This window comes from Macrosteles quadrilineatus, unplaced genomic scaffold (genome assembly GCF_028750875.1).
Source record: "Macrosteles quadrilineatus isolate MER2022 unplaced genomic scaffold, UCM_ALF_1.0 Scaffold_8__2_contigs__length_117827958, whole genome shotgun sequence".
Classification (NCBI taxonomy): Eukaryota; Metazoa; Arthropoda; class Insecta; order Hemiptera; family Cicadellidae; genus Macrosteles; species Macrosteles quadrilineatus.
Window position 1 is genome coordinate 24,175,960 of NW_026542601.1, and position 72,089 is coordinate 24,248,048.

At 34.1% G+C, this 72,089-nt stretch overlaps 8 protein-coding genes across 8 annotated transcripts; 2 read left to right on the top strand and 6 right to left on the bottom strand.

Annotated features, from left to right (window-relative positions):
* Nucleotides 1-4,604: 4,604 nt before the first annotated feature.
* LOC128999270 (uncharacterized) lies at nucleotides 4,605-6,202 on the bottom strand. Its single transcript, XM_054425669.1, has 2 exons — nucleotides 5,972-6,202; nucleotides 4,605-4,858 (listed from the first exon to the last, which is right to left on the bottom strand). Exons 1-2 carry the CDS (start codon nucleotides 6,133-6,135, stop codon nucleotides 4,660-4,662), a joined length of 363 nt encoding a protein of 120 aa, XP_054281644.1. The 5' UTR covers nucleotides 6,136-6,202; the 3' UTR covers nucleotides 4,605-4,659.
* A 12,077-nt stretch (nucleotides 6,203-18,279) lies between these two features.
* Nucleotides 18,280-24,075, top strand: LOC129000270 (uncharacterized). The gene is made up of 6 exons (XM_054427231.1): nucleotides 18,280-18,361; nucleotides 19,962-20,488; nucleotides 21,457-21,534; nucleotides 22,135-22,206; nucleotides 22,960-23,125; nucleotides 23,669-24,075. Exons 1-6 carry the CDS (start codon nucleotides 18,280-18,282, stop codon nucleotides 24,040-24,042), a joined length of 1,299 nt encoding a protein of 432 aa, XP_054283206.1. The 3' UTR covers nucleotides 24,043-24,075.
* Nucleotides 24,076-28,827: 4,752 nt separating this feature from the next.
* LOC129001841 (uncharacterized) lies at nucleotides 28,828-30,266 on the bottom strand. Its single transcript, XM_054429294.1, has 2 exons — nucleotides 30,151-30,266; nucleotides 28,828-29,491 (listed from the first exon to the last, which is right to left on the bottom strand). Exon 2 carries the CDS (start codon nucleotides 29,456-29,458, stop codon nucleotides 28,913-28,915), a length of 546 nt encoding a protein of 181 aa, XP_054285269.1. The 5' UTR covers nucleotides 29,459-29,491; nucleotides 30,151-30,266; the 3' UTR covers nucleotides 28,828-28,912.
* LOC129000271 (dentin sialophosphoprotein-like) lies at nucleotides 29,478-34,087 on the bottom strand. The gene is made up of 4 exons (XM_054427232.1): nucleotides 33,507-34,087; nucleotides 31,141-32,041; nucleotides 30,151-30,292; nucleotides 29,478-29,491 (listed from the first exon to the last, which is right to left on the bottom strand). Exons 1-4 carry the CDS (start codon nucleotides 34,085-34,087, stop codon nucleotides 29,478-29,480), a joined length of 1,638 nt encoding a protein of 545 aa, XP_054283207.1.
* A 4,132-nt stretch (nucleotides 34,088-38,219) lies between these two features.
* On the bottom strand, nucleotides 38,220-39,579 carry LOC129000722 (clumping factor A-like). The gene has a single exon (XM_054427696.1). The coding sequence runs from the start codon at nucleotides 39,482-39,484 to the stop codon at nucleotides 38,522-38,524; it is 963 nt and encodes a 320-aa protein (XP_054283671.1). The 5' UTR covers nucleotides 39,485-39,579; the 3' UTR covers nucleotides 38,220-38,521.
* Nucleotides 39,580-39,875: 296 nt separating this feature from the next.
* LOC129000272 (dentin sialophosphoprotein-like) lies at nucleotides 39,876-40,772 on the bottom strand. Its single transcript, XM_054427233.1, has one exon. It carries the CDS (start codon nucleotides 40,770-40,772, stop codon nucleotides 39,876-39,878), a length of 897 nt encoding a protein of 298 aa, XP_054283208.1.
* Nucleotides 40,773-44,808: 4,036 nt separating this feature from the next.
* LOC129000274 (uncharacterized) lies at nucleotides 44,809-47,450 on the bottom strand. Its single transcript, XM_054427234.1, has 2 exons — nucleotides 47,033-47,450; nucleotides 44,809-45,054 (listed from the first exon to the last, which is right to left on the bottom strand). The coding sequence occupies exons 1-2, from the start codon at nucleotides 47,448-47,450 to the stop codon at nucleotides 44,867-44,869; spliced, it is 606 nt and encodes a 201-aa protein (XP_054283209.1). The 3' UTR covers nucleotides 44,809-44,866.
* Nucleotides 47,451-48,440: 990 nt separating this feature from the next.
* On the top strand, nucleotides 48,441-49,785 carry LOC129001855 (uncharacterized). The gene is made up of 3 exons (XM_054429311.1): nucleotides 48,441-48,649; nucleotides 48,798-48,913; nucleotides 49,288-49,785. Exons 1-3 carry the CDS (start codon nucleotides 48,498-48,500, stop codon nucleotides 49,725-49,727), a joined length of 708 nt encoding a protein of 235 aa, XP_054285286.1. The 5' UTR covers nucleotides 48,441-48,497; the 3' UTR covers nucleotides 49,728-49,785.
* The last annotated feature ends 22,304 nt before the right edge of the window (nucleotides 49,786-72,089 follow it).

A 72,089-nucleotide genomic window follows, 5' to 3' on the forward strand; every position in this document is an offset into this window, starting at 1 on the left:
TTTTATTTACGTAAATCTTTACACAACGCTACAATATTGTTTTATTTCTTTGCGTGTAATAATGTTGTTTGAATAAGTTTCATTGCTCACAAAAATATTGGTTTTTATTGTATATTTAAATAGTATGCAGTCATCTCGAATAAGCCAATTTTAAAATCGGAGTCAAATCATTTTAAATTTAACAGCCAATCATTGCGTATTAATAAGTGGTTAATATCAACGAGCACATTTACACTGAAAGTTGGAACTAAAAATGTCAAGTATGTTAGTAGCAACCAATAAATAAAAACAGAAGAAATATTCATTTTTACTTTTCCAACCTTATTTAAAATCTAGTTTTAAAAATGTATATTAGGAACTCGTGTATGATAATAATAAAGTGCGGCAGGTCTAGAGATTAGGGGGAACTCTAATACTGAGAACCACGGGACCGAATCCCACCAATTCCCAATAGCATTTAGCTGTTGGATAATGTCATGGTCTGGCGAATCTTGCCCAATTTTTCAAATTGTAACAATTTTTGTTGTTCGTGATTTAGCAGCGTACTTATATACTTCCGATCTTAAGAATCAATAACTCAAATGAAAGCTGGTATTTAAATGAAGGTTTTTTTAAATCAAAACATAAAGGATAAATGAATCACAATTGAGTAAATATATCTAAAATTAATTTCTAAATAGTAAAATTAATTTTTTTTTGTCAAGTAATACAGTAGATAAATGAATGATGATGTTTGATTGCAAATCTGTGCATGTATACCTTTAATTTAAGACCAAAGTTATGAAAATTAGTCGGGTAGAAGAGCCAAACGAACTCGGAAAAGAATAACCAAATTTGACTACGATAAGAAATGTACATGAAGAAAGTTGCTTTAGTGCATAACTCAAAATATACGTTGGATAAATTAATGCTAATGCTTAATGGCAAATCTGTGCGTGCATGCCTTTAACTTTAAATCAATATTGTAAAAATCTGTCAAGTAGAGGAGCCGGCCGACTCGGAAAAGAAACCGATAAATTTAATATATAGATTAACAGGTATAAACTACATTGTTTACTTCCTTTGTGACTTATAAAAATAACTTTATAATGTGTGTATTTACGTAGTCATATGGGGCAAAAGGAGAGCCATATCATAAATATAAAAGTTATGACGGGCCATTTGTGACATTATGACTGTACTAAAGCGTTGCTCGGGGTCGTAAAGGGATAAACTTGAGAATTGAAACAGTTAATATAACTCACTCTGGACCTAGTGTCGTTATGACTGGGATTTCAAATGAGACAGTTTCCAAACGCGTTCAAGAGTTATACTGTGAAGAGAAGTTAATTGTGAAAAATAAATTCTAAATGTTAACGAAACTACCTCATCACCCTGTGTCTGTGCATAAAATATAACATTAAATTATGTGTAACGCACGCCTACGCGGTTGTGTCACAACGTTCCCCGCTGCAACCGTTTTATTTGCCACTTAATCGTCCTAAAGTGACATTTCCCGCTCGTTGCACAACATTCACTTGCGTGATGTAAAAACGTTCTTACTACACTTGTAACGTAAATAGCTATTAAATGTTCGTATCATTGTGTATTCCTTTTAGAACATGTACAGTACTTTAAAACTCCAAACTTCTAATGAAGTTATTAGGACCCACACCAACGTCTGAAGATGGCTTCTAAAAAGTTAAAACTAGTTGCAGCACAAGAAGAAACAGTTGCAATACACAGAAGCAGATGTTAAGGCCAATGTTCTTCCTCTTTTAAATTGAAAACCACAGTAACGTTACACATAAATGATGATATTTTAAGGTGATTTTCAAATATTTTTATTCCTTTTTATGTTGTTATTGATATGGTATCATACCCGGATATGATCTTTAACCTAGTTTATGTTATAGATATGTGTTCATGGCAATCCTTTGAAATGCTACTAAAATCTAACATTGGTTCATAAAGTTAATAATATGTATCAAATTAAAATATAATAAATTAGAGTTTATTTAAAAAAATCTCGCATGTAATCTGTAGACGAAATAAGTACTGAGTAATGTTAGAACTGTAACACTGATCAGAGAAGTAAAATGACACGTATTTTCAAAGTTTCCTTGTAAGTGATGTCATTTTTCACGTTATCCAGCCGTTTAAGGACTAACATCACTATCGCTATCATCAGTGCTCTCGGGAAGGTCAGGTGGTTTGTTGTGTGTTTGGTATATCTGGTCTTTCGTGTAAGACCTGTACAGCTTGACCGCGTATTTCACCATGAAGAACCCCGTCACCGATTGTAGCAGGTAGAGTACAACCTTCCCCACCGCCCTTAGCCACTTGGGACTCAAAGTGGTAAAGTCGAATCTGTCAGGATCAAGGAGAGGGTACCCGTCTTGGTCAAGCTCTACGCCTTCAGGTATCTCCACCACTTCCTCTGACGACTCTGTGCTCAACTCTATAAACTCCGGGTATCCCCATACCTTCCACATGCCTCCCTCCACCTGAGGAAGGTACTTGGGTAGTCTCCGGGCAGGCTGGATCTCCTTCTTCCTACGGACTATCACTCGCTTTGGTTTAACAATCGGAAACCCCTTTTTATACTCCTTCGGCTCGTCCTGTTGCAAGATCTTGTACCTGATTTTCTGTTCTGCCTCCAAAACTCCTTCCCTCTCTCTCTGCCTCTCCTCTGTGACATAGATGACGTCCCTAAGAGCTTTCTCAAGATGACTTTGGATCTCGAGACTCAACGATGGGAGGGTTCGATTAAAGTCGACCTCGATGTTTTCTGTATGTGTTTCCCTTACTTGTTCTACATCAAATGTGTCAGTCTGTAGAATATTTGGGTCGACGTGTTGGAATTGGTTCACGGTAGGCTCTTGGGTGATAAAATCTTCAGTCTTTTCTACAGATGACCCTGCTGTCTGGACATCCATCTACAAATAACGAACATTCAATATAATGTTTTAAAAATGTTGTTTAAGAAAAAGTATAATTTTATCAAGTTTTATTTGATCACTGTTTATTTCAAAATGTATAAGGTAACTCGATATGATTAATAAAACTAGTTTTATGTATATGTAGTTTAAGCTAAGACTGTGGTTACCCAATTATTGGTTCTACATATGCGACTACTGTATTGTATTGTCGTTTGACTCTCAAACACATGCTTATACTGTTGAGCTAGTTATCTAGTTATAATTAATTAATACGGTTTCATACCGAATAGTTCTTTGAAAAGTCACAGTTATAATAGGGTAAGATTTTACTAATAGTTTATAAAACATCCATAGCCTAGAGAAGTTACTTTGGTACTATTGAATTACGATAAGTATTTATCTCAAAATCTGCATACAAATATTCTTCTTTATTTGTAAAAGTGTGCGTTTCTAATTAATTAATGCGTATTGATTCACAAAATATTTGTTGTCAGCTACGTAAATACAACTAGAAATGTATCAAATCCAGAAAATCTTACTTACTAAAAAAATAAAAAGCCTCACCCTATAATCCACGAACACCTAAATATCGGTCAAAAATCTTGAAACACATTTATAAAAGACATTCTCACATAACCATCTCACGTCATCACATTTTGAGCTTTTATCCTTCAATAACAAAACAAAGAATCTTATTTTCACTAAAATTGCACAACACTCATTGTAAATGTTTCCAACGTATACTGGGATCTATGGTAAGCATAGAATGATCACAGTGTTTGGTTATAGACGAGAATGATCGTAAACATAACATATCAGCTGGTATACGATGGCAGAGATATTCCAGCTTGTATATGAGAGACGACATTACATCGGGCTTTATCTACTCTTGTCTTATTGCCAACATTTATACGTTATCATTCAAATATTATCGTTACATTTTTTCTTCTTAGTTGTTTGTTTTGGAATGTAATTATGGTGTCTAAACAAATAAATAGCCAGCTATTTTGTTTAAAACTAGTCTATAATCTTTTACTATAAGCTAAGTCAATCCGATGAATAAATAAAATACATTGGCAAGAAGCCTGGCCAATCAATTATTTGCCATTATTTAAGAATTTTCCCACCCTCCACTATGTCTATCAATACAACTTGAATTTTAAAATCACCAACGTAAAACTTAGAACAACTTACAAATAGAAGTATAGAACTTGTGGTATATGTAAATTTGATTCATCTCTCCCCTAGAAAATGCTATACGTTTTGTCTTAAGAGGAGTAGCTTAGGCCTACAGCGTAAAATTTAATTCAAATTAATGTGTGATCCATTGCAAAAAAATTCACATAATTTCTGTATCTTAACCAGTGATTCTATGATAGGGCTACATAATAAAGAAAGTCGTGAAATCTTTAAATATTTAGCCTATATATATTTTGTTTTGCTGTTTAGTTGAGCACACTAAAAATCTATGAGTTTGATTTATAATATGCATGACACATTTTATTGGTTTAAATAGGATAGTCTTTTAATATCCGCTCAGATCTCCGTTCACTCCATTTTAAAATAGATCGAGTACCACTTTCTTAGGAGAATATGTTAACGTTTTAAAACCACAAGCATAAACAATATAGCTTTTGATGTATTAACGTTAAACTCTGGCAATTTATACTTTAAAACAATTGTTAACAAACATACACACAGAGTATGTAACCAAACATTCAGTCACAGACACAACAAACTACTCCTCTACTCTTTGTGCCTCAGCTTCTAAAGCTTTCCTTCTTTTCTCTTCTTCTTTTCTCTTTTTCTTCTCTTCCCTCTCCTTTTGCTTCTTTTCACGGAATATCCTCTCTTTTTCCGCCATTGCCGCATCATCCCGTATCTTCTGTGCCATTCTCTTCCTCGTTACTTTGCTGCACTCTGGGTCGTCACACTCACTGAAAACAAAAAATTACAAAAAAAGGAACACAATTAAACAAAAAAATTGAATAAACATGTTGATTGAAATTTGTTTTTAAGTAAACTGCGTTAAGCTATACGCTTGTGAGGGAAAAACTAACTCCTATTCTTTCCTTACGACGTGTATTATTATTTTCAATAAAGTTTTAGCTTTATCATCAAGAATTATTTTAAACAAAATAAACGACACCTAATACCTATGTGAATTGATTAACGAAATTAGCCAATTTGGATGTCCATTAAAGAGTACTAGCAGCAAAACCTGGCTTTGCCCAGGTAAAATTATACGATGTACAATAAGTGGGTACCGGTACCTTAATATTTTTTCTGTTTTCATAAATATACACAATATATTGGTAGTATTAAATATAGAAATATGTTAAATACTCTTTGTAGCACACGTTTCCTTAAATTGCAACTAAAATATTAACAGCAATTAAATTATCCAGCTGATCATAGTGTAAACAAATATGTTCTTCATAAGGATACCATGGGAACTTTAAAAGCCACTGGGGCAGAGACCAAGGGACTTTTGGATAAATGTAAGGTCAGTGTGCAAATCTACACACCTAGACGAACATTTTGGTATATAATATGTGGGGCTAAATCTTTAACCAAAAAAGCCTTATTGTTCACAAGTTTCATGTAGCGTATTAATAATATGGATTTTTGACTGTGGAGAGTAGTTAAATAGTAGTTAAAGAGTAGTTAAATCTCATTAACATGTTTAAGTTAGAATCCATTTAAAATGTAATTAGTTTAGCCATCGACAGAGTCTGATTATTTCAATTAATAACTGATTTACGCAATTTACAAAATATTTCTTAACGGAGGCAAGTTAAAAGGACAACTCACTTTAGAATATGATTTATTTTACAAAAGTGTAATAAAATCATAAAGTAGGAAACAGAATTTTATAGTAGCACAGTCTGTGAGTGGCTTAATTCTACTGTGTATAGAGATAAGCTACTGTATATGGTCTACGTCAGTATCCAAACATCATTGATTATACTATGTCGAATGATAATTAAATCAACGGACTTGTATGATTAATATAGAACTCTACCTAGGGGCAACTAAGCAATACTTACTGGTTCTCGTAGTAAGGTTCAAACATGGCTTTGACTTCTAGATGTCTCAGATGTCCTACGAGAAGAATCAGAGCCCCGAGTCCAATGTAGAAGAATGAAGCCCAAAGCACGAAATACCTCAAGTGGTAGAACGGGCTTATGGGTGTTGTGATTTCCATACTCATTTTTACGCACAAGTTTGAAATCTTACGCTCAAATGTGTTTATTGTTTGAGTACATAAACGTTGTGAATGTTAGTACTGTTTGATTACAATATATTTTAGAGAATCATTACGGGTTTCGTTGATTTTCTCCCAAACGTTCTGAACATTAGAGATAACATTATCTCTTAGTTAACACTAGGGATATTAATTATAATGACAAATTAGAGCAAATATAAACAAAATAAGGTAGGATGGTTTTGTAAATAGAATGGTGATTCATCTAAACTTATGTTTTAAGTTTGAAACTTTCAGCTGTGTACTAAATCGATTGCATGATACGCATTATACTCGGTCACCGTTGACGTTCCTTTAAGGTTCGATTGGTATGAAACTAACCTATAAATTAGCTACTTCTCTAACTGACCCATCAATAATGTCCAGCTAAATGTTTACTATGGATTTTTTACACATGGTTACACCCCTTAACTGTACCCCCCCCCCACCAAAAAATACATACCACAATACTCCTTCCTGATGAAACCTTTTGCATAGAATTGTGGAAATAGTGTAACCAAGTATGCCATAACGATGTAATGAAGGTGAAACTAAATGCCTCTAAAGTAATGCACATTCACAATATCCGAGGTATGAAATATGACTTTATGAAGAAGATTAATATAACCCAGATGTGGAATGTTACCGAGGGAATTCTTAGAGGAATTCTTGTTGTTTATATTGAAGGTGTTGGCTGAGCCCGGGGAAGAATTCAATAAATTCCTCACGTCTCCCAAATAATAACTTGGGGGATTTTCTGCAGAAATATTTGTGAGGACGTAGGTTTGGTATTCACATATACTTAGCGCCAGGATTAATCAATCAGCAAGTTTTTCAATATCTGAATTAATTTTACACATACATGGTGTCTCAAAACACACTAATTTCGCTACAGCTCTTTAACCAATAAAGATACCAAAAAACATTAAATACAAAAATTGTAGCTACTTTTAAGGGGTTTGTAATTAAACCCATGTTGCCATTTGAAATTTTTGAGATAATAGCTTTTAAAACTTCAAAAGGTTTGAAAATGAATTGAATGAATGAATTGAATTGAAAAATTCTTTATTGTTCATTTCAAATACAACAGGTAAAATACAATACATATTTATACACTTAAGTTGTACATAAGTATTGTATTAGTATTACATTAGTATTACACATAAATGCGTAACATAAGTAAAAAGATAGGAAAAGGGTTGAAATCAGAGTTTTTTTGAAAGCTCATTTAGCAATTAAAGTGTTATCAAAATTTGAACCCCCCACGAAACTCCACTTCTTTGCAGTGAAAATTAGGCTAGTTGAAAGGTCTATTTTTTGTACGTTTTTGAACACCCTGTAAATAGGGATGAAAATAATTTAAAACGTTTTCCACTAAAATACTCAGGACTCAAGGACCTTTAAAATGAGGTATAACACGACCCCCCTTTACATTTGAAAATTTCCCAAAAACCACCCCCACCCCCCAAAATCTGCCCTTTGGGGTGCTTTTTTGGGTTTGAAAATAATTTAGCTGAATTCCTTGGGGTCAAAAAAGGGGGTTCCAGTTTCAATTAGGTTTCCATTTGCTTTCATATTGGAGCTATAGAGGCCGGCCGGGTGGCCTGAGACACCCTGTATAACTACTTGCCAAAGGAATGACTTTTTTAAATGATAACTTGTAATGTATTGTGGAATATTTTCCTATAAGTAATATTACTTCAAGAATGCAATTCAAAGTATTTATGTTAATATATATTTAAGTTTTAAAATGCATTCAATAACTATAAATTAATAAGTTTTATCCATCAAATCCCTTTAATTATGGCCTACAAGAGTTTTTCACAACTATTATTTAAACTTGAAAATGATGTATTACAGACTATCTAAACCTCAATACAATTGAATATAATGTAACTTGTGATATTGGGTTAGTATTGTTTATACACAAGAGTAGAGTGTAAATGGAAAACTTTAAAACTGTAATTACAATTAAATGTATTCTAGATCCTTACCTCTAAAACCCATATTCATCTACTATTTACTAAATACCTTAGGATTTATGTTATTAGATATTTAAGTATTATTATATTATTTTTATTTTTGAACAAACTCACTCTCCTCAAACTAGTATGGAAACTTCCTTTGATATCATTAAACGTTTAAAAGGTTTGTAAATTTTAAACCATTACAAAAAGCATACCAGCAAACGTGAAAACTGTAATATACTCTACATGTTATAAATTCGTATTTTCAAATCCCTCATTATTATTCTTTGCATCCATTTCGTTACCATAAATTCAGCTCGTTAGTCTAAATATTCGACGACACAATAACAAATGCAATTAAAATCGCACATACATAATTAATAGTTTCCGTAATTCTCGGCTAACGATAATACAATTATATTAGTTACGGATGAATGAATAAATAAATAAATCAGCACTCGTGTATTTTATGTAAATCTAACAAATATATACTTACAATAATTGTCCAAGCATTTAGAATATTACATAGATTGAAGCCGAGCAGTTTCCTTGTTTGCACAACTGTCATAACACTATAGCGAAATGCTTTAAACGTCTTTGAGTGACAAAGCGATCCAGAGTCAAAGACGTGTAAAGTGGCAACAATATAAACGACTGTCTCAAGGGGGAACTGTTCCGTCTCTTCAACAGTTTTATTGCTCTTGTAATCTCACATATATTACTGCTCTGTCTGCAATGGAGACATATTTTGTTGCAGGCATTCGTACAAACATATTTTTATACTTTTTTGAAATATTACCTAATATTTTTGCAAAATATTTATTTCCAAGTTGGGTTGAATTAACGCTCTAGGATGTGTAAAGTTGGAAGGTACTTACAATTGAAGTTAATGATTATATATTCACCAATCTTATTATAAAGTCGTTGGGGAGCGGCCTGGTCTAGTGGTTAGAGCGTCGGACTTCGGCCCAAAAGGTCCCGGGTTCAAATCCCGCCAAATATCCAATGGATTTTATCTAAGTGATAATGCCGCAACCCCTAGGTCTAGCCTGAAGTAATGTGAAAAACAATACCTGACTCATGCCTCGCGTCCTAGGACAATAAAAATATATGATCGTTAAGAATAGTTAATTAACGGCTAATATTGGATGTCAATTGGCTGCAGTCCTCTTTAACTAGTTAAATATAGTGGTAAACGATGGTGTACAGTAATTATTCTGTCTACTATTTTTTTTTTTTACCGGAGTAATCAAAAATGGCAAAAGAACGATTAAATTAGTTGCTAATTCCTCGTCATCAATAATTGACCATTTTCTGTTTTTGTAACACCGAAAACGTTAAACAATCTAATGTTGTCATAAAGGTGATACAATAAGGTAACACAAACCTTTGTCATCTTAAATCTAGCTCTGGGAATCGGCAAATAACCTTTGTCATATTGAAACGATAGTCGGTTCAAATTACAACTGAGATCAGTGTTGATAGAGGATGACAATTAAAGCCGTTGTAATCTCGTGTAGACAATCTGGCGTTAGTGTTTGCGGACCAATCATCGAACATTGTGCTGAGTTATTCCTTGTCCTACTTTTAGTCATGCTAATCCATAAGACAACAATAGACTAATGAATCTCATATGACAGTTTTAAGAGTCAGCCACAAAATTCGATGTGTGTATACTACCCAGGGGATAAGTGCAACTTTTCTAACTTCTAACATTCTTTTTCCAGGGACGTAAACATCCCCTACAAGAGACTTGGTATGCATAACAGGTCTGAGGCAGTAGTTCAACCTTGGATGAAGCCCGTAAAGGGAGATTTTAATATTTAAACACCTTCATGCGTTGTATTTACAATCATTTATATTATTTATCACATTTACTCTGGCAGCTTATGAATATTAGTGGACTATAAGAACCATACTGTTATACATGCATAGAATGGTTGTTTCAGCCGGTCAATTGAGCCTAATATATCTTTTTGGAAGTCCGAGTTAAGCATGGTTTACATGTAAAATGAGAAAGAAATCTCTTCACGATGCTAAATCCAAGGATAATGGGAGATGGGTCATTGATTTTGAACCTCGACTAATACATGCAGACCGGTCAATCGTTGAGGAATTGCGAGAAAATTGTAATCACTGACCAAATGATTGAACCAAATCAATGTGCAAATCAATGTTTAACAGGAGCCCATGTATAATTGAAATTCAGTTCAAAGAAAGGGCTATAGTCGGTTCCTACATCATCTCACAACACATTTAATTGTATTTGGGTGAAAAGTAATTTATGAAGTTTACAAAATTAACAAAGAAATGAAAAATTAACAAATTAAAAATGTTTGTTGGGTACTGTTTTTGCACGATACCTCAAACATATTGTTCTATTACATTAAGGAGGGACTTGTGAATTCCACTTGCGTTTACAATGAAAACGCCTCTGCGAAAAACCATAGTCTTTGGCAACACCAATTGGTTTATTTTTAATTCGCCGACAGTCGACAGCAAACGTTTGAAACGATTCGGAACCTGGTTTTATTGGTGACGATTAAACCACATTACAAAGGCCGTTCCAGTCGCCACAAACAGTGTCGAGAGCATTATAGGAGGCGATAACGACTCGGATAACAATAAAACGCAGTTACAATGAACGAAACTCTTTCTCTGGAGGCTTGGGACATTCTGGCATCGCGTACAATGGCCTGTGACAAGTTAAGGTTTTACCACTTGTTTCAACTTCGTTCAAATTCACAACTAAACTGAAAAAATAAAATACAACACAAAGTAAAATCATACCGTAAAATCGCCAAAGAAAAACGTGCCATACAACTAAGTTTAAAATAAAAGGATGGTCAGCATTATATAATTTGTTTAGTAACAGTCAGTTAACTTTCTCGAGATGCCTACATATCAAAATGATCTCGGGTTTTATTTACTATCTTAGTATACCTACGAGAGCTCGCCCCGTGGTCGAAAACGCGACCAAAAGTATGTATTGTGCGAACTTCTCTATTTTCACCTTACTCTGTAAATAAAACATGTGATTAGAATTTCTTCCATTTGTTTAGATTTTCTGTTTATATTTTGTTGTTATTTTGTCACCAACATGGTAACCCATAAGGTCCATGTAAATTATTTTAAATTTTAAATTAATTTTTTATCCTTATTTTTGAGCCTTTTTTAATTATAAAGGGATTCTGCACATCTACAGAAAAATATCTTTCATTTGGTACCAACAGCGTGTAATTTGGTCCAGTAGAATGGTCAGGCTAGCCGTCATAAATTTTGCAGAAGTTTTTTTGTATATAAGATTTAGTGATATTTTCACCGCTCAAAAGTAGATTATCAAGGCCAAGTACTGTTTGATCTGCAGGATATTTAATAAACCTTACAACCATTAGAAACAATATTTAAATGGGGAATCACATTCAAAGTATGACATACATGTACGAAAACATAATTTTTCCACCCCTGACACTCACTGCTGACATGAACTAACAATAAAATAGCTATTGTGTTGTGCATAAGTATGTATAATGTTTCGTATGGATATTAAATTTCTATCACATTCCATGAGATCAAATAAATGATGAGCCCTTTGACTGCGGTGTGACCGCTAGCTTGCCGTATACAATCCTTTGTTGACGAATGTTGAATGTTCTGATGTAACCTTTGTGTTGGTTTGCTACTTTGTGCTGTGTGACTGGTCAATATGTCACTGACTGCAAACCTGCAATATAATGTCACTACCTGCAACAAAATATAATTAAATGCAACAACAAATCATCAGCTGCTGAAAACACATCCCACCCAGTCAAAATGTATCAGGACATTACATCTTTAAAAAATTGTCTCAACCTGAAAAGTTTTTTTACAAACTGCATCAATATTACAAACATCACAACCGGAGACACTAAAGCAAAATCTATGAACAACATATCGCAGCTTGCAACAATATACCACCGCCTGCAATAGCATACGCGTGACTAATTTATTATTGATATGTCTAACACATTCATAAATGTCAGTATTGTGCATGAAAGCTGTACAGGCAGTGTGGTGTAAAAAAATCGGACATTTTAAATATTTGAAAATATTTTTATTTTATTTTCATTGAAAATAAATCACCATTTAAGCTATTAATGTTATTTGCATTTTATACAGTTTCGTTTGTTGAGTTGTTAGATTTTTAACCCACTTTTTAACGATCGTAAAGAATCTTTTTGTTGAAATTTTTAATTTGTATCATAAAATACCTAAGCGTAGATCTACTCAAGGAGTATTTACGATTATATAATCTATGCCTATGAACAACAGGATTTAAATTTATTATTCAATTTGCTTACATTTTATCTATAATTATGTGTAATTCATTATATAGATTCACCAACATCCAGAGGCTCGAATCTATAAAAAACAACCAAAAACCCCGATTGTTTTTTTGCCACTTTTACCTCACTTAATTGTACGACAGAGTTTCGGTTTGAAAACAAAGTTGCTTGCGAACCTATACAAATTCCCCTTAACAAGTTCTCTTTCACGCAGCGATTTGCGTACAAAAGGCGAGGGATGTTGTACGGTGATTAATTCCCCTTTAGTTAGAAACTTTGCCAACAAAGTGTCACGGCATTCTTGCCCTTTTGAGACACCATCGTGAGTGAAAATATTGGGCAATTATGGTTATATACACCCCACATCACATTGTAAGCTGCCTCCCTTTCTGCTCAAGTCATCACTTGAACGTCTATTCTTGTATGGAATCTCACTAATAACTTGTTAATAGTGCTTTTTGGCATTATTTTTTAGCAGTCTGTACAAAAACGTTCAACTTAAAAAGTACTTTAAATTTAAAATTACAATTATGCATCAACCATTGTTTTCTAGCTGCAGTATTGTTGCTCTTTATGGGGTAATAATGTTACTTAAACTCTAAAGTACTAGAGTTTAGCCAATTTTAAAAGTCTCTCAGCGTTCTGGCATTCTTGGCTTAATCTAACTCACGTTTGGACACTTTATACTTAAAGGATAAAAGGGCCAGGTCAAATTATTACCTCCATTACTTTTTATTTATTATTCTAGATACTATGAAATCAAGGCCACAAAACCGACTGTACTAAGCACTAAACTCTAACAATTAGGTTCAATTAGATATTTGACTCAAACTGTTTGAAATGGCTACATAAAAATCGTCTTGAGGCTCATTCATGGGAAGTTAGGGATGGAATTGTAATCAATTCTTATAGAACACAAATTTATTGAATTGAGTTCAATTAAAATAAATTGACCACTATGCCTTGATTTGAATGTGAGATTTTTACTTATTAATATAACAGATTAAAAAAATATTGTATCCATGAAAATTACATAATACTTAATACCTTTTTAAAACGTAATAAAAACTTTCATTGTTTTGTATTTAGATTTTAGTAATTATTTAATGGATTTCAAAGCTATATCATTTGAGTTAAGTGATGTCACCATCTAACAAACATCTTCATGTCTTTCATAAATCTCCTAGCGTGTTGTTTTGTGTCGATTTAACTCAAAGTCCTGACAAGAGACAAAGCCATTCCGAGTCAAAGACTTGTAAAGTGGCAACAATATATACGCCTTTGACAGTAAAAGGATATTGCTTTTTCACTTTTACGTCTAATTGTATTCAGTCGTTTTGTACGAAAAATAATAAATCACGAAATAAATCATTAATTGAATGTTGTTGGCTTAACAATAGTGTTCATCCATAGATTTCAGAAATAATCCAGAGAAAATGTGTTATGTGATATAAATTCAATTCTTCAGAAACAGAACCGGACCGTACAGGTAATTATACAGCACATATGGAAATTTAATAGATTATATTTATGTTAATGCCACGAATCAAAGGATTTTCACAGTGGAACTATCAAAGTTTTATTTTTTATAGCTGTTCATGAGAAGGCATGAGTGATTCAAGGCGTTGGGAAAATAACTCAATGTCCTTGCAAACAATTTCAACAATAAATCTTTCAGGGTATGACCCATAAATTCATAGTGTGAATTAGAATGTCTTGAATTTGGGTTTTTGTTGAGAAATACTTTGAAGTGCTGACATAACTAGCTCTACTCGGAGCAAAGGATGAATGTTTAGTACATTTGAATAAAATATACCAGAGAAGTAGATATAAATCAGAAAATTAATAACGAATTAATTAAAAATAATTTGGATTTCTATCATAGACACCGTATTTTATGTATGTGATATTAGTAGTAATAGTAACATATGATTTTTTATGTTGTCAAATCACATAAGGAATTTTTCTGATGCAACCTTTGTGAACGATCCATTGAAAATGTCTGATGTTTCAACGAACACACTTTGCAATTTAATATATTCTCATAATAAATCCTGAAACCAACGTCATTGACTCTAATAATTATTTTTTAACGAATTTAACAGTTGAATCACCTTTTTACCAATGGTATATCTCTTCGTATATATTTTCAGCCGTTTGAGTGTAAACTAGTATAAAATGTTCTAATTTTTTTACGACATAAATTGTCTAAGATATCATATGACTTTTGAAACCAACTAACTCAAACAAAATTGCCTGGATAGCTAAAAAATTACAAAGCTCGCCTACAAACCTAAAGATCTAAATACCAGGGGTTATACCATACTATTACCACCAAACCAATAAATAAGCAATGGTGTTGAAACACAATAAATTAAATTTAGCATTCTACAACACATCAGCCATTATGGTCCAGTCCAAATATATTGATTAATGACCCAACCTCCGAAACAATCCGAAAGCTTTGAAACTTTGCACACATATTTCTAGGTACCTAGGGAAGATTATACCAAAAATCCCCATAAATATGAGGCAAACTCTAGCGGAAATTAGTGAAAACAGGGCACCTTTTTTGGGTTTTGGCTAAAATCTCGAGAGCCGTTGGTTGAGGTAAAAAGTGACTGTATAACAAATAAAAGAGCATTAAATCTTCAACTAAAATGATACTTACACTTTCATTTTACTCCTAATGGTTACTGAGTTATAGGGCCCTAAAATATGGTGTTTTTTCTCAACGAAATACACAATTTAGTTTGCACCATTGTTCTTACCCCATGGAAATTTAATGTTCTTTCATTTGGCATACAGTAACGTTTAACTCCGACCGACGGTTCTCAAGATTTTAGTCAAAAACTAAAAAGGGTGCCCTGTTGTCACCAATTACCGCTAGAGCTCGCTTTATATTTATGGGAACTTTTGGTATAACCTTCCCTAGGAACCTAGAAATATGTGTGCAAATTTTCAAAACTTTCGGATTTTTTTGGAGGTTAAACCATTATTTGACTGGACTATTACCTGAGTGGTTATGGCAAGTGTGATCAGCATGCAAAGCAGAGAGGCACTTCTAAGGAGGCTTCTGAACGTAACTACAATTGAAAACCGATAAGTTACAGTCACAGTAGCTTGTTACGACTACAAAAGGTGAAGCGTTCCTTTGTCACCCCTCTAAGCTGGACCTTTGCCAAGTTCCTCTTTGACTAATTTTTATATTTTCGGTTGAAAATATTAGGATGCGTTGAAAAAAAATCTATAAAATTACAAGTTTTGTCGAACGATTTCCAAGTTGTTCTTTGACTAATTTCCATATGATTACGTAAAGATTTGTGGAGTTAAAATACATAAAATTACAATCTCTTGTATACAATTCCGTGTGAACTGCTAAGAGGCATTTGAATGAGGCAGTTTTGTCCTTTATTGCAGGGTTTATTGTTATCTTTGTGGTTATAGTCGCCAAAGTGTTAAATCCGGAAATTCCCCGCAATTAAAGATCATATCAACCCATTAGCTATCAAATCTTGCCCCCAAATCTTGCGGGGATATTTTGTAATAACCATGGGTGCAACTCAAATATGTGATACACTACTACATAAGCTTAATAATATTTACTAATAGAAATTACATAAATTTCTTTTGTCTAACTCTTAAAAACTTATTTTGGGTAATCAATTTGTAAATTACGTAACAAGTTCAGTTTTTTATTCGATTTTATTGTCACCTGTTTCAGGATTACAAAAACACTCTTACATAAATCATAAATACTTATTTATTGTAATCAATTTGTAAATTATGTCACAAGATCGGTGTTTTAATTCGATTCTATTGTCACCTGTTTGAGGATTACAGCAAATCCTTCAGAAATCCCACAAATTATTTAAACTCGAATAGTTAATAATTATGTACTACAAAACTAATCTGCATATTAAATCAGATAAATATATTTTAAGTGTTTTTTTTATTACTATGTTAAATTATGATAAGGAATGAACCCTCACAAACTGAAAACGTAAATCAAAAATTATTTGCCCTTTCTTTATTTAAAGTTCAATTGTTAAATGGTAAAAGCAACATGTAAAGAGGGGCAGATTTATTTGCATAACAAGTATTAAAATGATTACATTCTCTCTTTATAATAAACACGATGATTTTATATTACTAAACGTTGCGCTCTTTCGGTGTAAACAAGGCCTGACGTAATAAACAATTCCAACTTTACTTCAGAGTCAACAAAATATGTCAACAAAGGCAGAAGCAGGAGGGTAAGTTAAGCGATTAATAACCTTTTGTTGGAAAAGACCAAACTTCTCCGAGCAAGATGTCATTGTTGCGTGGTTCTAAGTGAAAATATCACAAAGCCTAATTTTACCCTACATAAATTTCTAGGCTCTGTTATTATTTTCGCTTGAATTTAGCTTCTTGGAAGTATTTTATTAGGTCTACATTTGTTGTACATTGTTTAGGCGTAAAAATGTGTGTTTTGCGTATAGTTTTGTGCATGTTTAATTACATAATAATATGTGCAAAACGTCAAATAAAAAAAATTATTACTGTTAGTTGTTCTCTTTGTAAATAAATTTAATGACTATTTCTGTATATATTTTCTTTGTTTCTTCAATCGATTTCACTACTTCTAAGTTTTGATTATAGTTTTACAAAACTCACCTTTCTTAAGGATAGTTTTTTATTTTGTTATTTAATTTGATTCCTAAATGATATAATGTCACTTAATTACTTTATGGGGTTGTATTAAATCACACAGGCAGAGCATGATTATTTCTGAATTGAAAACTCCTATGTATAAGTATACAGGGTGATTTGTACTCAGTGTGACAAAATTTTTTTTTATGTAAGTACAAAGTAAATGAAGTGTGATGATGCATATCAAGTGTTCCAAGTCTCAAAATTAGCGTCCCAAAAAATTATTTTATGTTTTCCAAAAATAACCATCACCCTGTATAATTAGGTTATTTAAATTACAGAGTATGGACAATCTCAATCGCTGTTTCGCTGCGGAAAATGTGATTTTGGCGACAACACAATCATGATTGTAAACCCGTGATTGTCGGAGGCAGTTACGAGTTCGACACTCCCCAAGGGTCACGATTGATTGTTTTGAAAAGTTCCGCTGGCTTTTATTGTTCTTTGTTTTCTCATCTTCTACGTTATATTTTACAGTTGTAATTTCCTTGTGGACAAAGGACACGTGGTTAGTATTATTTTTTAACTAGGTTTACGTTAATTAATATTAGATACTTTACGTTTATGCATTCATTTAGTTAAAACATCTTTAGTTCTACCAGGAGATGTTCGAATTTCCGTTGGGCCACCACTTTATTTGAGCCGAAAGGTTCATTTTGGAGCCGAATACTAAGATATTGTAAATTCTCGCCATCTCTAATATATAAGTCGCAATAACAACAAACACTTTCCATACACGCAGTATACCGTACTTATGTGTGCGAATTAATTTGCATCACGTTACCATTTTATATTCTCTTATGTGAATGCAAAGAAGTGGAAAATATTGTATCTTTTAGGACTTTTTGTATAAATTTACAATCAGTAACCCAATCACATGTGGTACCCTAATAAAGCAATTGTTCTGGTAGTATACAAGAAACAGAGAGCAGCGTTGATTCAAAGAAAGGTTAAGCATATTGTAGCTCTGAGATAAGATAAATTATGTGAGTGATAATGATATAGATTAAAACGAAACTGAAACTTTTCAAAGTAAACAAAACTGTGCAGTCAACAAACAGTACGTTTTTTAATATGTGTTAACTATCTTTTTGTGAGTTTTGAATACTAGTTAGCTTGTAAATATGTCTAAAACCGATGAGGATGGTCTTATGAAAGAGTTCCAGGATTTAATCCGACTAGAAGGCGAAAGGCAAAAACTAGAAGGTGAAGTACAAATATTACACATTTGTACTTAATACAATAAGCGTTTCTACTGTAACATCCCTTATTATCCGTCTTTCATAACCAACTATTACACTAAGCTTACTAATTGTTACTAAGCAGCTTACTTTTTTTCAAATCTAATGATCTAGCGCAGGAGTAAGCAATATTTAAAAAAAGGTAATTTCGTTTAAGACATCGCCCTCCTAGCCTTTCATTTATTTCCAGAAGACAAATTTGAAGATTTGTTGAATAACTTGTTTTATAACCGTTAACATGTAAACTGTAACTAAACCACTAAATACCTTAACAAAAATTATAATCTGAAGACAGATTGTAAACAAGAGATGAAACAGTTTGTGAAAATGTATTTCAAATGGACGACTTTTATTAGCTTTTAGTGCGTCCTAATGAAGTAGTCCATTTTTATTTATTTAAAAGTTGTATTAATCAAACATTTATTTGAGCTTCATTTTGATGATATCAATATTCAAAATTTTCCCACGGATTCCTTTGTAAAATTCCGTTGGAAATTTTTATCAAATTGAACACAACGCAAAATTTAGTTATACCACTTTGTTTCACCAAAATTTGAAACATTCAAAACAAAATTAAATGTATTAATTGAATGGAAATACCTCATCAACTAAATTCACGACATTCTTATTGTTCTTTATTTTCAGTACTTTTTAAATTTATTATTATTTTTTAAATTTGAATTCTTTATTTCCTTTCTCCATCAAATTAACATTATTATAACAGGTGAGTTGTGGTATTGAAAGTAGTGCAGTCAAGTTTAATTGAGTAAGTAAAGTGATATTGAAGACTGGTCACAAGAGATAGGTGACACTTTACGCTAGGGATATGTTTCTGGTGTGGTGGTGTTTACGGTGTAAGGTGAGGTTTATTGCTTTTGAAATCCGCACGAAATCTTTCAGCCGATCCTCTTAGAAGTTTCTACTCCAATGGTCCATTCGTTCATTCATCTTGATCCTTCTATCAACATCATTTTTCAGTTTTCATGCAATAATTTGTTTTATTGTTACGTTTGTCATCGTGTTTTATCCTCTTTCCTGTTTTCTTTATATATGACACATTTCTATGTAGATAAGCAATAGTCTCCAACACAAGAATTATTTGAATTACACCTAAAATACAAGTTCAATTACAGGTGTGATTTTATCTTTACCTTCCATACTAATCTATAACACATAATTTACCTCGTAGTACAATTCTCATGTTTTCATCAAAATAAATTAGTACAAATGTTAATCCTCTATAACAGATGTCAATAGCTTCAATGATTAGAAATAATAGAATTATCAAAAATTTCGTAACTCGCTAAGGCAATAGTATAAATACAGAAGTTGTTCAACTTTTACCTATATCGATTAAAAAATGTGGGAGAAAGATATCAATTCATGGGATTTAACAGGGAGGGAAACAATTGAACACTCCTTGAGCTCCTATATTTTTTGATCAGGAGTGCTTTTCTTTATGTACGAAACATTCCCTCAACGACTCATCTACTTAAGTTCTCAACATTTACCCCATCCACAACTAAGCTTAAACCATCTCTGAAATTGTCCAAACGATTTTCCAGACACCAAAGCGTTTGCGAAAGTGAAACTCGTCACCTACCCGGAAGCATGGGAGACACCGAAGCCACCCAAGGACGGTCCGAAGACGCTGGAGGAGGCGTTAAAGGAGATGGGGCCGTTCGACATGGACTGGGCGGAATTTGACTTGAAGTTTGCGGACAAGTGGCATCTGATCGTCAAGGAAAACACAAAGCCTCTACCTGCCGAGTATGACAACCCCGAGGGTGTCAGGGACTTGTTCGGACCCGAGGAGAACATAGATGAACTCAAGGACATCCCGGCTGTGTATTGTAAGAAGAAGATAGAGACCAGACTGCCTCGCAAGCCCAAGCAGAGGTTGCCGTTCCCGGTGAGGTCATTACCTGAGGAGCCATCGCTGCAAGTGACACCGAAAATGTTGGAGCCCTTCCCTCCCACGATTGACTGGGAGAAACAACACTACAAACCTATCTGCGGCGACTGGATCAAACCCATGTACATCAGGTGGGAGGAATACCCGGAGTATGACGATGATGAGCCCATTGGGAAGGTATGTGTAGTTCAGTTGTGTGGCTATAGTGCGTCTAGCCTAAAAGGTCGCCATTTCGATCCTGAGAAAAGTCCGAAGTCCTTTTGGATGGTTCGAAACCGGGCTTAGGTCCCAGTCGTTTGAATATTAGTAAAAGAGGTTTTATTATAAAAATTAATTTAATTAGGTTATTTGGTTATTTGTTGCTACTGTAACCCATGAGTTTGGTCATTTTTACGTAAAAATTGATTTTTTTACTAGTGTCATTTTCTTAAGGATCGTATCAATTACCCTTTCAAGTTAGTTACCTTAACAGACAGTTAATCACTCGATTAAATTACTTATTAAGCATTTGTTTTAATTGTCTTTCAGCAAGTAGTTCTACCATGAGAAATGAACATGTTTCAATAGTCCTTATTATTAATAGTGTTTAATACATTTTAACAAACGAAAGTGTCGGATTTATTTCCAAATAAAACAATTGCAAATTAATGGTTCAACAACAACATGTATCATATTAATGTGGGGATTAATTGAATAGACTAACATCAACAATTGTTGAATATTTAAAGGGAGATGAATTTAGAGATCAAATAAATTGCGAGGGCTTTGCTGGTTATTCAGGCCACAAATCCACCCAACACTCCATTGTGAGAGGAAGGTAGGCGACTGGCTCTGACCAACATTGTTTGTTCTCTTGAAATACCGCATTTACTGTCAGAATGGTTACCACTTTGATATTACAATCGTCTTTAATTTATATTGCAATGAAAATTCGCATACATGTGCACAATCGATGCAAAAAATAGTAATCTTTGCAACTGATGAGTAAAGAGGGACTTTTTTAAACAAAGAAACAAAGCAGTGTGTGTCAATTTTATCAAGTTTAACAAAGTAATGTTACCCAACTTAAATAAGTTAATTGGCTTTATTACCCATTTAGTGTAAAATGTAATGTTTTGTAATAATTGGCAGTTTTGTGATTTTAGAAACAATGTCCACCAACACTCAAAGAGGTAGTCACGGAACACGTGATGCAGATGAATGCGAGAAAGGGGAAGAGGAATGTAAGTAAAAAGTGGTAAATTAATACGCTTAACATTTATGAATATATTTTAGACAGTTATAAATGTGTGTTTAAGTTAGATCATTGTGCGTAACGAACTGAGTTTAATGTTTAATGTTGTAATCGCACACATGTTTATTGAAATATTTTCACTTGATCGTTTAATTGTATTGATTCCCTAAACATTCTTATTTACGTAAGATGCTAGTTTTGAAATAATGAATGTATGTGATTTCAAGCGTTGCACAGGTATATAATTCTCTCAGGACAATTTGTAGTCAAGACAAAAATTAAGAAGTTTAAAAAAATAAATCATAAAAATATTGTAAGGAGAGCGATACTATTTCGTATTGATATATTTTTATGCTAGTAAAAGAAATGCTTAAACATAATAGTCCTGCATTATGCCATAGTTTAAATAACACCTAATAATCAAGAAAACATGATACAAACAACTAACATAACAGGTTAAATCAATCACAGGTTTGCCAATGCACACGAAAAATACTGCAATTTTAATACGTCATGTACAAAACTATTCAGGACAATTGTGTTAAGTGTATAATTTGAAACTGATCTAATGATTTTCAACAATTTTCAGATGGGTCTGTTGAAGATTAAAGACCCGGTGGAACCGATGACCAAGGAGGAGCTCGACGACTTTATTGAGGAGGTTAGTAGTCATGTCAAGATAACAATTTTATCGGGTTTCTAGCTTTTAAAGTGTATAAGATCATAGCAGAGAAGGTTATTTTAATGTGCAGGCCAGTGGCAGTTTAAAAAAAAGTTTGTCATATAAATGATTTCTCATTACAGTCAAAGAACCTCTAAATGTTTCATGGATAGTAATTTTCAAAAAGGATCTGTTCAAATCATAGTGTTTCCAAAATCTCACAACAAATTTTGATAATGTTCTTTTAGAACCAATGAACAATCTAATCACCTCCATTTTTGAGATTTTGCTTGAAATTTTCAAAGGTTGATGCATAATTGTTTTCCTTATTCACTGCATTAGGTTGATTTAATATCTAATAGTTAAATCGAGAATTATCCCTTTGTTTGTTTGTCTTTCAATCGTAAAATATCTACTCTTCTAATGCTTCCGTTACAAGAAAGACATTGTACTTCTTCATGCACTTCCCATGTGTTGTATCTTTTTCGGAAAGCGTTTGCTATAATACTTCTTATTTTGTGGTGCCTTGTGTTCCTTAGAAGTTCACCAAAAGGACAGAAGCCAAGTGAAGGGGTTTCAATGCATGTGCATGTGCAAGGGTTTCAATCTCGCACATAGGGTGTTTTTCTATACATAAAATGCACACGGGAAACCCCCTAGCTAGTGGATTAAATTATATTTTCTAAAATATAAATACATGAACACCATCATCGGATACATAGCATCATTGGAGATTGGGATTGCCTGTTACAGAAGGAGAAGGACGAGCAGTTCCGGAACCTGCTGTACGGAGACAGACCAGACCATTGGTGGCAGAAGAGGCAAGATGAGGAACTGAGGGACTATCGCGACTTCGAGATCGTCGGGGCCAAGAAGAGGCTGGAGAGAGATCCGGATAAAGCCGACTATAGTAAAATAGGTGAGTGACTATCGATTACTAGAAGGTCGATGACGATCGATTAACGATGGACTTTGATTACTATCTTCAGATTGAGGTTATAGACAATTAATGCTAGATTGTTCGGGCCAAGCGATTGCTGTTAAATTCTAATCATCTGGTTGGTAAATTTTTCATAAGTACATTTGCTTCCTTATTTAATATGCAATACTATACTAGTTAACAATGAACCAGGTAGGTTAATAATACTAGACCGATTAATTACTATAGATAATGACAGTTTCACTGGTAGGTTACTACTTGGTAGGTTACTGTGTGGTTGATTACAGCATGTTCCCACTCGATAGGTGACAATAGTTTGCTCGGTGGTTTAAGAAATATCCACTGTTTCCTAGGGACTAAACCACCCACTACTGTCGTCACAAAGGTGCCATTTTCAGTACCAAATATATTTCATTCTAAACGAGTATCGACGAAACCACAATGAAAGTGATAGTTACCTAAACATCTTTTAATTGCTGTGGTATTTATTTATGATATTATTTCTGTTTTTGTTATATCTAGAAAACCCATTCATGGAGTTGGAGCTCCCCGTAATAGAGGATGACGAAGACAGAGGAAGAGGAAGGGGTAGAGGTAGAGGAGGGTTCAGCAGAGGCAGAGGAAGGGGCAAACATAGAGGAAAGTGGGAAGAATACACCCGTGAAGAGGACGCGATATGGGGTGAAAGTAACCGAGATAATGTACAAGATAGGCGGAGAGGAGGAGGTAGAGGATATTATGGCTCAAGCAGAGATACAACGGATAGTTGGAGGACCAGAGGGGCAGGAGCATCAGGATGGAACAGAGGCAAGCTGCCTTCGTATAGTGGGAGAGGTGCTCAGGAGGACATGGACACGTTCGAACCAGCTGAAGACCCACCGGACCAGCCCGAGTGACGTCAGCTACCTATCACCTTAATCATGGCCAGAGACGAGAATGAAGAAAGGATAAATTACTACAGTTTGTCCTCTTGACCCTCGAGTTTTAGTAATAACGCTTGAAATTTAAATGTTAGTACCCTTTAAACATTCTTACATTTATTTACCTACAACCAGTGTTATACCTGGAACCTTATTATTACAGCCAGATGGGTCTGCATCAATATTCCATCGAATTTAAATACCGTTGGCACTGAAAAAGACACATCTATAACGACAATGGTTGATTGGTCTATCTTCTATCTATATAAATAAAATTATAGTTTTGGTTGTACATTGCGTAGAGTCATAACGTTGTCAGTTATTTTTCACTTTATACTATAGGAAAGCCGAAACGCGTGTTATCTTAATTTCTGTCTGTCTGTCTGTCTTTTAACACTCTCTGTAACACTGTCTGTAACAAAGTTTCGGCTGTTTGTGATATTTTTTATACGTAAAGCTGTGGAATTCCCAGAGATTCTAATTAAGGTTAAGACGGAACATTAGAAAATAGGAATAGGATAACAACTGCCTCTCCTTCACTTGGTGTTGTCAGATCACATGAAAAACTAATAACCAGTGTCTTTCCAAACGTTCATAAACTACTTAACATGGATAGTGCCTGGCTCTGTGATTATACAATTCTATCACCTAGAAACGAGCAATCAACGCAGATAATCATTTAGGCGATGGCTCTCTTCCACGTCAAAGAACGTACGTATGAATCAGTGAACACCATCCTGAGAGAAGATGATATGCTGCAAACTATCCGGCAGAGTTTCTTGGCCCAGTATCAGGACCCGTTTTGCCACCCTGAAGGTTGGTGCTTCAGTGATGCTGCTAAGAAAATTACATTCAGCCAAATAGTGCAATGGAACGCGTCTTCGTATTCGCAGTCTCCAGTGATACATCATTGTAGCAGAGATTCTCATGGGTTGTGGTGCTGGGGAAGATAGATTTCCGCGGGGATAATTAAGGGGTAGGTCATTTCTGATTTGACCACTGGGGGTAGATTTCCGGAGGTAAAATTTCTGTGTCAGGTTTATTGGGATTTTGATTAATTACAACTGTTAAGCAAACCGTAAATGTGACTTGATTGAAATAAATAATTGTTCCAAAAGTTCATGGCCGAAAATCTACCCCCAGACCTAGGACGTCTAAATGACGTAGGAATATTTTCAAGGGGGTTAATTTCTTGGGGTAAAATTCCGGTGACTCTCCAGGAGGACCCGAAACGGATACATCAACTCAACACTAAACTAAAAAATGTTAACTAAAACAATACTTCCTCTATTCTATAGTCTAGGGAGAGAAAGTATAAATTTTAACCTCATGGTTGTCATAGAAAATAATCAATATTTACTCTCGCCGCCTCAGAATGTTAAAATCCCACGTGGCTGAGCACTCCAATTATTTATCTAATTATTTAAAAAAATTACAAAGATTTTAGAAAAGATTTTGCCAAAACTTATCGTTTTTGTGCAAGAACGTATATAATTTTTGTTTAATTTTACTAACTAACTTTTAATAAACTAAATGAACTATGGACATTGTTTTTTCTAACACCATCAAAATTGTTTACAAATGGAAGATTTTTCATAAAATCAATATTTTTTCCTATGAAAGGAATCGATTCAAAGCTAAGAGGTCCACCAAAATGGTTCCGATTAACGGATTGTTTCGAGCACCCTCTCACCAATTCACTCAAATTTAACGTCAAAACCGGACTAAGACATTTACTCTGATAACTAAATTCACTATCACGATCACTTTGATTGCCTTCTATGGAAATCAAGTTCGACAATTTTCTTTGTAAGACGTTTTGTCTTGAAACCAAAGACTTTTTACAAACATTAGTATTATCAAACCATCTCTTTTGGCTTTGTGATCCGGACTCTGTTGTGTATGAATCTTCCACATTACGCTGGTTTTCTACTCTATGGGTTCCATTCGCAGTTTGGGCATCTATTTGCAAATCGTGAGGGTCACTATTCTGCTTGGTAATGTCTTTCTGGATTTTATGACTCTCGCGAGTTGCGTCAGTCTCTGTAGGCCGCAAGCTCTGTGTGACAAAGTTCTGCCAGCTCTCTAATTCAGTTTTTTCTTTCTCCACCTCCTTCCCAACAGGACGGTCACCGTCATCATCATCACCATCTTCATCTTCATCTTCATCTTCATCGCCACAGTCATCATCTTCTCCCTTGTCATTTCCATCTTCTCCCGTTCCTGCATCTCCATCAGATCCATCTCCAAGCACATCCAATTTCTTCGCACGTTTATAAAATCCCCAGTTCTCAGTACCCGGTATGTGATTATATCCTGGACAGTAGTGGTAGTAGCCGTCTTCGTCAGGTGGGTATTCGTAGGGACTGCATTTCTTCGGATATAAGCCGTGTTCTTCTGCTTTTCTCTGCCAGTAGTTTTCCGGGTTTATGGGTTTAGGGGCGGGGTATTCCTCCTTGACTTGTTCCACTGTAACCCAATCCCCTTGCAAATTCTTCATATCCACGTATTGGTGACCGTGCCAGTCGTACCACGTGCGGACCTCCGGCTGGTACTCGGGAATCTTCTGGTACTGATGGTCCCCAGCATTCATCTCAACTGGCTCCATGTACTCCTCCGGTTTGACGTCTGGATATTCTGGTCCACTTGAGTGGATCGATGATAGATCCTCGGTGTCCACATCAGTGACTGTACTGAACTCCTCGCTGGTGTCCGTAACAAAGTCCGACTGATAGTCTCCTCTATCTGGGAAGTCCTCGATTTCACTCTCGTCGGCAGACAAATCTGCGAATTCTTTTTCGTGTTCCCACCATGGAATGTATGGGGTCTTTGGATCGATTGGTAACTCTCCCATGTAATTCACATCACCGTGTTTCGGAAGAACAAAATTTTCTTCGTCAGAAGGCATCTTAAGATCGTCTGTTTTTACTCTGTTAAACTTTTTCTGCATTTGCATCTCTTCTTTGTCTGATTCTGTAATTTTATCTCTATACACCATCGAGCTCACGTAGGGATTAGGTTTCCATTTTTTTGGAAACGGTCGTTTTTTATGTCTTTTCATTATTTCGTCCGTGTAAGGTTTCAAGTCTTTGAATTCTAGTTCGTTGATTTGCTCAGGGTCCTCGTCCCAACATGTATCTGTGTCTGACTTTTCTGTAGTGCTCTTCTCTTCCCCACTCTCGTACTCTTCATCTGTCGTAGTCTCATCGTCGGATGAATCATCACTACTCGTCTCCCTTACTTCCTCCATACCCACCGGACCGAGGCCGTCTTCATCAGTGTCCAACAACTCTACGTCATCATAATACTCATCTTCTGAAGAGTAAACGTACTCGTTTTCGTGTTTGAATATTTCATACGAGTCGACATTGAATGGTTTCACTTTTTTCTCCTCGGGACAATCAACTTTAGGCCTTTCTTCCGTGTAGATTGGTATGAAGTGACCATCCTCTCTCACATAATACCTTACTTCTTCCTGGTAGTATTTCTTCTTAGGTTTATTGTCATTTGAGCCTTGCATCTTTAACCTCAATCCTCTTGCAATGTTATTTTGTAATTAATAATATCGAAATTGGTATGATTTAAATAAACCTTCTTTTAGTTAAATAAATACTATTCTCACTCCTGACTTTTACAATAACCACATAATATATTTTATTTCACACATTCATATAAAATAAACACTCACTTAAAAAAAAGAAAATAATAATAATAGTTCAATTATGCAGAGTTGGAAACAAAATCACTTGGTTTTTACATTATACACATTCAAATTCAAATTAATAAAATATTTTAGATGACAGTTAAACATCCAATAACAACAAAACCAATATCAAATAGGTTAGACTATCAACAGATAAGCCTTTCATCTCGGGTATCAGCGTTACGTTGATGGTTCACAAAGGCTTTCTACTGTACGTTGTGATAATATAGAATTAACGTGTTGGTTATAATATATACCAGCAGACTGGTTCGGAAAGTGTATTTCTCTCTTGAAAAAACCTTTGCCTGGCAAAGGAATGTTGATTATGTAATAAATCTCCAGTTTTCAATAAAATCAACAAAAGGGAAACCATGCTAAAATGGTAATATTGCACAGTTGCACATTTGTAAGGACTTTTGTTTTATTTATTATGATGAAATATTGTCTATGTATATATGTTGTATGTATGTATTGTCAAATGAGTAGTGTTGCATTGTGAAATCTTGTTCTAAAAACTGTGTATATTTTTACAGGATTTTTGTTGAATCAAAGTAGATAAGAAGCCGGAGTTTGCATTTTTGCATTGTGGAATCTATATAGCAAAACACCTAAAGAGTTCTATATTCAATTGTTTTTTAACTATGTAGGTAATATTTTAAGACTTCTTTTTATCTAACTATTCTGTTTACGGATTAATAATATAATTAATGGTGTTTTAGAGGAAACCAACATAAGTGTGAACACATCACGTACTGCAAATATGTGTTAAAAATTGTAAGAAATAGTTTGGTGTGCACCCTCACATTAAAATTGTGCAAACTAAACTATTAGTTATCTTTATGGACCTGGTCTGTCGAGTTATGCTTGGTAACGAAAACTTCCTCTGTAAATATCTTGGACTTAGATAGTTTATAGAAGTCTCAATGTTATGTTAACAAAGCATATTTGTACCTCTTTATTTCACTACTACCTTACTCTCAACGAGATAAGATTAACAATCTTTCAACATCTCACCTTATTTAACACAAATAACAGTTACAAAATAAATAGCAACCAAATCCTTTATTTGTATCAAGCACATCCCATATATACATGGAGTTATCTTATTTAAAAATCCTAAATAATATTATGAATACATATTCTTCATATACTTTCATTTCCACTTCTCACTCCTCTAAGTTTCTCCCAGACCTTAGAAGCCGCCCATTTCACCAAACTGAAAACAACAATGTAGAAAGCTATTCGACAAATCCAATCTTTGACGGCGTTAAAGGTTCTGACAGAAGTAGGGTCTTCGTTGTCAGAATCTACCGGAGTATATTCGAAATAATATTCCCCAGAGGAGCTTTCGTTGTCTTCATTTGCAGATCTGGTCTCGTCGACTGTGTCTTCCTTTACCTCCAGAATGGGAAACAACTCCGATGTTTCAGATTGGGACAGCTCCCTCCTGAGGGAGGCCGAAGGGTATGTGGGAGGATTGGGAGTATACTCCGGAGTGTTGGCGGGTGTTGCGGGAGGAATAGTTGTGTACCAATCCTCCTCTTTCTCGCCTTTGTTTTCCCCCCTTTTCTCCTTCAAGGATAGTATCCCCTCGATACTTTGCAGGTCTTTTTCTGATGTCAGCGATTTTGACCCAGAAAGCATCTCCCAGTCTTGATCTTCATGTGATTGCGATGAACTCGGATTCATTTTCAGCACAAGGTGAAGCTCAATACATGAGTTCTGAAAATTATTGATGGTTTATGAAACTTTTTAAACAAAATAGACTTTGTTGATGGTCAAATATGTGTGGTGGTAAGCCACCCACAATTAAAAACATGGCGATAATTTAAAATTTACCAAGTTTCTCTCTCTAATATTAGTTTTTTTTTAATTTTACACTATGTTACATTTTATCAGAAGTGACTGTGTCATTGAAGATTTTAGGACGGGTTCGGATAAGACACAAGGAGCACCTAGTAATTTCTGAACAGCCAGTTTTTGCCTTATTGGTTTTAGTCTCATAAATCATTCATACATGCTCAAACAAAAACGTTTGTGAATCAAAAAATGTAAAATATTGTAAATTTGTCAAGTAGCATTTGCTAATCAGTCTCAGAGTAATTAGAGTACACAACACTAGTAAATAATTTTTAATAAATTAAATACGTCCTATTTAATAATAAAGTTTAAAAGATATAAATATAAAATTGTTTGTAAATATCAATTTAAGGTATTTTAGAATGGAATGGTTCTTGAATACACCGAAAACAAAACAGACAGTCTTTTCACTTATTGTATAAATCATATAATCTATTTATATCTCGTAATGTATGATTCATTGAAACAAAAATTAGAAAAATTAGAATATAGTCAGCGTATAACAGTTTGCATATACTTACGAGTATGCAATTCTTGGAAGAAGTAAAAGTTGAAAAGTGTAGGGTCTCTATCGGCAAACAACGCGTACTTTTCAATAACAAATTTGTAAACTAAGCCTCCAACTATGCCGATAACGAAAAACACTACTCCCTTCATGATAGTCTGTTATCACAGTTTAAATCTAACGAGTGAATGTTTTTCCGTGTAATATTATTTCAGATAAATCAAGCATCGGGATTTCAAATAAATAAACAGTAATAAACATTTGTTTTTAAAGCATATTACTGTAGGTAATTGTAGTTTAGCTGCTAAAATATATCCACGTTTAAAAAAAGGTTGATTGATAATAACGCGCAGTACTTAGAACATGGTTTAACTAAGGAAACGTTATTTTTTCAATTTTGGTATGGTTATATACGTCGAATGTATATTTAAATTTGATGTGAGATTCAGGTAATGTTATTGTGCACAACGTTTGCCTGTTAACTATTTAAAAAGAATGTTGTAGCCTGGCCTTAATTTTGTTATGGTTGTGTACGACTTTTTGTATTCTCGAATCATATTGATACACAAAATTGTTATTGTCATAAATCCCCAAGACTTTTCAAAACCTTTAGTAACAACTTGTCGTAAAGGTTGGGATTGAAATAAACCATTTCACTGAATTGCATCATTTAATATAAAATACGTAAGCTAGTTTAATTATTTTTTTAATCCAACTATTACGATCCCATTCAAATCCTGACTGCTCGCGCTACACTAAATTCTGTCTCATTACCACAAGTCAAATTAGACTCATTCCTGTGTACAAACCTGCGGGGAAGATATGAATCAACGATACTAATGAAATTAGAACTATCAAGATCTTTAAAAGCTGAAACCAATTGAAATTTAGTTCCTTGGTAATCACCTAATTTTATAGAAGGTTCGGGTAAATGCAAGTCCTTAGAATACAAAATTTGAAACGGATTGTTGGCTTTGCCTCGTTCGTCGTGGTAGGCATAATTGACTTCGCCGGGCCTTGGGAGACTTCCGTCCTCTCGTATCAAGTGGGCGGGAACCTCATAGATCCCAACGCCACCCATGTTGTAGATGTGCACGGTGTCGTCGAGTGGTTTGTCTGAGGAGCTCGTACTCGAACTGGAGTCACTCTTGTCGGAATATTCTGAATCCCTCGAGTCCGGAGACTCACTACAAACATCTTTTGAGTCAGAAGCACCATGACTGTCCCTGGTAGTAGTGGATCCTTCGGGGAAATCCGAACGATCAGGATTATCAAGATCATCCATCATCGAACTGCTATCGTTAACGTCTGATTCGCTCAAAATATCAGGTTTGAATTCGCTCAGTCCTTCGGAGGAATCCATCGAGGTAGAATTTTTACGTTCCATCTCACTATGAAAAGTTGAGTCTTCTTCTTCCAAGTCCGGCGTGTCGTCACTGTAGGTGGTCGTCATGTCCATGGGAGAGGGCGATCTGTTGGCGAGTTCGTCGGAGGAGTGGACGGGAGAGGGTGTTGTGTTTGAGCTGTCCAACGCTGAGCTCGTCTTGTCGATGTCCTCGGGCCCTGTGAACGACCCTGTGGTGAAGGTGTATGTAGGGGACGGAGCGGAGGTGAAGTGATGACCTGGGTCAGAGTCGGACACTTCTTCCGTCTGGAACTTCTCGCTGCTTATAGTTTCCGACTCTAAGAGATCGTCGGTCTCAGACTCCCAGATACTTTCTATCTCTGTGTCTTCGTCGACTTCCGTTGTGTTCGTAGGAGCATGAGCTGGAACCACATCATCTCGGGCGATATTCTCGTTCAGTATTTGTTGTACATCCACATTATTGGATTTTGAAGAAGTAGATGATAATCTAGCTAGATTTACTGAACGTGTGTTTGACCTTGTGGTAGACATTTCTTCAACACTGGAAATTAAGGGAATACACTCTTTTCTTTTAGGACAAGTCTCTTTATTATTGAAAGTTGTTTAGCTTTGATTTTGTAATTGTTTCTTAGTGTTCTTAGCTCCAATGGGCTTATGACTGAAACATTGATGGAATAGAATGGGTTATGCTCCACTATAAATACTTCTGATTGCTGACTGTTTATTTTCTAGTGTAAAGATGTTTCGCCAATACAATTTATATTAGTTTACAGGTGCTTTAGTTGTTACCTTATTTCACTACGTAGACCCAACCAATTATTGTTTATCATTAGTATAACGTAAGAATGCCAAACACATAATATGGCTCTAACGCCATTGATTTGTATCACACATTGAAGTAATTCTTTATACGGGTTGGAAGTCAACGCGATAAAATTATCACTTTGATTCAACATGTGGTGAATTTGTTTTATTGGGGTTAAATGGTGTGTGTAGGCCTACCTGTATGAGTTATTTTAAGATTTCTAGAACAAACTGTAATTAATTTTAGTTTTTGTTATAAATTAATTTTCTCCTTACTTACTGCCTCTTAAAAGTTGTGTGACTCTTCTTCAACAATGCTTCTGTATATTTAAAAAACTATTGTTGTTGAACAAACTATTTGCACAACTATTGTTATTATAACTATTGTTTATAAATATAAATGTCTTTTATTTTAAATATTTCGTCATGAAATCTATTGAAAAAATAAGTTTTGACTAAATCTGCTTTAGTTTAATTTAATTGTTCAATGGATTTACCTAAAGAATATATTTTGTAATTCAATTAGTGTATTCCTCAAAATGAAATATCATTGTGAACTTCAATATTAATATTGAAATATTGTTTTTCTTTTGGATATATTAGCTAAATAATAATACATTTATAATAATTATTATTATTTAGGTATTCTCCACACTGTAAAATCATGTTTTGGCACATACTCTAGATTATATTAGATAGCAATGTCGAAAACAGTTTTACCAAAACAAATACTATTAGAAAATAACAGTCATAAATAGATTGTATAAATAGTATAAAATATAATTATTGCACCAAATTCCGAGTACTCATTCATGATGATTTACTTTCACAATTATGAACTATGCTCATATCTATATTTCAAACCATGGCTTATTATTTGCGTACTTTTCCCTGATAATGGATTAGAACACAGAACACATTGTAAACCTCAACTCACAGCTACACTTTGATACTTCGCGAATCTATGATCTGATACAGCATTAAATATTTCTGAACGGTGATGACTGAACACATCTTGTTGGATAGAAAACAATAACACGTCGTCAATGTTATTTTTTACCAAAACCTTTTTGAAAGCTGGTTTACCAATCACCTTCTTATTGTAACCCTCACTCACGTTATTAGAGTTTAAATTTAGCTCAAAACCTGGGCGTATATTTTGTTCCTCTGAATTATTCTCATATATACACCTAGTTAAATACTTCACCCACTTAAATCTTCCGTTGGGTAACACTTTAGATTTTCTTACACTTTCTTCACCCACGTGTCTCTCTATTTTAGAGTAATCTGAATCTCTCAACACCGCCTCCACTTTCCCCAGTTCATCAGCGTGTTCTCTCTCCCACAGCTTGTTCGCCTCATGTTCCGTTTCCTCCAGAGTCTCCCCCACAACAAACCCCGGTATCTTCTCTATGTCCACATCCGTGTTGGTTCCTACACTGGTGTATTCAAATCCCGAATGTGTAGGTGTCACTGTCAGATCACCTGTTTCAAAGGACGATTCGTCACTCGGAGATTCCCCAGTGTCGCTTTTCCTGTCGGTGAAGTTCAACGGTTCCGTTTCCTCTTCGGAGTCGTAAATGTCGGACGTGGTGGAGGTCACGGAAGGAGGTGATGACGACTCGTTGGGTATCGTGTTGGACGACACGGACCCTGTCAACATTGTTGTAGTGTCAGGCTGTGTGAAGTCGTCAGAGAACACAGACCCATCCTTGTCGTCAGTGTCTTGCACGTCTGAGTCATCATCTACGAGCGGTTCATAGCTTTTGTCCAACAGAAACATTTTTGGACGTAAATCGAGTTCGTTAACAGAATCTGTTGAGTCTGGTTGGACTGAGAACTCCGGTAGGTTCATGTTTTTTACTGAAGCCATCCTATGTGTTGGACGAGACTTACTATAAGAAGTATTATTATAACATTCAATTCAAGTTAACTGTAGGAGTACCCTGATAAATATTGGAGGATCGAGCATATCAGTATCTGTTTATGTACTTCTGGTAATCAAATAGATCAGAGTTGCTGATAAATTACTATTCTATTCCTATTCTCCTCAATTTCACGTGCAATTAAAAATTTTCCAATTCTGGTGATGATTATTTTATGTTTTATTTATTGAGTTAAAACAAGCTTAAATGTCGGATGAAAACTCGGAACTTCTCTGCGAAGGTATCATTGACATTTACAATCCTGGACGCAACTAATACCGCATCTATATTATACATATTATTATATGTGCGAGAATATGGTACCACTTTTATCTCAAAAAGACTGTAAGTCTTTTTCATTTCAAAACAGAATATATATCTATGTTATATCTTGAATTGACATAGACGCATAAAACTGATAAGTTATCTCTCCATAACAGTTAAATTAAATTGTAAACTCAATTGTTCAGAGCAATGAAACAAATAAAAAAATCGTCGCGGTACTACAGATGGAATCTTCAAAAGTTGTTTACTTTGTTAATATTTTGCCTATAGAATTATTTGTTGTCATACTACAGCAAAAACATCCGTTTTTATGCATGTTATGTTGGTCTTAAGTAGATTTTACACTCCCTAGGGAGTAAAAGTCTTGTTAGTCCCTTGGGACCAAGAATCAGCAGTTGTAAACTTATGCAACTAATGTAAATTTACTTAACAGCTGTTTATTTGATTTAGTAAAATGAAGTCGTTTTGAGGGTTTTAGAAAAGTGTTGTCCATTAGTTGCTTATAATACTGCAATAAGATGAAAAAATAGTTCGTCACACAGGGAAAAAGTGTATTTTTAAAACTCGCTCTTCGTCCACTTAAGAGTAAAAACTTGTGCTTGAGTTGAAAAGAGTTACTTTACGCCCTAGTGATGATCTTCATGCTATTTCTAGTTTGGAAGATTTAACTGTCGCAATTAATTGTTAACGCCACTCTATACAACCAACCTTAAGACGTTTATAGAGCAAGATGCGTTAGTTATTGTGTTACGAGATTTATTAGCTAACAGGACACATAGTTTATAGATAGTCTTTAACATTGATTTAAATTTAATTCCTAATTCATCAAATAAAATTCAGCAGCATAAATTTTTGTGTCTCATAATCAGATTTTATTACTTAAACGAGTACACGAAGAACCATATTGGTCTCTTATACCCACTCTAAACTCCATCATATTTTTAACGTATGGTATCATTATTTTCTCTAATGTAATATTCTCTCAAAAAATAAATACCTATCTCGTAGCTATGTGAATTATAAAGTTTACTACAGTATAAATACTGATAGTACTGTAAGTACATAGTTGTAAAACAAATAACTATCGAAACATGTACAGAATAACTAAAAAATGAAACAAATAACACTTAAATCTCATATCACTGCAAAGCCTTTTGTCCTGAACCCTGTGATTCCATCACAAACCGATGCCCGTGTAGCAACCCTGCTGCCCAGAATGGAACTTGGATCTGTTCATGCTCCACATCGTCTACCACATCCACTATATCAAACTTGAGTGCACTCATCGGCTTTTCGCCTATAGCTGGTTTTTTCGGAACCGGATCTTTTGCAGGGTGAAGATGGAAATGGTCACCTGAATACGAGCTCGCGGTGTCTTCATCCCTATCTTCCGAGAACAGACTCGAATCTTCCGAATAGGAAGTTGCTTTGTGCCAGCTGGGCACCAAACTAGTGTCACAAGACAGATCTTGGGAGTCCGGGGGATCGTCCGAGCCCCAGGAAGATACAGAAGAGTAGGAATCAGCGACACCAGACTTTGGTGGAGTCCAATGATCAGAATCAGAAATTTCGCTTTCTGATTTCGATTCTGATTCGTCTGTGTCTAATTCATCAATGTTGATTGCTTGTGGAGCTGTGAACCGAGACTGTTCATTTGAAAGATCCAGTTCCACATGAGAGTTGTTTGAGAACCAGTTGTTATTTGGAAGAGTGATTTCGTCTTCCAACGTGTTGTGGTTGAGATTGTGCGCCATACTGAATCTGTAAAGTAATAAAATTATATACAACCAAGCATCTTTGTGGTATTATCCAAAGGTTTGTATTTTCATGTCCAATTAAACCCTCTTCAATAATGAACAACAATCTAAATTGATATTATTATTTAATTAGATCTTTCTATTAATTTGTTAAAATATAATTAAGGCGCAAAAGAAAATTGGGTTGCAAACGCCTTTAAAAAATAACACATTTTCACATACAAAGGTAGTTCGGCTTTGTATACATGTTTTGTTAATTGGCTATCTTACTCACTAAATTGCGTGATCAATACAAATCTAATGAATTGTTTCCTAGTTAGAAGTACAAAAGAGAAATAACTTGCCTTTGGAGGTGTTTTGGCGGCAAATGACGTTTGACTATTTGAACTTCTTCTTCATGGAAAACTACTAATTTTTCTCCAGTTAGCAAAATATACCGTATACCGGTATACTTGTATATACCGTTCAGGTAAACTTTTTAAATTTCAAAACCCGACAGCACATTCATTTCTTAGTTTTAAGAATGAATCGATTCAATTAAGCAATGGTAATTATTATAACATATTATAAAACTGTAATAGTACATGAAAGACGCAGTTATTGAGACGAATTGTTATACAATTCCGTATCGTAAAGAACAGAGCACTTTTTTCATGTCAATAAAGAAGGTTAAGTTAAGTTTGTGATTCTCAAATGTATTTAACAGAAACACTGTCATTGTATTGGAATCTTGTTTTGGCCATAACCAGCTTATCGGATTTTTTGTGCCACAAGTTGAATTGACCCGAAATGGAGATCTATATAAATAATAGTTTGCTATTCAGTAAATGACAAAATGGTAAATCATAATTGATTGGAAGGAGCATTTAATGTATTTCCTGATAATGAGATCTTATAAACATAACCTTTACATGCGTAATATTTTCTTAGTTTCCACAAATTAACCCTCTATCCGCTCTATCCGTCTAATTCATTGTTTTGTTCTATGGCAATTTTTTTCAAATGTGTTCAGAAGATTAAGTCTAAATTCATATTCAGATTTAATCGTAGAGTATTTATGAAACACAGTTTTTAACATTCGTCAAAGATTTATTGAGGGCATATCAGACAAATTGTTGGCCCGTAAATGCTTAAGAACAGCTTTGAAATATTTTCATTTATTAGTAAATGGAGAACTCATCACTTTATTAACTGACATATTAACCCAAAAAGCGACCAAGATTGGTGTATATTATCCCAAATGTAATTAATTCAACATATTTTTCAAAGAAAGTTGGAACTAGGATAGTCTTTTCTCTTTTGTGAAACACAGTTGTTTCATAAAAGGAATTTAACTAAAAAGATTAACACATCTAAGGTTGTATTATTTCTCTTCATACAACCATCGTCATCATGATACGAGTGTAACTTGAAATATATTTTAATTAAACTGTTACAAATTAATATCAAATTAAAGATGCTTTGAGTTATTTTATCAATAAGTTGACCAGTTTGGTTTGGTAAAAAACTTGGCGTATACGAATGAGTGACAACAGCACATCACTCACTGAGTTCATTTTTTATTTAACTGGACATATTGAACATGAGAATGGAAAGTCCATTTCTATCCTTAGTCAAATACATAGCTAACATTTTATCGATTTTCATAAAATGTAAGTTTGACTATGCCACTAAACCAATATTTGGTATCAATATAAAATGAAAAACATTAAAATCTTTAGTTTTTCAGGCAGAATAAGAAAAACATAATAGCATTATGTAGTTTATTGATACAACAAGATAAATTGGAACAAAGGTGTGCAACATAATTAGGTAGTTATGACAAGATCAATATAATCGTCACACTAATAAAATAAAATTTTGAATCCTCTTCTAATTAAATTTGGTTGTCCATATGTATTGTATTATTTTAGGTGAATTAAATAATAAACATACATTAATTTAATCTACATTGGGACTTATTTTGGGCACAGTTTTCAGTTAGGTCGTACAAAATATATGTATATCTATTATTGGTCATCTTATTATTGTCATTGTATTTACCTGTAAATTACATTGTTTTATTGGCTTATTAAGGTTTTTTTTACCAATACTTCCAAAGTAAATTCAATTTAACATTTTGATTCTCAAAGTTGTCTTTGGTATAAATTTTCAAATTTTGTATGTACTTAATTCCTAATTAGCCCAATGCATTTTATTTACATGTAAAAATATCCCTGACACAACATATACCCACTATCTTTCTGTTTCTTAATTCGTCCTCCTGCCAAGATACGCAGTTCCGAAGAGGTTTGAGAACATCGGTGCGGATTGTACCTGTGATTCTCTCAAGTGTGTCTCACGTTGTCCTGGCAGGAAAGCTTGATTGAGGTAGTCTGAAGCTATGTGTGACGTAATCCTGTCTACATCCTCGCCAAACAACATGGATGTCACCGCTGACGTCATACCCGCCATCCTAGCGAACACACGCTGCTGCACCTGCTCTTCCTCAGGTATCATGTGGATGTCCAGGGACGCTCTAGGTCTACCACCCTGCCTAGAGGCTGGTGCCCTCTGACCTCTCTGGGGAGCATTTCCAGTCTTGCTTTCATCATCCTCGTCTTCATCATCGTCTTCGTCCTCGTCGGAAGTCAGATCCGAAGAATCTTCATCCTCATTAGAATCAGTGTCAACATCTTCATCTTCGTCTTCGTCACTTACACCTTCTTCACTTTCCGAGTCGGAATCATCAGAATCATCAGAATCGTCGTCATCGGAATCGTCGTCATCGGAATCGTCAGAATCATCGGAATCATCGGAATCCTCGGAATCAGAATCGTCAGAATCATCCTCTGAATCATCGGAAGCGGTACTAACGTCATCGGAATCATCGTCATCGGAATCATCGTCATCGGAATCATCGTCATCGGACTCAGATTCTGTGTCGGAGTCATCTGAATCATCAGAAGTACTTTCATCGAGATCAGAATCACTATCATTATCCTCTTGACTCTCAATCTCACTATCTGAGAGGGCTGTGCCTGATTCATCACTGTCCTGTCTTTCTTGTCCATCTCCTGTTTTATTCATCTGGGGTGATGTCGTTTGCCTTCCTCCAAGGGGTATTCGGAAATCTTGAAAATTTGTGTCGTCGATCTCTCCAGGGTTTGAAAGCCATTCAGGACGTGTGAATGGATTTATCCTCATGAATGGTAACTGTTTAGATGTTGCCATTGTGATCTTAACGTTCGGTCAGACAACTGGTTGTTTTCAAACAGAAGATTCAAAGATCCCTGCAAACCATTCACACATTTAGAAAATATAACCGTAATCAATCTCCTTATACTAGATAATAAATTATAGTTTAATGTGTAAGCTTCATATATCATAAGTCTTTCAAGTAGTTTGTACGTCAGATAACATGGTGGTGTTTCTATGTTTCTATGTACCAGGTTATGTGGATCTGAACAGTTTCATAATATATTAGTGGCACTAACAAATTTGTCATGACCAAATATATTGTTGAAACACCAAATTCCAATAAAAATTTAACGCTTCTTGCTCTTGCATACCCAAGTATTATAAACTTATATTTAAAATCACTAATGTTATACCAGGCGTTTGCTTAGTTTAGAAAGGAATTCCTACTCATTCCCGTGAAATTCGTTCTTCTACTCGTGAGCCTCTCTTCGGCTGGGTCCGGAAGAAAATTTACCGAGTTGTTCGGGGCGATGTGTTTAGCTATGCTGGAAAATATGTTAGATACTCCACAATTTTTTACTATATCTTCTCTTCCTATGATGTGGGCAAATTTCTTTTTCCCCTCTTCTCTCTTCTCCTTAAACGGATCAAATATGTTTTTCGCTTTGGATTTATGAACCGGTACTTCCATTACTTCGTCCTCGGACCATTTGACCGTTCTTGGAGGACCTCCCTTGGCCGGTGGTATCGAATCAGTCATTTCATCGTCTGAAGGAGACGACGGGTCCCGAGAGTCGTCTATATTCTCAGACAGTGAAGTGTATGAGTGGTCTGAGGAGTCGGTCGGAGCGTCTGAGTCGAAGTACTCTGAGTCTGTAGATTGATCTGAGTCGTCCTCCGACGGGTGGTACGTCGGCGACGACAGCGCCTCCGTGTTGGGATTGAGCGATTCGGTCTTTTCGTCCTCATCGGTTGTCGTAGTGAAAATACTCTGAGCGGAAGTGGACGTAGTCATGTCGGTGTCTGTCGGCTCAGTGTCGGTAGAGTCCATGTTTGTATCAGTGACTGAACCGTCTGTAGCACCATACCCTGGGTACTTCTGTTTCTTTTTGTTTATGTCGTCAAAAACACTTTCGAAAGGATCATCAGGATCGACGTCGATAAGGTCGGCGTCCGCTTCGTCAAACGGTTCGTCATCCTGAATTGTTTTAAACGATTTTACGTTTGTAGAGCTTCTATCGGTGTTGAACGAGATATCTTTGGATAGTTTTAGTTCCTTCCAGTCGAAATTGGGTGTACGGAAAGGCAACGCGTGCTCCATGATGGACGTTAATTAAAGGTCCAGTGATTAACAGTCCTTCTTTGTATTATATGGTTAAGTCCTGAAATGTCGAGGTACAATTAGCTAAGGGTATTTTTATATGTTGATGAACTATGTTTATACAATTATGAAGATGACAGGTTCTTAGGGAATAATTTATCGTTTACATAATATTAGTTTCATTTAGTGGGCCTAAATTTAATGCTCAGAAGGATTCAGAAATATGAAGGATAATAATATTATATAGTGCAGATAGTTTCTCAATGCTGTTCTGTATCTTATGTATGCATTATTTTTTGTCTCCGGCCTAATTAATAGTGTACAAATCCTAACTAGAGACTATTAATATTTAATTGTAAAAACTATATTTTCTTCCAAATTTGTTCAATTTTGACTGTACATGCTTAGTTGAGACATTAAGAAGCCAACTTACTCTATCACGTCATATAAATTAGCTCGGAGTAAATAAAATGAATACATGATGACTTTCTTATTTCACAAATAAACACAATTATATATTAAGAACTTGAAACATTAGAAATTGTACAGTTAAAGATTGCTAGCCAATTATGTCGAGATTGTAAGGTCTCCACAAGCATACTTAATTTAATATTACTCTCCGTGACCTATCCGCCATTCGGAGAAAAGGGTTACAAATAATTGTCAAAAAATTCAAAACACCTTTTTTTATTATTTAGTTTTTGGTTTCGTATTTTAAGAGATTATTTTTTTTGTATTGATAATTTGGAAATGTCAACTTTCTAACCTTAATTTATGAAAGATAAATTCCACTGTAGTTTATTGTATATACTTATTTTTTTATTCCTTATTTTTAAATTACTACTGTGAAATTTTATCGGGTCACCTTAACAATGGTACAATATTAGTTACAGGATATACTTTAGATAGATACACGTTTGAAGTAGGTAATTTGTTTATTTACATTTCACGTTCCCCAAATATATTTTACCCATTTTCCCACACAATCGTACCTTATTGCTAATTGTTTTGAAAGTATACTTACTTTTTTCTGCATATACTCTGGAAGGATAAATCCAAAGCACCCTGGGGAGTTTTCTGTAAATGGTTGAAAAGTGTTACAATCTGACGCAACTTAGGAATATTTCTGCTGAGAAAGAATTTGATAAAGGTTATCTTAACGAGAACATTACTTCAGTTTGGAATTTGCTGTGCGTGGTATTTTTTACTCTGTATTTGATAGTATTCTGTACATTATAGTATACTAAGGGCTATTATGTCATCCATGTAAACATGTTTATAATGTTTTCAAATAATTATTATTAACATTCCACCAATGCGGATATATATTGCTTTTGTTTATTATATAGATTTTTTTACAGACTGCTAGTTAGGAAAAAAACCCTTCCTTTAGGAAACTTTTAACGGAATAAACAAAACTCATTCAACTTTTAATACGTCTACTAGACTTTTAATTCAATAAGTTAAATGGTTCTTTTGCTATGTTCTCAATCCAAAAATTGGTTAAGTTTGTAATTATTGTTAGTATATCAGCAGTAGATTCAATTAATGAAAATCATTGGTATAGCTTTTACGAAAATTCAAAATTGGGACCTGATGAACTTGGCTTTTAATAAAATAGCCAATGTTATTGGTCGTGGTCAATAACAAGGCCATTCCCGGCGATTCGCCCTCGCTTAGCTTAAGTTCAGCTAAATATATGCAACATCTAGTCGTTGCCTTACTAAAATTATAAATTATGATGACAAAGTAAAATTTTTAAAATCTCATTCTAAATAAAGCAAAACATAACGCTGACAAAACGAGGTATGTGTAAGTAAAACACACAGTAAAAAAGTATTACTATAATTAACCTTCAATCTCGACCATATCCCCAATAGTGATCAAACCATTTTTTTTTTCTTTCTATTTAACCAATCACAGAACTTGGTGCTTCAGAGTACAGTAAAGGCAATGAGTATGAGTATGGTTTGTATTAACTGGTAAAGGTCTAGTAATGACAATAAAACTAAAAACAACAGGTTCATACAAATTAAACTAATGCAATTCCAAAATAACTAAACAGTTTTTTTTTCAAGTCTACAAGTGTTACCGGTTTTTTGTTCTTTGGTATTAAAAATAAAAATTATTAATTTTTTAACAAACAAATATGAAAATGCCTCTCTCTGTCTCTTTCTTATAACTCTCTAAAAACAATTGTTTCCTCAAGGACAAGATGCCTCTTTTTAAGTGTAAATAGGTATTGTCAACTAGTTAGCTACTTGACTGGCTGAATTCAAATTTATTTTGCGTCACGAATCTACACTTCCTTAAATATACGAAATACTCTGTGTCAGTTAGGACCATCACCTATAGTGGATATTTTGTGACTTAAAGGGAAATAATTAATCTCTTACAACGGCCTGTTTGTACTTACAAACCACCCTTATCCATACTACATGAATTTAATGTCCATTTGGTTCTAGAAAGTCGAAACGGCACACGGAAGATTTCTCAGGTGCCGTTTGACGTCACTAACGCTGACGTCACTTTGAGGGAACACGAATACCGCAACGATACGATTTTAAACCATCGGCCTCGGTGTTGTAGTGGATAGCGTGGCGTGCTGATAATCTGGATGTACCGGGTTCGAATCCCGCCGGTAGCATTAATTTTTTGTCAACAATTTTTTCCATATCAGCAAGTTTGGTTGGTTTGGTTAGGTTATGACAGTTTAATTTTATAATTAAAAAATTGAATTTTTGGCATTTATAATTTTATTTTAGGAACAAAACTATTTTTTAGATTAGTAAACTTTAATTAGATTTTTCCATTATCAGCACGGTTGGTTAGTTTGGTTAGGTTATGATAGTTTAATTTAATATTAGAAAAATTATAAAATTTTCTTTTCTTGAGACGCAGCAGTTAGTGACGTCAGCAGTTAGTGACGTCAAACGGCACCTGAGAAATCTTCCGTGTGCCCCACCGCTATAAAGTTGTTTTAATAGTAGTTTATGTATGGTTAAATCCTGTTCGTCTAGCTACTATATGAAATATATAGATTACACTTTTCGGTTTCCGAAGGCTAAGGAAGTAATTTTATGGTTCTTCAATCCGCCTATATTATATAATGAAATACAATGGCGTTATTATCGAACCATAAAATTAACTTATGATTTTTCTTATAAATTGGAACATTAATTAATACAGAAATAAATACTCATTAAATTACTCAGTAAATAAATTGTGATCGATTCTACCGTATTGACGAAATTATGTTGCCACTGAAATGTATTTGAGTGGCTTTTGTATTGTTATAATACAAAATGTAATCGCTAAAAAGTCGCTATCAACATCAAACATAATACCGCAATTAATTAACTTGTTAAGCCATGTCACCAATCATGTTGATTTAACGTTCAAATTACATTTTAAGAGCTAAATTCAGTATTGTTTAGCAGAGCAGGTATATTATATGCCTCTTAGCGAATTTACCATGTAGTAAATAAACTATTAACGTAGGTCTCATGGTAAGAGCTGGACCCGGGACCGATTTCATTTTTCGTTTGAAGGTCCCCAGAGGTAAAAACACCAAAACATAAGATTTCCCAATTTTTCTCTAAATCATTTTGAAGGGCTAAAAAACAAAAAATCATTTGGTATAGCCTATTGAAATGTTATTACACAGTTATTTGTTACGGAAAAGTTTAATAAAACTTTAATTTAAATTTACCGTGTTATGCTTAAGGTGAACAAGTAAACCGTTGGAGTTTGTTTACAGATATATTTTTATCACAATTGGCAAATTATTAATGTATTTCATACGAAGTTATTATTATTTTGCTAAAACACAGTTTATTGTCCTCCCTGTAGCAGCAAACCTATGTACTTGTTAACAGATGTAATTAAAATTCCAATTAGGGACTTGGTAATTCACTTAGTCTGCAGGTTTGCTGTGGCGTGGGTATTTTGGTCATTTTGGGTATGTTAGATTCCCCAGTCCCCTCAAAGTGTTGCAGATCCACATGGTGGTTCAGGTCCCACTCGACTCTCCTGATGCAGTAAAGTGCCGGTGCACAATGATGTGTTTTCTGTACCTGAATCCTCCCGACGGTCTATTCCCGGACAATTAATTCCCCAGTCTCCTCATAGTGTTTTAGGTCCGCCAAAGTTGTTCTTGTTCGCATTAATTCCTCCACTTCCCCTGGCTGAAATTCTCTTGGTCCTGGCATTTCGACGACCCTTCGTTTTCCCTGGAACTGTTCGTGTATGTCCTTCTGGGTCGGCAAAGGAATTTTGTCCCCTACAAGTATAAAATACTACATAAAAATCATTGTAGCAACAAATAACGGAGTACAAATATTTACCAAGGGAAATACCGTACCAAACGGAAATAAACAGAGAGATTGGTTTTTATATTTATTTATTTGTGTCCATCTTTAACTTTGGTATTATGTGTTTTTTTTGTTTTTTTATATAGACAACGGTCCAAACCCAGGTCTTGTTACTATCTAACTTCAACCTATTGTTAGATACCATCATTAATTGATAGACAAATGAATGGCTCCCCGGAAAAACGTTCCAAGCGCCAGAATTAGAGTTTGCAGGTTTTTGATAGAAAAACGTTCCTCGTGCTTTTGTCCATCAAGTGGTGTCATCTTTTGGCCGATTTTATAACTAAAACATTGAATTATGGGTAGGGGAATTTGGCACACCCTGGAAGAACGTTCCTTGTGCAGCGCATTGGGCAGACAAGACCATGTCTTCACCGGTGTCAGGCCTTATTAAACAATTAAATAGAGGCAAAAAGCGAAAGTTAAACATAGATTTTTAGAAGAAGGAAGTTAAGAAGAGTCATAGAAATAGCGGGAAAGAGTAAAAAACTACAAAAATGAAGTAGTGCCTGAAATTGTACCTATTTCTGAGGTAAGTGGAAAAACGTTACTTGTGCTACAACGCACACTACAGTTGAACACTATAACCTTTGTGATCCAGAATATTTACCAGGACATAGGAATTTAATTTCAATTTCTAAATACTTATTTAGTAAATTACAACCTAGCTGTTGTCAATTTACTATTTACTGTCTTATATGTTATTTTTATTAAGTGAATCGGCTGATTTATTTCAGGATTTCTCATGTTCCTGCACGCACAAGGGCTGCAAGACTATACCTTTTGTGACTGACTATACTGTTGACTATACCAAGATAATATGTTTTTTTACAAGATTTTGTGTGTTCTTTTAGTGAAATAAATTGAAATATTGTAAAATTAAAAGTCCCAAGCACACAAACAATATCAGCTTAATACAAAGGCTAAGGGTTATGTAGGCTACGTTTCGTTAACAAGATATTGTGTATTCTTTTAGTAAAATAAAATTCAATATTGTAAAAAAAAATCTTCCACTTGCAGTTTGAGAATTTCTGTATCTACCTCAGCAATAAAAAATAATGAATTATTGCAGCTATTAAAACTTTATTCTTTACAAAACGTTCCAAACGCCAGTATTGTAGAGTGCTATGTTTCAGTAGAAAAACGTTGCTTGTGCATATCAACTACGCCCAAGCAACGTTTTTCCACTACATTTACACTTAAAATGTCAAAAGCCTAATAATTTGGATTTTTACTTGAAAAAAAACCTAATGACATTGTTTCGACTACTGTAGACCTATCAAGTACAATCTAAAAAAATCCAAAAATAATCTTTAAAAAAATACTCTCTTAACGTTTTTTTAAGTTTCTGTAAAGTATACAAAACGGCGCATGGAACGTTTTTCCAGGGAGCCATTCAAATGTCAAATGAGACGTGGGTCTGGAAACGATCTCGTTTGTATCTAACTAGCAGCCTTCAGATTTTAAGGCCCAGCATTATAACCACAAGCTCATAAAACTATATCATAACAATTAAATGATCTACGTTAAAGACTAATGGTATCTTGACGGTGTATTTAGATTTTAAAATTGTGTTACATAGTTAAAATATTATGTTTTCTATTTTGTGACATTTTGTTTCATGTATGAGCCAAATCTTAAGCTTTTTAAACAATATCCGTAATTAATCCTGGTGATGCATAATTATGACATTTCGATAATGTTGTTTTACAAAAATAAATTCACCTACTTCCACAAAAGTTGAACTAACAGCGGCAAAACTTTTACTCAACGTTATTATCATGCAGTTCTACCATCAACAGCGACCACATAGTACAAATCAACCACTAGTGTGAATTTATCTACAACTTAGAATCGACAACGAAACAGTTTGTAAGGTGAACTCACATTTAGCCTCTTCCTCGGGGTCCCTGGGCCAAGGCTTGTTCATGTTGCCTATCACCTCGATGGAGTCTTCCTCTGGAACCTGCAGGCCCGGCACTAGGGGCCACCACATGTCGAAGGGGGGCTCCGGCAGCGGCCTTACATGGAACACTGGGTCCCTTTGTATCCCGGGACCCTTAATCTTAGTCGGACCATCACCACTGCACTTGGGCTTCTGCCTTCCTTGAATCTTTTTGAGCAGCTCTTTTTTGCTTGTTGCCTTTTTTATTTCCAGACCTTCGTCTGGGTTGGATCTCAACAATGATTCGTGGTCGTGGTTTTCCCTTGGGACGCTAAAGTATTTCTCCAGTGCAGCTAAAATCTCGTACCCGGTTTTTATTTTGAACCCGGGTAGCAGCACATTGTAGGGAACTACTTTCATTTCACTAAATCTTATTGGTATAATTTCCTTTGGTGAGGATCCAACAGTTGGTTTAGTATTTTCATTATTTGACATTTTAATGCTCTTTTTGTTTGGTTCGTGTGACGGAACATCACTTGTAGATTGTATCTTGGAGAAACCATGATTTTTTCTGTTCTTGTTCTTTTGTTTCTTTTTTCGACCCATTGTGCAACAAATTATCTTAAATTTAAGTACGGTTTTCCTGCACTCAACTAATTCAGCTTAATTTAAATGGTGATTTTAAAAACAGATATAAATTTATTTTTTGAAATTTAGATGAAATAAAAAGTGGCAACAATTAGCAAAATTAAATATTTTTTGCTTTTTCATAGACATAATTGATTTAACACTTTTTATTGTTCCAAATCGTTCAAAACATTAATTGTAAAGTTAAGTTATTTGATGTCATTGAATGTCGCAATTTGTATATCATTACAATGAATATATTTCACGGTTATCTTGCATCAATAACTTATTGTAATAGCTGCCAACACAGATGCGCAATGACAGCAGTCTCAAAACTCCTAGTGTAGTGTGAATCCTCTAATTTGTTTACATAATGTTTAACATCAACTAGTCAATATGTAAAGTGAAACTGCTTGCATTTGTTGTGTGAAGTTTCAGACTTGAGGCGAATTTTGTTGACTTATTGTAGGAAACTTGGGAATTTTTTTTTATGGCTAATATATCTATGAGATACCTAGTAGCCTTTGAATTATATTAAGATATGCAATGCTAAAAGGGTAACCCAGATTGAAAAATAAAAAATATTACAGTTTATTTATCACGACTGTTTAGTACTACCGAACTTTAAATTTTCAGGTAAATTATTTGCACTTGCATCTATGTTACATTTCTTCTGGTATTTTTATTGATCATGCTGGAACATACTTAATACTACACTGTCTCTTAAATTTGAATTATATAACTGCGCGAACCTTTAACTAAACACCGTGTATTTTTGCAGGTACTAAGCTACTTACCATCAATTTGCTACGCCACAAAGATCCCCCCAGATACTTAGCCATGTCTATGTCTGACTTAGAGAACGATCCCCGGTATCCCTGGATAAAAGTGGAACATCGACCTCCTTCGCCGAAACCCAAGAAAAAGAAGGATCCGAACAAGAAACCCAAAGATCTCAACAAGGGACCGATCCCCACCGCCTACAGGGTCAGGTGTGTTACTATGTTGGTATCTATTTTAATATTGATTTTAAGAGATAGTTTATTCCAAATATCGCCCGCCCACTAAGTCACTCACGACTTCCACCCGGTGTTTTTTGACGACTCGTCTCATAGTAACACTACACGTTGTCGGTTGCAGAATAGCTAAGGACGGGACCAAGTGGCACTCTATTATAGACATCCTCAGACCCAACAGTCCACCCGTGGAGTGGCCTGAGTACCCTGACCGACCACTTGAAGACGACTTCCCTCAAGGTTTGTGATAAACACTAACTGTATACCAAAGGTCAAGTCCACCGTACAGTACGGTTTCAAAAATCTACACATTTACAATATTATGGTCAAAGTTATGAATAAGGTGGGTTGAAACTGCAATACCAGTGAAAGTATATTGGCCACAATCCAAGTATGTACTTTTAGAAGTGGAGTATTAGTTTTATAATAATACATAATGCTACACTAGCACTATTATCTCAACTAATTGGCTTTAAATAGCTTTCTACACTTGCTTACTACAATCCAAAGCAGTTTTTAACCCTTAATAAGTATTTAACTGTTTTTATAGCAAATCTTCAAATTGTGTTTCATGTACGAGAGTATCTTTTAGTCAGAACACCTGTATTTTACAGGTATGAACACCTATTTTGAACAACTCTCCGACTGGGACCTCGAAGATCCTGAATGTGTCATTAAAAAATTGGGAATACCAGAAAGGGAGAGATTCAAACTCCGCAAGAAGAAGAAGCGCAAAATGCCTAAAGACTTAGAGAAACTAGAGGCAAAACTCAACGCACCGGACGAATTTCCTAACGGGCCTCCTTGTGGAATTCCAACGTACGTGGAAAACCCAGAATTGATAGAGGATGATAGTTCTTACGATAACGACACATTTGACACAGTAGGGCTATACCCGGCGACGGGTTATGGGGGAGGATTGACTGACAAACCCCCAGAAGACGACTCCTACTACCCGGAGTCCGGAGAGATGGACGTGGACTCTGGTGAAATCAGCTCCTATGGGTATAACATGGACCGCGAAAAGATGTGGAAGGAACTACAGGCGATATAGACGGGGGTAGTAAACACCCTTTCAGTATGCTGTTCCTGTAAATCATTTAAATTGACTATGGACATAACTATTTGGTATCCCATTTGGCAGTTGACAATATAACATTGTTTTAACCGGGAAATTCAGGTAGACGCCGAAAAAGGGTTTGTACTCTTAAAGGTCCCTCCCAGGCGCATCAAAAAGGGCTTTAACACTTCCTAGAACATTTTTCACGTGTTAATTGACAAAGGATAAAGAAACAACAGCTCAGATGACATAAATATACATAAATGTATTTATACCCTTTACACTATAGGCCAGCAAATAAGGCGAAGACTTGACCGCTCGACATATCTTGTTCCATTGCTTGACGAAACGGAGCACCTGTTGTAATGCTTAGTTTAGGCATAGCAATTATATGTCGAATGAATTAACCTTATTTCAGGAATTTTATTTTTAATCATAACCTATAAGACCAGTGTATCATTTGCTTTTTTGAGTTGCGAGTAAAAAGGTATGACTTAAAATTTTATGGTAAAAAAGTTAGTCTTTAAGAAACCTATGCTTTACATCTGTGTTGGTAATAGAGTTTTCTATGTTTCAATTCCTTGCAAGATTTTATAATTTTCCATATATTATAGTTAATTAGGACGTCATTTTAGTCCAGCACTTGTTTCAATGCTTTTTTTTACATCTGAAAATGCATGCCAAATATCAACATAATATGTATTGTTCAAATAAGTGTAAAATTTTAAAATACGAATTTTTCTTTGTTCCCCACTAGTTTCTAATATTCTTGCTCCACAATCAGTAACAATTTTATAGTGTAGTTGGCTAGTTAACTTGTTTATATACGTCTGCAATTATTCTTTTAGCGAACGTCGTTATAGAGAAGTAGCTATTACCGTAGATGGCACGGTAAGACCTAGAACTGGGGCAGATTTTCATTTTAATGTTTCTAGATGCTAAAAAAAACCATTCGTAAAAATGTCTATATACAGAGTGTTTCAACATACAGCTGTTGGATTACTACTGAATGACGTGTACGTTTGAGATTGTGTATTTTTCGAGACACAATCGGTGTATTTGCATAAATTGACTCTAAAATAACATAATTTCGTGATTAAATTATCATTTTATAAAAATTTACAGTACACTAGTTTAGTATATGGCTAACAGATCTCTATTGAACATTTAACCAGAATAAATTAATAGTTGGGAACTGCTAAGTACCCATTGTAAACCAATTTAATTTACACTGAAATATAATCTACAATAATTTCATAGTTACATGAGTTAATACTGCTTCCTTTAGCCACACGAAATTTTAATTAATAAATTGAAACATTCTAGTAGGAATTTATTACAAACTGGTATTATCTTAAGGTTTATTCGCTTAAGCGTATTTTCAAGCAGGACCCTACTTCATGATTTTTATATCCAACTCCTCGTCCCTCAAACTTGTAATGAGATCGTTATTTATGATTCAATAGACATTTCAACTATGTCAAAAAGCCTATTTCAGCGAATTTCCTTATAGCGAAGTAGCTATTACAGCAGGTGGCACAGTAAGACCTATGCCCGGGACCGATTTTCTTTTTCATTTTGATGTCCCTAGAGGCGAAAAACAACGTTCGTTCAAATTTGTATATATTTTTATATTCCGTGAACGCGATAACTTGAGTAATTTTTGTCTGATTTTGATGAAATTTTGTTTAAAGGTGTAAGGCAGAATAAACTTGAATGAGTTCGCAAATCAGCATTATTGGACGATGGAAACGGTTTTTTACGGGGGGTTTATGGGGTAAAAAATAGTTTTTCTCATTTTTGACCCTCAAACCACAAAATTGCCCAATTTGTATCTAGACCTTTTTAAAGAGCTAAAAAAACATACTTTAGTATAGAAAAAAGTTTTGTACGGTTATTAGAAACGGGGAAAATTCTAAAAATTGTAAATTTAAAATTCCCTATTCCTATGGAGAATATTGTAAAATGTTGTAGTTTGCTTGCTTATGGATATATTTTGATCTAACCTGGCAAATTTATTTATTTTATACTAAGCTCTATTAATATTTTACAAAAAAAATACACTTTATTAGTTTCCTTATAGCAGCAAACCTAGATAATCATTAGATTTAATTGCAAATCAATTCAGACAAATTGAAATTCACTTATTCGGCAGGTTTGCTGCGGCGAGGGTATTTTCTTTATTTTTTTATATACGTAGTTTTTCCAAAATGCAGAATTGCCATTCCAGCTGTTGTCACGCACGGGTTATCCTGACATAAACTACACATTGGAGTTGACAGCTGGACAACAGTGAAGCAGAGTGGTCAATACAAGACTGGAATTTCAAGTAAGGGAGCAAACACACTGCAAAAACATACCCTTTGTAGCTACATTGTTTTGTGGGAGGAAGCTGTGTTGTTTGTTGCTATACTCTCCCCTTACATCCTAGTCCCTGACCAGGAATCATTTTACACATTATTTTAAACTAGGTCTTGAGACTTGCGAAATTATTAGATGAAGGTAATGATATTTATAGGCATACCTAATGGATGCGATGCTCCCTGGTGTGGATTAACGTCCGCACTAGTGAGTACTACGACTATCCGCAGTATTATCCTGATAGACCAATTCTTTATTTACAAGGAAAAGATTAGGATTGCACTATAACTTGTCCCTTAGTTGCCATTGGCAGTGTTATAACAGCTGAGTCTAAGGAACATGTCGGCCTTAGTAACTAAAAAGACTACAAGATCACGCCACTCATCCTTCACTCATATTTGGGTTAAAATACGCACATAGTGGCATCCCCATCTTAAATAATTGATTGACATTTTTTGAAGCTGGAACTACGTGGCCGAAGACTTTCGTGCGCTGTTCCTCAAACTCATTACTACTGGTGCAGGAATTCTACTATCTAGAATAACACGACAGAGTGGAACTATAATTTAACCATCTTCATATTCATGTTGCAAAACATTATTTGTGAAGTAAGAAGTATGATTAATGCACTGTAATTTGTATAACTACTCAAGGATCTAGTACAATTTATAAGGGTAAAATTACCTAATTTCAATGTTTATATCCCATCACATTACTACCATGCATTTGCTGTGTGATACTTATTTATAAAATTAACTATAAGTTTTCCTATTCACTTCAACTATATCTAACGTTATATGCTAACTCAAAGGACGAATTGGACTTTAGTTTAACCCAACCAGACTAAAATATTCAGTGGGTAGGTTCATTGAGTGGGTGGACCAGCGAGTTGTAAATTTCACTGGCTATGTTAGGACTACTGTATCAACCATATTACTCAGAGTTTAACAAGTGAAGCCAACAAACTACAACTTAACATTCTTGCAGGCAACAATTAGCTGTATGAAAAGCTTTTAAATAAATCGGAAATTTAACAAGTTACAAAACTTACCAACATTTACATAAATATATTTTTACCGTTTTTCAACTCTCACTGTCTGTCTCCATACACCTAATCTGTGAGGTGATATAAAGACTTTTGCGTTACTGTAAAAATCAGAAGTGTAAGTCAGTGTTGACGGTGATAATTTGTAATATTTTCTATTTACTGTAGTTAATGTTCTAGCCAATCATCAGCCGAACTTGTATTGCGAAAATCTATCAAAGATTTGTGTTCAAACCAAACAATCGAAACATAACAATACAAATTGGCGAACGGAACAGAGAAGAAAAATGCAAAACCTCTTAAAATATACAGCTATCTTCTCTTTAATGTTATTTTACCTGAAAGTCAAACACTGTCTAACGAGTAGATTAGATTAATGTAAAACAATGTATACAAAACATTTTACTAGATCTAGCTCCTTAAAATTACGAATCTAAACAGAAAAGTGTTTTAACCATCGTAAAATTATTCCTTGTTCAAAACAAACCTCGAAAAGACCAACATAGCTGCAACACCCTGGCTAATTTCCTGAGGGACAGAGTAAATAACTCGCAGTACTTTGTCTGCAAAATTCACAGACCAATTTCGCTGAGAGTACAGGATTGAGATGGCGGTAAATTTTGGTTAGTGTAGTGGCAACACTGTACATCTTCTCTGCCACCGTTAGTTCAACAGGTAGTGCCAACGTAACACGTGAAATATCTCTTCAAACGTGCAACGTACACATAGCCTCCTAGATGAGGGTTATATATAGTTATCTTACATACTGTGCATGCCAACGTATATGCCAATTCTATCGAGTACTTTTTATAGACTAGTGAAACTAAAGTTTAAACTATTTTACACACATTTTACTTGGGATAAAATATTCAACACTATTAGAATTATTTTATATTTTTACACCAATAGCTTGTTAATATGTACACTTTACATGCATGACTATTTAACTATTCACTAGCTAATGAAATAACCAACACTAAACACAGTATACAACACGAAGAAGTTTTTTTTATCCATTATGATTATGTTAGAAGTAGTGTAGTACAGCTATTACCGTTGGCTTAGTTAGTATTGACCTGTAATATTCTACAACAAAATGTAAACTTATTTACATTCTACTACTATTAAACACTAGCATAATAGATTGATTATTATTTTCCAAAACACGTTAGAATTAGCCATTCCACACAGCTCACTATTTCATTGTCTGTCAAGCTTATATTATCTTAGCCAAATACATCACAATTATTGCAAATACAGAAATTGCAGAATGTTAATTAAGACATATATTTTCCCATATTATTTTGAAACAATCTCCATTTCTGTTTACTTTTCTTTTTTTTACTCTCACTGCCTGTCTCAATACACCTAATTATCCGTGAGGTGATATAATGACATTTGTGTTACAGTTAGACAAGCTAGACAAACTATCGCTATTTATAATTTTACAATAGTGCAAGATTCACTATTTCAATATAGAATAGAATAGAATAGACTTTATTTCCAAAAATGCTACAGATAATTACAGTTTTGATTTACAACAGTTAAAAATGTACAACTAATACAAAGAGTATAATTAACATATTATAACATCCTGGAAATATACTATACTGTGTTTTCGGTGTTTTTAGGACCTCTGAAGGTCCTATATATTGTCACTAACTCGTTGCGTTACTGTTTTAAGCAATTGTTAATAAGTTTCAGTAATATAAGTCCAAGTCCCACAAAATTTTGGATTTGCCAAGTCCAAGACACTAAGCACAAGACAAAGCTTTTAAAAAAAATTGCATATTATGTATAAAATGTTAACAGGTTACCCAAAGATCTGAGGTATATTACGTATTCCCTCTCAGTTTCCCAGACAAAGTGTTGTAGTGCGATTGAAACATTCCCGACTGAGGTACAACTATAGCTACAGTGTTGATCTGACGATGATTTCCCATTGGACACAGACGTGGTGGGAAATTGACTTTATCAGGTTGGTATCATTGTCTATTAGGTTAGCATATCTTCGATTTTCACAACGAGCTACCACTACAGAATATTTATTTCGCCTTAGATTCTCTTTATAGGATATTCTTTAAATATGCATATTTATGTAATACTTTATTTTCTGATCAAATAAAAGGATTACCTTATCCAACCACAACATCAATCTATACATTGTGGTATGTCAAAAGATTCTTTAAAATACTGTCAAAATCACAATAATCAAAACTAGTCATGTTGATCAATAGATTAAAATGACTTTATTTCAATTCACTAACATGACATTTTCACAAAATGGTTCAGGTGTTTCTGAAGTTTTATTTTTGTCAATAGCTTCTTGAAAAATTGAATTTTTTACAAAAAAATATAGCTTTACATCCCATATTGTACTACATGCCTATCGTAAACACAAAACTTGATAACATGGTTTTTATCATCTCAAATAATCATGAACAATTATCACCGTGCATCCATTTATCTTATTGGAATATGTATTTTCTGTGTTAAAACAAGTAGTTTTACATTATTAACATATCTGCGTGATATCCTAAAACCTCAACTGTGTAAGTTGCGGTTTGTCGACTTACACTTTCCTTGTATATTTAACAAACTAATATTGTTAAAATGGAGGACGATATGTCCAGATTGATTCTGTACATTTTAGCTGGGATTTCTTCGGCAGCCATTACTTCACTGACTTTGTACTTGGGAAAACCTGTTATACAACAAATAGCTCAATTCGAAAGAGAAAAAAATGTACATAAACCGAAATCTGTCTACAAATATCCATTCGATTATGAAAAAGCTAAACGGGATGCAATGGAACAGGCCAATAGCTCACGATCACAGGAAAAGGTTTGAATAGATTTTGAGTGTTGAGTTGGTAGGTTGACATGTGTATATGTGTGTTGAACATAAAGTATGGTGTGGGCAAAGAAGTTACAACAGATAAAAATAAACTCATAAATGACATCAGTGCAATGTTAAAGATGATAGATACCCAAAAACTTACTCTAAAACATAAGGGACCATGTAAGCGAAATTTAAGAGGTAATTATTTTTTAATCGTTTTACTTCTTAATGTATGCATTCGCATTCAAGCCCTTATTTATATTTCATTGTATAAAATGTGGAAAAAAGCTTTCTATAACTCATGTTGATTTTTTATTTAAATACTATGTTTAAAATGCAGTAAAAGTCTACTGTTTATTTGTTTCATGGTGAAATAGCCTCTGGATCACTTAAGTTTGTTTTTGTTTACTGCATAGCCGTTAACATACTACTTTTCACATACTTTTATTGATTCTTAAACTCTTTTAAATGCACCCACATTATTATTATTGTAGGAATTATCAAAAATGACTTGAGGTAATAAACTATTTATTTATTTTTGTACGTTGTTTGGTAAAACTAGTTATTAGTATTGGGAGGTTTTCTGAAAGTCCTGTTTAAGAGACAGGCACGATATTTTCTTGAGGTTTTACACAACGATAAATGAGTATTAGAAATGTACTTTATTGTGATTTGTTCAATATATGTATTTTTCAGCTTTACTTTCTAATTCTTTTTCAGCTATATTTTCTAATTAGGTTAGTATTGCATTTAGTAAGCACTAAGTTGCAATTGCAGGTTATAGATAGAGAACTACCTAACTAGTTTCTAAAATATAAGTAATTATACTCGATCCTCATGCAACATAAACTTGTCAGGGCGTGAATCACTCAAAATGCTTTTCAATGCATTAATAAAAAATATTTATATTTAATATATTCCACAATATAAAATTACTCCTATTTATGGTAAACCATTTAACAATAAAACCCCGACTCCACCTCCGGGGCGTATTCCACTAAAACCCCTAAATAACCTACACTCAATCTAGTTTATCTATTTTATAGACCCACATAAATTATTGCTATCAAAACGTTTGTTATCATCAAGATATCAATTTTGTAAAATAGCTTCACATAAACATAGCTTCGATAATTAGATAACAGGTTTGATAACATAGTTTAGTTATGTTTGTCAATTGAATTATAATGTGTTCTGTGATAAACTCAAACAGTATAATCGGTGATATTTCAAGCCATCGTACAAAAAATATTGAAATTGTGTTATCAAACAGCATTGTCCTTTTTGATTCTTTGTGAAAATTTCAGTTCTAATCTACATTCACATTCTTTATAAACTTGGTAAGTACACTAACCCATGAAGGGTCCATTGACCTAACATTACACAATACAACAGAGTGACTCTTAATTTTTCTATAATTTGGTTTGGTGTGTATATTTGCTTACGCCAGTGGCATTTTAGTTTATTTTGGGAACGGTCCCACACCTAGTATTGTTACAGTGTATTGTTGACTGTGTTACTAGTATTGTTCCTGTGTATTGTTACTGTGTTACTAGTATTGTTATCTGTGTGCACGTTTCAGAATCAGGATGAAGTTACCGTTCCACCTGATGTCCAGGCCGATGTTGTGGATCAGCGGAGGACTATTAGTCGGTGTGATCGTCGCCCTCGCGTCGTTATCCACGAGCAAACCGAAACAGCGACGAGTTGTGGGCAAAATGGTGATGGATTTTGATCGCTGAATACGATCGTTACAAGAATGGAAGTGTTTAAAGAAATGCACGCATGACCAGTATGACGCCGAAAGAAGCATTGTGGACTGTTATAGGTGTGATTTCTACGGCAGTGTTCATCATTGGATCGGTCTGCGTCTATAGAAGTCCGACGATTTTGCCGTACAAACCACCGCAATATAGACCGATAGAATAAATAAACACCACGCGTGAATGTGGGAAGGCAATCGTGAATGTGGGAGGACAACCGTGAATGTGGGAGGACAACCGTGAATGTGGGAGGACAACCGTGAATGTGGGAGGACAACCGTGAATGTGGGAGGACAACCGTGAATGTGGGAGGACAACCGTGAATGTGGGAGGACAACCGTGAATGTGGGAGGACAACCGTGAATGTGGGAGGACAACCGTGAATGTGGGAGGACAACCGTGAATGTGGGAGGACAGCCGTGAATGTGGGAGGACAACCGTGAATGTGGGAGGACAACCGTGAATGTGGGAGGACAACCATGAATGTGGGAGGACAACCGTGAATGTGGGAGGACAACCGTGAATGTGGGAGGACAACCGTGAATGTGGGAGGACAACCGTGAATGTGGGAGGACAACCGTGAATGTGGGAGGATAACCGTGAATGTGGGAGGACAACCGTGAATGTGGGAGGACAACCGTGAATGTCGGAGAACAACCGTGAATGTGGGAGGACAACCGTGAATGTGGGAGGACAGCCGTGAATGTGGGAGGACAACCATGAATGTGGGAGGACAACCGTGAATGTGGGAGGACATGAGTAAATAAAAAACCATTATTGTCTAAAATAAAGGCAACAGCAGCTTCTTGTAGATGTGGGAATACATCAATAAACGTGGAATTTAAATGCACACCAACAACAGTAAATGTAAATAGAACAGTTTTAAGTGTTAAGAAAATCCGTAAACTTACGACAATGGTGATTTGGGGACACATTGGAAAAACAATGTGGAAGAACAACAAACGAAGTATTGCCAATTTCACTCCAATTACGCTACGAATATTGTTTATAGTAGTTTTGTGTGTTATGTATGTGATATGCTTGTACTATTACTCTTTTGGATTAGTGAACAGGTATAAATATGTTTAATATTTTCAAAAACCCGCAGCAAGATTTTTTATAGTTTATCGAGAAACAAGTAATACATTTTCCCACTTTGGACAAAATAGTCTGCAATGTTTTAAAGCAGCGTTATAATGATGGCAGTTAGCTAATATTATTGTATAGTCTACTTGTTTTAGCGAATTTCCCTATACAGTAGCTATTACCGTGGTTGGCACTGTAAGACCTAGGCCCGGGAGCGATTTACTTTTTCATTTTGATGTCACCAGATGCCAAAATCACAATTCGTTCAAATTTAAATATGCAGGGTGATTGGTACTCAGAGTGACAACAATTATTTTGTGTAAGTACAAAGTAAATGAAGTGTGATGATGCATATTAGAGGTTCCAATTTAAAAAAAAAAATAGCTTCCCAAAGTATTATTTAAAGTTTTTCAAAAATAACCATGTTTTTAAACTTAATACAGCGATTGCTCAATTACCTGTATATGGATTTCAGTATATTAATGCCATTTTCGTGTTCTGCATTAAATTGTATATAAGAATAATAGAAATTGACGTAGGATCAGTTGTAAAAACACCATTGTAAATAGATTCAAAGATAAAAATTCAGGTGTTTGATAAAAATTAAAATTAAAAAAAAACATTGGTCTACGCATTTTTCTACACCCTGTATACAAGAATGTGGCCAAATATGTTAAAAAAAAAACTGCACCATATTATAAGCTTTCCAACCATATTCTACAGTGTTGAAGTTTAGATATGCTTTTATTTGTTTTGTGGTTTGAATACTAGAAAACAGGGAACTTTTTTACTGTTTTTACTGTTCAAACTGAAAGAAAAATACAAGTTTTGCTTAATACGTGCTAACTTTCTATGTTTTAAATGTTAAAGACACCATGTTTTGTGTCTTCAAACCACTAAAGCGTACATAAGCAGACCTAAAGCTCAATAGTGTTGCATATGGTTAGAAAGATTATAAAATGGCGCAGTTTTTAACAGATTTGGCCAACTTCTTGTATACAGGGTGTAGACAAATGCAATAGACCAATATTTCTTTTATTATTTTTATCTAACACCTTAATTTTTATCTTTGGATCTATTTACAATGGAGTTTTTACCATTAATCCTCCATTGATTTCTATTATTCTTATGGAAAATTTAATGTAGAACATGAAAATGACATTACCTACTCAAATCCATATTCAGGTAATTGAGAAATTGCTGTATTAAATTAAAAAACATGGTTTTTATTTACTCAAAATAATTCTTTGTGAAGCTAATTTTTAGACTTCGAACCTCTAATATGCATTATCACACTTCATTTACTTTGTACTTACACCAAAAAAGTTTTATCACACTGAGTATCAATCACCCTGTATATATATATATATATATATATATATATATATATATATATATATATATATATATAGTTATGTTATGTGTCCATGAACGCGATAACTCGAGTAATTTTTGTCCGATTTTGATTAAATTTGGTTTCAAGGTGTAAGGCGGGATAAACTTGAACGAGTTCGCAAACCAGAATGATCGGACCATGGGAGAGTGGTTTTATGGGGTCATTGGGGACATTACCGTCATTGGGGATGCTCTGTGGGTTGTATGGGATACAAATTGGGTTTCCTCTTTTTTGACTCTAAAAACACATAATTTCCCTATTTCTCTCTATAGACCATTTCAAAGAGCTTAAAAAGCAAATAATTTAGTATATCAAAGTGTTTTTGTAAGGTAATTAATTTGTTACGGAGAAAATTAAAAAAAGAATTTAATTTAAAATTCCCATGTTATTATTACGGAGAATATTGTAAAATGTTGTAGTTTGTTTGTTTTTTATATATTGTTCATACTTGGCAAATTTATTTATTTTACACTAAAATATTAATAGTTTACTAAACATGTAGCAGCAAATTTTGTTACTCGTTAAACCTAATGTTATTTAAAAAATAGATTTAATTGAAAATCAATTCTGACAAATGGAAATAATTCGCTTAGTCGGCAGGTTTGCTGCGGCAGGGGTGTATTTTGTATATTTGTTTGGCTATTTTATGTTGAGTTAAAATTGTACATTTACACAATATTTTACCTGAATAAAAAAGTAGACTATATTGCATTGATCATTTCGCAGAAATAAAGTATTTATAAGTCGCAGCTTTAGCCTGAATACTTTAACCCAATACTTTAACCGACTTAAATAAGTATACAACCACAGACCATGCATCACTATAAAATCATCCAATTTCCTATGGGAAAAGGCAACCTGTTGTACGTTAGTTGCAAAATTCACAGACCAATTTCGCTGAGAGTACGAGACTGAAATAGCAGTAAATTTTGGTTAGTATGGTTGCAACATTGTACATCTTCCCTGCCACCGTTAGTTCAACAGGTAGTGCCAACGAAGGTATCCTTCGTATGTTTCTGTATTCAAACTTTTTAGAAACTCCATTGACCCTTGGAACTTAATATAGGATATAGTTACGGTAAAATTAGTTAACAATATCATAGATTAAAGGGTAGACCATGTCCACTCTTTAATCCGTGACAATACTTAAGATATTTTTGGTAAAGGAACACCGTCACTATACAGACAGGTGAAAATATCTTAACTTTAACATTTGTTTAACTCTATGAAAATACCAGCTCCTTGTGAACAAAATAATGCATTTTCTAAGTATAAATTCGCTGCGGTCATTATACATTACTTTTTAAAACCTAGAAACTGCTGCGATGATAAAGAAAGAGCAGATATCTCCACTAAAAAACCGGTTTCATGTAGTTATATTTTTAAAACGCAATATTTGTCAACTAATCGAAAAGCTATTACTTGTCACACGATCTCACTCTGACACAAGCACAACCGACCATTTATAACACGCTAAGATAAAGTTGTACGTCAGGATGATAAATTATCCGAAGCGTCATTAGTCTGTTGTGACGTCATAATAAATCTGCGCTGTGATTGGACGACATCATGTGACGTCATCGAACATTCAACATCGAGTAGGTTGATGGATGTATCTTGAAAATAAGTTTTAACTCACATTACACACAAGAATAACAGTTAATTCGTGTGCCGTTATTATTGAACTAGTGCGTATTTGGATAATCCAAAAGTTTTCATATGCTCGAACCGGAAACCTTTTAATGGTTGGGCGAGCTTTATAAATTCTCTGCTACCTGGCTATAATCGTGAGATTGAATCCAACAAGATCAGACCACGAGATTAATTCGTAAACTGTAATGACAACCCCTCTTTGTATGGCCAAAACCTGCCTCCTGCCCCTAGACGCAAAGAGGCACTACTGAAAGATTGAAACCATATCCGCTCCTCAACTCCTCAACTATTCATAAATATTTATAAAGTCGTTTTTTTTCTACAGACCACAACCATTAAAACATTCTAAAACATTGAGAAGACTATATTCTCCTCTCAAGGTAATGGATATTAATCTTGAGATTACTATAGTTTTCCAATTACAGGGCTTTCTAAAACCTGTTTTCCGCCTTTTACTGTAATGTAGAGAAAATTATCCTTTCAGTTAAGGCTTTCTAATACCTGTGTTCCTATGTGTCCTTATATGTATATACTGACGTTTTTGACGTAAAGCTCCGACGATGTGGCATTGCAACGAAACATGTCACCTTTGAATAATAATTGATCGGTTAAAACATTGAACGAAATAGGAACCGATGCACCAGCTGATAGTAGTCGTAGTTTCTTTAAGTGTTGCCAAGTTATTTTCAAGCGTACACGGATTACGTGCATAATAAAAGCACGCTGTTTTGTATTGTTTGGTTGGAATACTGGTGTGTGCCAAAGTAAAAACTGTGGTCCCAAAAAGTAATTTTAAACTTTATTTTGCTAATTACTAAACAAAGTGCGTAAATTAGTGCTTCTTAAAAATACACTTCACTTCTTCCATCTTCCACTGTTATAATAGTGTACATTCTGAAAACTTGATAAATATTTTCCTTGTTTAAATTTGCTTCCCTATTTTAGTCTGCAGTGTGGCAGATGATAAACTAGTAGTCTACAAACTGACTGTGATTAATTTGGCAAAACAAAACAGTCTGATGCAACATTGCTGGTTTAGAATTAACCACATAATTAAATCAGAACATCCGCTTCAAATAATAACAACACAATATGCGAGTGAGGATGTGTGATTAGTTGGAATGTGATGTGATTATTGTTACAGAATATTGCGAGCTTGTTTATTCAATGGTATTTGCAGTTAACTATATTGAACTGGGGGAAAACGTTTAGATTAGTAGTAAAATGTAAAGGTAAATAGCCATAAAAGTTTGTAAGGGATTTTTACTGTACAGTAATACTTTAAACACTATTTCATAAAGTAACACGATCAATACTTTTTCTTTTTTTACAACACTTCTCTAGTTATCTAAATTGAACAAAATTGCCTTTATACACCCGCTGTAATTATATACATAGTTATTTGAAACCTTCTAAAATACATTCACCAACATTATTAAATATTAAATTAAATTATAGCTGCGTTTTAAGAGCTAACCTAATGAAAAAGTATTATATTTACTCTACTTAAAGTTTCATGTCCATTCTATGAATCATTTATGTACAGGAAGATAATCATTATGGCATAAACTAAATATTTTTTGCATATGACACACTTCATTACAGTTTTAATGTATTTCATAATTTACATTGACGCATGTTTTCTAACAGGAATATTAAAATATCATTTTATAATTTGAAATGTGTTTACTGGCCTGTGATTTAACAAGATAAACAAGAAACTATCAATAGCCATAATTAATATTGTGTATCTGTCATGAGTGAGATAGAGAAAACATTGTTTGGTCTCTGTAATTCATGTAATTACTGTCAAGTAGAGTTTGTATGTTGAACTTGGACCTGGTAATTACTAACTAATCAACATCCAACTTGTAGTTAATTACAGACTAATTACATGTTAAACTCATGTGTGCTGAAACTAAACAACCACCACCAATGATAGAGATAGTCCGTTTTAGGTTAGCAAGTTGGATTTTAGCTAATTATTATTTCCAGGTTGCAAAACTAGTATTTAAATGTTTTATTTACTTATTGCACGTAATGAAGATATGTTTTCCAGTAATCCAATTCTGGTGGCTTCATTTTTTTGTTTCCAAGCCTTTATTTTTATCCTTGTAAGCATTACGGTACTAATTTTACGAACGTTCCTGCATACCATTAAAGATTAAATTTTACCTATTGACAAAATGAAGGTGTTTTTTTCTCTTTTTTGTTAATTTCGCCTGATAACATTGCTAACATTGTTGTGCATATAGAGTATTTATTTACCTTAAAATGTCCTAGGACGCAACATGTTTTGTGGCTATGACCACATCCTTTTTAGGATTCCCCATGGTTGAAATTTAACATTGAACCCATCATAACATGTCCGTTTCTACACACTTTTACTGTGGTGAATCCTTATGCAACGGATCTTCCCCTTTGTAATTATTTGTCAAATTTTCCTCTAGTATTTCAACAATGTTTTATCATTTAATTTTTCTTTAAGTCTTTTAAGACAAAATGGTTTAATTGAATGGTTATTAAACTTAAATTAATAACTAATTACATTATACTCTTGACTAGTAATGAAGTATTTCTACATCAATAGTATTCACCCCAGGCCAAAATAATACATCAGTACTGGTCACAGTAGTAAATTTAATTCTCAAGTAAATAAACAAAAATACTCTTGATTTATCATTATTTCATCACCAGGTACATAAGCTTTCAATACTGATCAGTAAACATACATTACCGAAGAATTTTTACTGAACCCTCTATGCTTTCAAGCTAAACAGGTGTTATCAAGATAGTCGATTTTATATTCCCATGATAGTTTAAACACGGTGAGTAAAACTTGGGTGACTTCAAAGTGGCAAGTTTGCGAGAACAAGTTACTAACCCTGCTTGATATTCCATACAGATGGATTCTCATACTTCTGAGCTTCGACCCTTAACTTAGAGGTGTAAAACTGTGGCAAAGCTGCCATTGCTTTAGGCTCACTATGTAATACTACAAATATCTGAACCTTTACTATCTCAATCCTTGATAGCACAGTATCACTTATCAATGTTTAAATAATAATCTTAAATTAAGTAAAACGCAACGGAAAGCATATGATGGTTGTAAAAAATAGGATAATTTAAAATATTTTAACGTAAAGTTTATTCTGAAACTCTTATGTGATACAAACTAATAGGAGAAAAAATTTCATAACAGAGTATAATATTTATTATGAGTATTAATGGTTTTTTCTAATGAATGCAGACTACAATAAATGTGAATTTTACACTACTGTACTGTGAAACATATTAGTATTTAGTTTGTTGAACATAACATCGATCATTCCACAGAGAAAAAAAATAAATGTAAACATAGTGAACCCTTAAGATCATGACTACCGATACATCAGTATACAACATGCATTTTTTTGACCTTACACAAATTGTTGGTACATTGTACAGCAATATTGTTGTCGAAGCATGTAGCTATAGAATCGTTTAGGATCTGGTTGAGTGTACTCCACGTACAATTCTATGTCGTAATCATGTAGATGTGGTGTCTAAGTTCTGGTTGAATGTTCCTTAATTCACATCTCAGTACTCAGATCTCCCTTGTTTATCACTGGAGTTCAATCTGAAGTAGGAAATGATCATCGCCACCAGAAACATAAACACGGACATTCCTCCGAACAATAGAAAAGTAGTTTTTGTGTTCCAGTTTAAGAAACTCATGTTACAGATTCATAAATAGTTACCCATAGTTTCACAAAGTAAATATAAAATTAATGTCTTCACTTATCAACTGTGGTTAGGTTTAGTTTTATCTTAGTCAGTCGTTGACCTTAAATAAAGTATCTAATTGTAATTATTAATGGTCTCTATATTTTTATTTAATGTATCTAATGCTTACAAAAACTGTTATCAGTTACAATTAAGTTTTTAATCCAAATGAGACTGTTAAGAAAATTTTATTAGAGACGGCTCAACCCCCCGGATTTGGGGTTGGGGGTGGATTTGATGGAGGGCTCAAATTTATTAAGTAACATTGTTATGTAGTAAAAAATGTTTAATTCAAAGTATTTAAATTCAATGAAATTTGAAAAAAGTTGAGTGTTGAAATCTTAAATGTAAACAAATCCGGATAATTATAGCATCTTAAATAGTTTTTGCCATTAGGAATGGTTCCAAATTAAATTAGTTTAACATTAAAGGCAACAAAACATTATTTTTATATCTTTGATAAATACCATCATTATTGTTTAAACTGTAAAGTGAATCTTTGAGTTTTGGGTTCACCGCATGTCAAAATGTGTGTTGTTCCAGATGCCGAAGTTGTCTACTCTCTAAGAGTAATTACCCAAACTTCAGACAGCCAAACTACACCATTAGAACGAATTCAACTTGAGTGGAACATTTTGAGTTGAATCATTCTAGACATATGCAACACTCAGGTTGCTGCTGGTGAAAATCAATAGAACAATTAGTATTATAATGTATTTTACATCTTGCTGTTACACTTTTGTTTATGTGAGTTGTATTATAAATTTATTCATCTATTCCAATTTTTTTATATCTAATGTATTTTGTATTGAAAGAATGTTATTGAAAGGAACGGACAGAAGTTAAATTAATAGTATGGTGTATGCTCCCCCTGCAAAAGTCCCTCCAATTTGTGTCCTGTTAGAAGAGAAATGACACTTTTGACTATTATTACAACAGTATCCAATAGTCTACTAGGTGCACGCTCATTCTTCCCGTGTGTGGACGAAACGAAGGTAGCCTATAGTTAATAGTTAATAGTTATAGTTAATAAGGCTGAGCCGGTTAGTAAGGCGAACCGACTCCACCGTAGTACAACTAGTTGTACTCTAGGTTGGCGCACAAAGGACTACACTGGATCGAGCAGGCATGCATGCTCAATGCTCAAACAGTGTCTTGCAGAGCAGGAGATCATTTCGAGCATGCCTGAGGCCTTAGTGCAGATGTGGTGAATGTGTATGGTCATAACTTAAATGACAAGTCAACAAAACACCATGGCCTCTGTTGGTTAGACGTCCAGAACAGGCTGCCATATAGGAAATAATCAGTATCCAGAGAAGTTTGTTTTATGCTAAAATTTATCAACTTATTTTTGGTGGGATTGACATCATATTATCTTTGGACTTGGGACAAAACCTAGCTGAGAACATCATTATCAGCAAACTAAAGAAAAAGGAATTTTGACAACTCTATTTATGTCATTAATTAATATGGAGATCAGAAAGTAGGCTTTTACACGCTTACTGCTATTAATGTTATTTAAAATATGATTATCTAAAACCTAAAAATTGATACTTTGCAACAACCCAAGACGATTTCAATCCCTTCACGCGTCCTCTTTAGGTATGTGGGCCCATGGTATTAGCATAGATGAAGTAATATAATTATAATTATATATTATAATTATAATTATAATTATATATATAATTATAATTATATAATTATATTACTTCATCTATGGTATTAGTTATGTAGAAAAATCAAGTTAGTCTATAAAATCATTGACATACCAATATTTAGTTTAACCTATCAGATGGGCAGAGGAGTATGTTAATCGAATTTTAAGTTAAAGCCTAGGCTTCAGTCAATTAAAAAAATTCATGAAAATCATAATTAATTGCGTAAGAAAGTTTAGGTTTGAGGTACAGAATCAAAATTAATAAAATATGAATTTTAAAGACTTTGCTCTGTTTGAAAATGTTAACCCTCGATAAAATTTCAGAAATACTGTATTTTGAAAATAAGTTAAAGGATGAAATGTGGCCATTTTGTCAGCCCAGCAACTACAGAATGAATAAAAGCAATGAAGTAGGTTTACAGATTAAGCCGTATGATAATGGAATGCTGAAAATGTGTATGATTTAATTAACAAAACTGTCACAAACATATTACTGGATTAGTAGATGTTTGCTTATGTGTTGTGTTTGGTACTTGTACCATATGTCACTTTGAAATCCAAGTTTCACACTAACTGGAGCAGTGATCAGGTAAAATGATCATGATTCTGAGACTAAATATTATCTTTGCTTGACTATACGAGGTTCAACGATCTTCATACACAATAGATATCACCATAGATTTTTTAAGAATGCTTACGTCTAACGATACAAAAAGTAAATATTCGCCATAATATTTTAAGTGATATCATAGAATGAATTAACATATAAATCCTTAGGTATTCGGTTAAGTTATGTTATTGTTATTTTATATTTTAAATGTTATTCTTCTCCATCTATGATGCTACTACACGAATAATTTATCCATTTTGGACCTTTTCAAAATATTGTAATATACTTTTTTTCTTAACAGAGATGAAGGAACAAAACTAAAGCAAACTCATGAATATAATTTTGTACCCTATAAGTGTACTACAAATGTTTTGCCGACTTCCAATAGAAAAATCATTTTTGCGTTATCGGCTTTTTTAAACTGTTACAGAATAAATAAGGTAATGGATAAATACCTAATCTGGTTTGATTTTACAACTCAAGATCTTCAACAATGAATTTTAAATTATTGGAAATAAATCAGTCAAAATGACAGTGAGTTTGGTAGTATTAGGGTAATAGGAAATCCCAATTATTGCTTATTGAAACGAAATAACTTTGTGAATCCATAACTTTGCATTTCCAACCACAAACAAAGATGATTTACCAAACAATGGAATTTCATTGATACTTTGTTATCTGGAGACAAAAGAGTGATCGGATTTCATTGCTGCCTAAATCATTCAAACTAATACCTCATTCTCCGCTCTGTGGGGTGATGGGTGGTGGAACCATTACACTGCCACAGCCCACTAGGGTCCTGGCATTCTATAAACTGTTTATTGATGTGTCACTTTTTTTGTCTGTATTCTTGATCAATTAACTTGTATCTAACCTATATATTTCGCTAGCTTTTGTAGCATTGTCTTCTTAGTCTAACTTCATACCAAAAAGAAAGTTGTCAAAATTCAAACGCCTTAAAGATGTGTTTTTTTATTGGCTGCTTGCCATTGGAATAGATGAAGATCAACACTGACAATTCTGTCTATTATTTACAAAATATTTACACATGTCCCAACGTGGTCAGGCTGAAAGAATGACGTGACACACAGCAGTCATGTTAGTGGGGAAGTCCTTCCTCCTCCGTTTCATATCTTGCACTGGGGGTGCTGCTGGAATTTAGAGAGTTCGACCATTGACTATATACTCAATGGTATAGTTAATGGTAGTCAATAGCCCGAAGATTGCCGGTAGGGACTTTACACTTTTATGATCGGGCAGATACTTTGATCTCTGTAGCGTTGTTTATGTGTTTCCTGTTTTAATGACGTAAATTAGTTTTAAAATTGTAAAACTGGTGTAGTCTTTCTTATTTTTAGGGGGGTGTTCGGTCTAATAATATGTATCCAATAATATTCTACTTTAGACTGTGAGCTTTCAGGAATTATGCTATTATTTTATGTTGGTAGTACTTGCGTTGGTGGTCAGTATACAGTGGTGCAGTAAAGTTACTACAGGCTGTGAACTTTCAGGAATATTTGCTATTTGATGTTGGTAGTACTTGCATGGTTGGTGGTCAGTATACAGGTGCAGTAAAGTTACTACATGCTGTGAACTTTCAGGAATATTTGCTATTTTATGTTGGTAGTACTTGGAATGTTTGGTGGTCAGTATACAGTGGTGCAGTAAAGTTACTACATGCTGTGAACTTTCAGGAATATTAGCTATTTTATGTTGGTAGTACTTGGAATTGTTGGTGGTCAGTATACAGTGGTGCAGTAAAGCTACTACATGCTGTGAACTTTCAGGAATATTTGCTAATTTATGTTGGTAGTACTTGCAATGGTTTGTGGTCAGTAGTGGTGCAGTAAAGTTACTAAAGGCTGTGAACTTTCAGGAATATTGGCTCTTGAATTGTTAAAATGGTCAAAGGTGGGGTTAGTGCCTCTTACATATTCCATGCACGCTCTGTTTTGCATCAGGCCTCGTACCCGAGCGTCCCTTGCGTTCTATAAGGTTACTTGTCCAAATTACTTTTCTTTAGACATGTTTTGCTAAAGTAAAACCTAATCAAAGTAGTCAATAGCTATTGATTGTTTAAAAAATTATGTTATGTTTTTTTTATCACCGATTATATTTATTTTTGCAGAATTAAATAAATGTTGTTTGGTCTCAGCCTGACTTAAACACTCAGAATGACACATTATAAACTAGTAACAGCTTTCTTTGGCGCAAATGTAAAACCGGATCTCTTTAATCAATAACTTTTACAACTTATTAATTTGTTTTGTCATTACTACAGTAGTAAACAACCTTTACTAATACATTAATTAGAATTGTTTAAGCTGACTGGACAGCCATGTGGTTCAAGTTCTTCAGATTTTAATTTTCAACTCTGGTAACTATCTATTTGGAAAGATACTAATTTTGTCATAACTAATGTTGCCATAACAGGTTCAGACATTATTTTGAAAAAATGTTAAAAAAATTCCTAGATTTGAAAAAGTGCAAAATTCAATTTTTATAAAATAATTCTAACTAATACAATCAAAATATCAAACCTGGATTATTGAGGTTTAAAATTATTTGTGTTTGTATTTTAGTTATAGTGAAATGTTATTTTGTAAATACTTCAATACGCTATCTCATATTATTGTATTCTGGTACACAACTGCGAGTGTGGTCCAGTAGTGGTCAGCTGTTTTGAAACTGCACACCTGTCTTGAATTACTAAGTAGGCTTTGGCACCAACAAACTTCAAACTTACCTCTCTGAAGACACCTTCACACAACTTTTACGATCAGTGAGATCAAAAATAGTTTATAAAACAATTTGTATTTATAATTTGCCTTACATAAGTTACGTTTTATTAAACAAAATAGTTTTCAAAAATGCTGTATAAGAGATTGGGTATTTATATGTTGTTACTCTCACAAGTTGCAATAGGAGTTCATTATTAACTACTAATTTCTAAATACAACTGAAAAGCATAATTTTTTTTTTTTTATGTCATTTAGTATCCAGTTTGTAAAACAACAATTGCATCTATTTCCAACACGTCTCTACGGCCATTCAATGTCAACCAATTGTAAAAAAAAGTGTATGAAGCATCGACCCACAACTTTTAATATCGATTAACTTTTCATTTCTGAAAAAATTCAACCATTTTTATCACTAAACATTTTTACTAATTAAGTGCGTATAAGTACAACAAGCCTGTTTAGAAACCCTATACCTACACTGACAACTATTGTATTCAATGTTAAAGGTACTTTTGGAATTTCAATCCAACAATTTAATTAATTAGGATATTATTCAAAGAACCATTCTAACCACCGAAACCATTCAAACTCCATTGAATTGTACAAATATGTTGTAACTAATTACTGTAATTATTTTTTAGCTAGGTGTAGTATTCCATTGACCAGTTTGAACAAAGAGAATAGGTTTCATCGATTGCATTAATTACAGCTATGGCTTTCATTGTGCACTTTGTTATCAGGATACAAAAGCTTGATCGGTTCCACTGCTGCTTAAATCACATCCACTGGCACAATATAGTTAGCTATTGTTATGTTAATAGCATTTTAATACCAAGAGTGTTGTGTTTCAAAATATACCATTACTGTAAAATAAACCGGACCTATTTGAACTCTTGATTATTCGACATTTATAGGCCTATTCATATTCTGCAGTAACGTGTGACACATATTGTGCTATTGTTTACTGTATATCTGTCAAATATATTTCCAACCAGGAATTCTAAAATTGAACAGTTTTTAGTGAGACTATTATATAAAAGAATGGTAAAACGCACAAATCAGTTAATACAGATATATAATGTACATACAGATATATAAAATATAGTTTTTAATAACTGATATTTTAAATACAAAAATAACATGTGAAATCTTTTATCAAAAAGATGTTACTTTGTTCAACATTGTGAATAATCAAAATCTTAATTTAAACAATCTATCTATATATTAATTACGTAAGCCGATTCTTTGCGTCAAAATTGTGGGCGACTGGGAAATTCTGAGTTTGTTTAAATATTACAATAATTTGTTTTACATTTGAGCTTTTTAGGGACTTATGTCCCTGCAAGCCACTAGTCAGTTTTAAAATTGTATCGTAATAACAACAAATGACAAAATGGATTTTCAAGTAGACTCTGCATTAATTTATTACATTGCTTAG

Excerpts from the sequence above, each read along its gene's own strand:
- LOC128999270 (XM_054425669.1), bottom strand. The coding sequence starts at position 6,135 with ATGAGTATGGAAATCACAACACCCATAAGCCCGTTCTACCACTTGAGG. Across the intron at positions 4,859-5,971 it reads GAACCTTACTACGAGAACCA|TGAGTGTGACGACCCAGAGT; the intron begins GTAAGTATTGCT and ends TTTTGTTTTCAG.
- LOC129000270 (XM_054427231.1), top strand. The coding sequence starts at position 18,280 with ATGTCTAAAACCGATGAGGATGGTCTTATGAAAGAGTTCCAGGATTTA. Across the intron at positions 18,362-19,961 it reads CGAAAGGCAAAAACTAGAAG|ACACCAAAGCGTTTGCGAAA; the intron begins GTGAAGTACAAA and ends ACGATTTTCCAG. Across the intron at positions 23,126-23,668 it reads AGCCGACTATAGTAAAATAG|AAAACCCATTCATGGAGTTG; the intron begins GTGAGTGACTAT and ends TGTTATATCTAG.
- LOC129001841 (XM_054429294.1), bottom strand. The coding sequence starts at position 29,458 with ATGAATCCGAGTTCATCGCAATCACATGAAGATCAAGACTGGGAGATG.
- LOC129000271 (XM_054427232.1), bottom strand. The coding sequence starts at position 34,087 with ATGTTTCTGTTGGACAAAAGCTATGAACCGCTCGTAGATGATGACTCA. Across the intron at positions 32,042-33,506 it reads GGAAGATTTAAGTGGGTGAA|TGTTGAAGAAATGTCTACCA; the intron begins GTATTTAACTAG and ends CTTAATTTCCAG. Across the intron at positions 30,293-31,140 it reads GTCTCCCAAGGCCCGGCGAA|ACTATCATGAAGGGAGTAGT; the intron begins GTCAATTATGCC and ends CTGTGATAACAG.
- LOC129000722 (XM_054427696.1), bottom strand. The coding sequence starts at position 39,484 with ATGGCAACATCTAAACAGTTACCATTCATGAGGATAAATCCATTCACA.
- LOC129000272 (XM_054427233.1), bottom strand. The coding sequence starts at position 40,772 with ATGGAGCACGCGTTGCCTTTCCGTACACCCAATTTCGACTGGAAGGAA.
- LOC129000274 (XM_054427234.1), bottom strand. The coding sequence starts at position 47,450 with ATGAAAGTAGTTCCCTACAATGTGCTGCTACCCGGGTTCAAAATAAAA. Across the intron at positions 45,055-47,032 it reads CCCCGAGGAAGAGGCTAAAT|GGGACAAAATTCCTTTGCCG; the intron begins GTGAGTTCACCT and ends TTATACTTGTAG.
- LOC129001855 (XM_054429311.1), top strand. The coding sequence starts at position 48,498 with ATGTCTATGTCTGACTTAGAGAACGATCCCCGGTATCCCTGGATAAAA. Across the intron at positions 48,650-48,797 it reads CCCACCGCCTACAGGGTCAG|AATAGCTAAGGACGGGACCA; the intron begins GTGTGTTACTAT and ends TGTCGGTTGCAG. Across the intron at positions 48,914-49,287 it reads TGAAGACGACTTCCCTCAAG|GTATGAACACCTATTTTGAA; the intron begins GTTTGTGATAAA and ends TGTATTTTACAG.